The 72,089-nt window shown below is 45.7% G+C and overlaps 3 protein-coding genes and 1 pseudogene across 3 annotated transcripts; all 4 read left to right on the top strand.

The window, feature by feature from the left end:
- The first annotated feature begins 12,735 nt into the window (after positions 1-12,735).
- LOC123133160 (bisdemethoxycurcumin synthase-like) lies at positions 12,736-14,481 on the top strand. The gene is made up of 2 exons (XM_044552697.1): positions 12,736-13,095; positions 13,255-14,481. Exons 1-2 carry the CDS (start codon positions 12,891-12,893, stop codon positions 14,256-14,258), a joined length of 1,209 nt encoding a protein of 402 aa, XP_044408632.1. The 5' UTR covers positions 12,736-12,890; the 3' UTR covers positions 14,259-14,481.
- A 2,800-nt stretch (positions 14,482-17,281) lies between these two features.
- On the top strand, positions 17,282-18,783 carry LOC123133159 (outer envelope protein 61-like; annotated as a pseudogene).
- A 17,640-nt stretch (positions 18,784-36,423) lies between these two features.
- On the top strand, positions 36,424-37,907 carry LOC123133158 (transcription termination factor MTERF15, mitochondrial-like). The gene has a single exon (XM_044552695.1). It carries the CDS (start codon positions 36,512-36,514, stop codon positions 37,667-37,669), a length of 1,158 nt encoding a protein of 385 aa, XP_044408630.1. The 5' UTR covers positions 36,424-36,511; the 3' UTR covers positions 37,670-37,907.
- Positions 37,908-53,699: 15,792 nt separating this feature from the next.
- Positions 53,700-58,815, top strand: LOC123135411 (uncharacterized). Its single transcript, XM_044554478.1, has 2 exons — positions 53,700-56,351; positions 56,957-58,815. Exon 1 carries the CDS (start codon positions 53,764-53,766, stop codon positions 54,928-54,930), a length of 1,167 nt encoding a protein of 388 aa, XP_044410413.1. The 5' UTR covers positions 53,700-53,763; the 3' UTR covers positions 54,931-56,351; positions 56,957-58,815.
- The last annotated feature ends 13,274 nt before the right edge of the window (positions 58,816-72,089 follow it).

The raw sequence follows: 72,089 nt of genomic DNA, 5'->3' as shown, positions 1-72,089 counted from the left end.
CATAGGATATAAGTGAAGCACACGAGTAAATGACATACTACTCCAACAAGATATAAGTGAAGATCAATGAGTAGTTAAATAATTATGTAACAATGTGAAGACTCTCTCTCATTTAAGAATTTCAGATCTTGGTATTTTATTCAAGCAGCAAGCAAAACAAAATAAAATGACATTGCAAGGATAGCACAACTCATGTGAAGAAGCAAAAACTTAGGTTCAACCGATACTAACCGTTAATTGTTGAAGAAGAAAGGTGGGATGCCTACCGGGGCATACCCAAGCTTAGATGCTTGAGACTTCTTGAAATATTATCTTGGGGTGCCTTGGGCATCCCCAATCTTGAGCTTATGTGTCTCCTTAATTCCTTTTATATCCCGGTTTCCTAAATCTCGAAAGCTTCATTCACACCAAACTCAACAAGAACTCGTGAGATAAGTTAGTATAAAATAATGCAAAAACCTTATCATTTTCTACTGTAACAAATTACTAACATTATTATTCAACATTGAATACTAAATGTCTCTGCATATTTAATAATCCTATCCTCAAATAGAATCATTAAACAAGCAAGCATATGCAAACAATGCAAACATAACAGCAATCTGCCAAAACGGTATAGTCTGTAAATAATGCAAGATTCATCATACTTCCCTAACTCCAAAAATTATATGAAAAATACTAAGCTCTATAGGATTTATCATATCTCATCATGCAAAAAGATTGAACATTATATCACTCTCTGACTTTTCTAGGGAATTTTTGCAACAGCGGTAAACTTTCTGTTTTCAAACAGCAACATGTATACTAGCAAAATAAGCATGGTAAAGGCTATCCTTGACATTTTTATTGCAAAATAAAGATGAAGAACATTATTCTAAATAACATAAAGCAAATACTAACAAAATAAAATGACGCTCCAAGCAAAACACATATCATGTGGTAAATAAAAATATAGCTCCAAGTAAAGTTACCGATGAACGAAGACGAAAGAGGGGATGCCATCCGGAGCATCCCCAAGCTTAGGCTCTTGGTTGTCCTTGAATATTACCTTGGGGTGCCGTGGGCATCCCCAAGCTTATGCTCTTTCCACTCCTTATACCGTAGTCCATCGAATCTTTACCCAAAACATGAAAACTTCACAACACGAAACTCAAAACAAAACTCGTAAGCTCCGTTAGTATAAGAAAATAAATCACCACTTTTGGTACTGTAATGAGCTCATTCTAAATTCATATTGGTGTAATATCTACTGTATTCCAACTTCTCTACGGTTCATACCCTCCGATACTACTCATAGATTCATCAAAATAAGCAAACAACACATAGAAAACAGAATCTGTCAAAAACAGAACAGTCTGTAGTAATCTGTATCAAACATATACTTCTGGAACTCCAAAAATTCTGAAATAAATTGGTCGACCTGAGGAATTTGTCTATTAATCATCTTCAAAAATAATCAACCTAAAAGCACTCTTCTGTAAAAAAAATGGCAGCTAATCTCGTGAGCGCTAGAGTTTCTGTTTTCTACAGCAAGATCATATAGACTTCTCCCAAATCTTCCCAAAGGTTCTACTTGGCACTTTATTGAAACAAAAGCTATAAAACATGATTAGTACAGTAGCATAATCATGTGGACACACAAAAATAGTAAGGGTAAATATTGGGTTGTCTCCCAACAAGCGCTTTTCTTTAATGCCTTTCTAGCTAGGCATGATGATGGCAATGATGCTCCCATAAAAGATAGGAATTGAAACATAATGGGAGCATCATGAAGCATATGACTAGCACATTTAAGTCTAACCCACTTCCTATGCATAGGGATTTTGTGATCAAACAACTTATGGGAACAATAATCAACTAGCATAGGAAGGTAAAACAAGCATAACTTCAAGATTTTAAGCACATAGAGAGGAAACTTGATATTATTGCAATTTCTACAAGCATTTGTTCCTCCCTCATAATATTTTTCAGTATCATCATGAATGAATTTAACAATATAACCAGAACCTAAAGCAATCTTTTCATGATCTACAAGCATAGAAAATTTACTACTCTCCACGTAAGCAAATTTCTTCTCATGAATAATAGTGGGAGCAAACTCAACAAAATAACTATCTTGTGAGGCATAATCCAACTGAAAACAAAAATCATGATGACAAGTTTCATGGTTATCATTATTCTTAATAGCATACAAGTCATCACAATAATCATCATAGATAGCAACTTTGTTCTCATAATCAATTAGAACCTCTTCCGAAATAGTGGAATCATCACTAAATAAAGTTGAAACTCTTCCAAATCCACTTTCATATTCATCACAATAATATTCAATATCCTCCAAAATAGTGGGATCAATACTACCTAAAGTTGACACTCTTCCAAACCCACTTTCATCAATATAATCATCATAAATAGGAGGCATGCTTTCATCATAATAAATATTCTCATCAAAACTTAGGGGACAAAAAATATCATATTCATAAAACATAGCATCCCCAAACTTGTGGCTTTGCATATCATTAGTATCATGGATATTCATAGAATTCATACTAACAACATTACAATCATGCTCATCATTCACATATTTAGTGCCAAACATTTTATAGACTTCGTCTTCTAGCACTTGAGCACAATTTTCCTTACCATCATTCTCACGAAAGATATTAAAAAGATGAAGCGTATGAGACAAACTCAATTCCATTTTTTGGTTTTCTTTTATAGACTAAACTAGTGATAAAACAAGAAACTAAAAGACTCCATTGCAAGATCTAAAGATATACCTTCAAGCACTCACCTCCCCGGCAACGGCGCCAGAAAAGAGCTTGATGTCTACTACACAACCTTCTTCTTGTAGACGTTGTTGGGCCTCCAAGTGCAAAGGTTTGTAGGACAGTAGCAAATTTCCCTCAAGTGGATGACCTAAGGTTTATCAATCCGTGGGAGGCGTAGGATGAAGATGGTCTCTCTCAAACAACCCTACAACCAAATAACAAAGAGTCTCTTGTGTCCCCAACACACCCAATACAATGGTAAATTGTATAGGTGCACTAGTTCAGCGAAGAGATGGTGATGCAAGTGCAATATGGATGGTAGATAAAGGTATTCGTAATCTGAAATTATAAAAACAGCAAGGTAGCAAGCGATAAAAGTGAGCGTAAACGATATTGCAATGCTAGGAAACAAGGCCTAAGGTTCATACTTTCACTAGTGCAAGTTCTCTCAACAATAATAACATAATCGGATCATATAACTATCCCTCAACATGCAACAAAGAGTCACTCCAAAGCCACTAATAGTGGAGAACAAACGAAGAGATTATGGTAGGGTACGAAACCACCTCAAAGTTATCCTTTCTGCTCGATCTATTCAAGAGTCCGTAGTAAAATAGCACGAAGCTATTCTTTCTTTCAATCTATCATAGAGTTCATACTAGAATAACACCTTAAGACACAAATCAATCAAAACCCTAATGTCACCTAGATACTCCATTGTCACCTCAAGTATCCGTGGGCATGATTATACGATATGCATCACACAATCTCAGATTCATCTATTCAACCAACACAAAGTACTTCAAAGAGTGCCCCAAAGTTTCTACCGGAGAGTCAAGACGAAAACGTGTGCCAACCCCTATGCATAGGTTCATGGGCGGAACCCGCAAGTTGAACACCAAAACATACATCAAGTGAATCACGTGAATATCCCATTGTCACCACAGATAAGCACGGCAAGACATACATCAAGTGTTCTCAAATCCTTAAAGACTCAATCTGATAAGACAACTTCAAAGGGAAAACTCAATTCATCACAAGAGAGTAGAGGGGGAGAAACATCATAAGATCCAACTATAATAGCAAAGCTCACGATACATCAAGATCATGCCATAGAGAGAACACGAGTGAGAGAGATCAAACACATAGCTAATGGTACATACCCTCAGCCTCGAGAGTGAACTACTCCCTCCTTGTCATGGAGATCGCCGGGATGATGAAGATGGCCACTGGTGAAGGATCCCCCCTCCGACAGGGTGCCGGAACAGGGTCCCGATTGACTTTTGGTGACTACAGAGGCTTGCGGCGGCGAAACTCCCGATCTATCTTCGTTTTTTCTGTTTTTAGGGTATATGGGATTATATAGGTGAAAGAAGTCGGTCGGGGGGTGCTCGAGGGGCCCACGAGACAGGGGGCACGCCTAGTAGGGGGGGCACCCTCCTATCTCCTGGCCTCCTCGAGGCTCTTCTGACATGAACTCCAAGTCTCCCGGATCATATTATTTCGAAAAATCACACTCCCGAAGGTTTCATTCCGTTTGGACTCCGTTTGATATTCCTTCTCTTCGAAACACTAAAATAGGCCAGAAAACAGCAATATGGGTTGGGCCTCCGGTTAGTAGGTTAGTCCCAAAAGTAATATAAAAGTGTATAATAAAGCCCATAATCATACAAAACAGATAATATAATAGCATGAATGCTTCATATATTATAGATACGTTGGAGATGTATCAGTCCTTCACATAGAAAACCTGCACCACATCATTGTCTAGGACGAATGGTTCGTCTGTGTACCACAGATTGTTCAGATCCACTGTTGTCATCCCGTACTATGGGTCTACCTGTACCCCGCCTCCTGACAAATTGACCCATTTGCACTTAAACAAAGGGACCTTAATATTTTGTCCATAGTCAAGTTCCCATCTGTCCTCTATGTAACCATAATATGTGTCATTTCCCCTCTTGGTTGCTGCATCAAAGCGGACACCACTATTTTGGTTGGTGCTCTTTTGATCTTGGGAGATCGTGTAAAATGTATTCCCATTTATGTCATACCCTTTGTAAGTCATTACGGTCAAAGATTGTTCCCTCGCCAATGAGTACAGGTCATCAGAAACAGTGTTGTCACCCTTGAGACGTGTTTGGAACCAACTGCCAAAACTCCTGATTTGTTCACATGTAGTCCAGTCGTCACATTGGTCTGAATGTTTGGAGCACAGAATGTTCTTGTGTTCATCGACATACGGGGTCACCAAGGTAGAATTCTGTAGAACCGTGTAGTGTGCTTGAGACAAAGAATGCCGTCCCTACATATTATTGAGTCCCCTCCTAGCGTTCCTTTTCCACCAAGTCTCCCCTCATACCGCGATTGAGGGAGACCTGTCTTCTTAAGGTCAGGAATGAAGTCAACACAAAACCCAATGACATCCTCTGTTTGATGGCCCATGGAGATGCTTCTTTTCTGGCCTAGCACGGTTACAGACATATTTCTTTAGGACTCCCATGAACCTCTCAAAGGGGAACATATTGTGTAGAAATACAGGGCCCAGAATGACAATCTCGTCGACTAGATGAACTAGGACATGCGTCATGATATTGAAGAAGGATGGTGGGAACACCAGCTCAAAACTGACAAGACATTGCGCCACATCCCTCCTTAACCTTGGTAGGATTTATGGATCGATCACCTTCTGAGAGATTGCGTTGAGGAATGAACATAGCTTCACAATGGCTAATCGAACATTTTCCGATAGAAGCCCCCTCAATGCAACCGGAAGCAGTTGCATCATAATCACGTGGCAGTCATGAGACTTTAGTTTCTGAAACTTTTTGTTTGCCATATTTATTATTCCCTTTATATTCGACAAGTAGCCAGACGGGACCTTCATACTGAGAAGGCATTCAAAGAAGATTTCCTTCTCTTTTTTGGTAAGATCATAGCTGGCAGGACCTTCATACTGCTTTGGAGGCATGCCATCTTTTTCGTGCAAACGTTGCAGGTCCTCCTGTGCCTCCGGTGTATCTTTTGTCTTCCCACTACCACATATGCCCGTGCGTTACAATGGGAGAGAAATTATTGTGCCCATTGTCGATCGAAACGACCGTCATCATGGCATAATAACATTCGAAAGTGCCACCTAAATATGTTTGTGCATTGCAAGTAGAAAAAATCACCTCACTCTCCTATCACAGTAATCAAGTGATGATTTAAGCATAAACACAGCCTAAAACATAAGCAATGATTTGATTTGTGGTACACATCAATTATTCCCAGATGAATAAATTTGTGTGCTTTCACCATCTTTGCAAAATGCAGCCATGTAGTCGCCGTCGGATCCACAAAGCCTGCTTAACATGTATTCATGTGTTTAGTTGGGAAAAAATCAAGCTAGCCGGCACCCGGCAGCCCGTAGCTAGTTCGGACTCCATGTATATTTATTTGGGTCAGGTTACAACGTGTGTCCGGCCGCTCCGCTTTTGTTTCAGTTAAGTTTCCTTTATATGTACGTCCTGGTTTCATTCATATTGTCCCGGTTTCCTTCATTTGCATGTATGTTTCTCAAACGAACAAAACTAAAAAAAAGGCAATACACGTAAAAATACTTAAAACGGGACGAAACAAAGCGAAACCAAACCAAAAATATCTATTCCCTTTAATAGTAGGTATAGATACATGCCCAAGAAGCCTAGCAGATTCACACAAAGATTCTTCGTCACGTGCATACCGTCGATTGAAGAGCGGACCTCTAGGTCTTTCCAGTGGGGTAGGTCCCAAAATATAGATTTCTTCTTCCACATGGGTGCGTTTCCCTCAGCGTCATTTCGAATAGATAGTCCGCCAGGACCCTTTCCGAATATTACTTTTAAATCATTGCCCATAGCAAGTACGTGATCACCGGTACGCATGGCGGGCTTCTTCCGGTGATCTGCCTCGCCTTTGAAATGCTTGCCTTTCTTTCGACACATTCTTCCTGCATTTGTTCAGGTATATACTCTTGGTGTCATCTAAACAGTGCGTGCATGCATGGTATCCCTTGTTTGTCTGTCCTGAAAGGTTACTGAGAGCAGGCCAATCATTGATGGTGAGAAGCAGCAACGCATGCAGGTCAAATTCCTCCTATTTGTGCTCATCCCACACACGTACACCGTTTCCAATCCACAACTGTAAAAGTTCTTCAACTAATGGCCTTAGGTACACATCAATGTCGTTACCGGGTTGCTTAGGGCCTTGGATGAGAACTCGCATCATAATGAACTTCCACTTCATGCACAACCAAGGAGGAAGATTATAGATACATAGAGTCACGGGCCAGGTGTTGTGATTGCTGCTCTGCTCCTCAAAAGGATTAATGCCACCCGCGCTTAAACCAAACCATACGTTCCTTGCGTCACCTGCAAACTCCTCCCAGTACTTTCTCTCAATTTTTCTCCACTGTGACCCGTCAGCGGGTGTTCTCAACTTCCCGTCTTTCTTACGGTCCTCTCTGTGCCATCGCATCAACTTGGCATGCTCTTTGTTTCTGAATAGGCATTTCAACCGTGGTATTAAAAGAGCATACCACATCACCTTGGCAGGAACCCTCTTCCTGGGGCGCTAGCCATCAACATCACCAGGGTCATATCGTCTGATCTTATATCGCAATGCACCGCATACCGGGAATGTGTTCAAATCTTCGTACACACCGCGGTACAGGATGCAGTCATTAGGGCATGCATGTATCTTCTGCACCTCCAATCCTAAAGGGCACACAACCTTCTTTGTTGCATACGTATTGTCGGGCAATTCGTTATCCTTTGGAATCTTCTTCTTAAAAAAATTCAGTAGCTTCTCAAATCCTTTGTCAGGCACACCATTCTCTGCCTTCCACGACAGCAATTCCAGTACGGTACCGATCGTTGTGTTGCCATCTTTGCAATTGGGGTACAAACCTTTTTTGTGATCCTCTAGCATGCGATCGAACTTCAGCTTCTCCTTTTCACTTTTGCACTGTCTCCTTGCATCAACAATGACCCGGCATAGATCATCATCAGGCACATCGTCTGGTTTCTCTTGATCTTCAGTAGCTTCCCCCGTTGCAGCATCACCATATTAAGGGGGCACATAGTTGTCATCATCCTCTTCTTCTTCGATGTCTTCCATCATAACCCCTATTTCTCCGTGCTTGGTCCAAACATTATAGTGTGGCATGAAGCCCTTATAAAGCAGGTGGGTGTGAAAAGTTTTTGAGTCAGAGTAAGACTTCATATTATAGGGCATGGAAAGCACATAAAACCATTCTGCTTGTTTGCCGCAACCACTTCGAGAAAATTATGCACGCCCTTAATGTACTCAGAGGTGTGTCTGTCACCGTACATCCATTGTCGGTTCATCTGCGTGCATGATATATAATTAAGTATGTCAAAAACCATTACAGAACATCATGAATAAATAATTAAGTGACCAAATTAATAGAAGTTCATCATCACATTAAAATCAAAGTACATACATAGTTCTCATTGAACAACATATAGCTCTCGAGAGCATCTAATAAAACTACATTGAAACTATGTAAAACATTTCAATGCGAAACCAAATGCGATTATAATAGCAATCAAGGTAACAATTGATCCAATGGCATAATGATACCAAGCCTTGGTATGAAAGGCATATTTTCTAATCTTTGTAATCTTCAAGCGCATCGCATCCATCTTGATCTTGTGATCATCGACGACATCTGCAACACGCAACTCCAATATCATTTTCTCCTCCTCAATTTTTTTTATTTTTTCCTTCAAGAAATTGTTTTCTTCTTCAACTAAATTTAACCTCTCGACAATAGGGTCAGTTGGAATTTCTGATTCACATACCTCCTAGATAAGTAAAATCAATGTCATGTTGGTCGGCATAATTGTCATAAACAATAAATGAACCAAATAGTTATAAAAGATAATATATACCACATCTGAATCATAGACATGACGAGGGCCGACGGGTGCGGATACCAAAACCATCGCACTATATAATAAGAAGCAATAATAAAAGTAAGAAAATTATAAAAGTTTCTATCTAAACATACAAGTAAGAATTTTTTTTCCTTTCAGAAAGAAGATAAGAATAAGAGGCTCACCATGATCGATGGTGCCGGCGACGAGATCGGTGCGGGTGATCGACGACGGTGAAGACGGGGACGGGACGTGACGGACCGCTAAACCTAGACAAATATTGAGGAAAATGGAGCTTGGAGGTCGAGCTTGGAGAGGAGAAAGCTTAAGTAGTGTGGCTCGGGCATTCCATCGAACACCTCATGTGCATAGGAGGTGAGCTAGAGCACCACAAAGCCCTCCCCTCACCGGCCAAAAAAACAGAGCAGTGTGGAGTGCTCTGCTCGCCGGCGAGGGGTATATATAGGCATCACATTGGTCCCGATTCGTGGCTGGAACTGGGACTAAAGAACACCCTTTGGTACCGGTTCAAGCCACCAACCGGGACCAATGGTGGTGGGCGAGGAGCAAGGCCCATTGGTCCCGGTTCGTCCCACCAACTGGGACCAAAGGGGCCAGACGAATCGGGACCAATGCCCCCACGAGGCCCGACAGGCCCTTGGCCTCACGAACCGGGACCAATGCCCCCATGGATCCCGGTTCGTGACGGAATCGGGACTAATGAGCTTATTTGGCCTGAACCAAAGGCCATGTTTTCTACTAGTGCTCGTGTCTTAGTCCAGCAGCGCAAGATCAAACTTCATCGATGCCATGTCGTCAAAATCCTAGACAGAAACAAGGCTCTGATACCACTTGTTAGAGATACGATAGGCAAATCAACTCGACAAATAACAAAAACAAGCAGGAGACACAAGATTTAACGTGGAAAACTCCTCCAACAAGAAGGGGGGAAACCACGGGCCAGCCAGATTTCACTATATCAAAGGAGATTGCAAACGCCGGAGTTTTACAACTGATCGACTTATCCCGTGCAGTGGCTTACAAGAGGTATATATAACACAGGTGACCGAGGTCAATACTAATCCGTACCGGCGACGGGCCTCACTCCGCGCAAGCCTACCGGCGACGGGTCTCGCTCCGCTCGCTCGTCAGAAGTTAGTCTTTCTTTTTATACTTGAATTTGGAGCATAACATAACAAGAGGAGACATACGGACACAGCCTTTTACAGCCTTTTGTGAAATGCTCAACCTTGCGTCCTTTTCGCTTCTTTCCTTTTATTCCATCGCAACAAACTGGAAGCCCACTATCCGTTATATCCGCTCCATCCCACGGTCAGATCGTGGTCATCGCTCTACCGATTAAAGAGGAGAAAATAACTGAAGAAAACTAACACCCGAAGCTATTAAGCCGCAGCACGAACAGAACGTACTTCTGGCTATTATTCAGCATATTCAGAAACGGAAATAACGTCTACGTGACTACTTCCAATGCACCGAGATTACTTCTAACAGTAGCATGTTCACACGTTAGTCCGTGGTGCTGGCAACTTAAGTTTTTCCCCCTCTTAAACATAAATATTGTGTCGCCTATTAACGTGCAGTTAGTGTGAGCTGGCCCACGAGGACAAAGAGGATGTTTGGCACGGTAGTACTAGTACTTGCTAGTATGTCGGTCCATTAAAGGGTATAGCTACAAAATAAAATAAAGCTCTCTGACCAACCCAGCAATTCATAGGATACATGTGCCCGGCCACATGCAGTGTTTAAGTGACGTGGCCACAATAATTTGCATATTGTTGATAATGACGAGCATAACTAGAGCGACCAACTTCCATGGCAAGGGAGAGAAACAAGCCTATGATCATCCGTGGTCCAGTTGTATATCTGTTTTGCTAGCTATGTAAGACGTTTTTTGACACTAGTATAGTGTGAAAAACCGTCTTACATTATGAAACGGAGGGAGTACTATCTTCACCGTCACTGGCAATACTGTGAGTAGATCATAATCAGGATACTGAAAGACGAGAGGCAATAGTATACCCGGGGTCACGGGTGCCAAAAAACACGTAGTTTTAGAGGGATGACCGAGGTGGAAGGGCATAGCGGGGTGGCACAACAGTGAAGACAGCCAAGGGCAACGGAGGCGGCAGCTAGGCTGATGGAGGTGGGCAGGTCAACAACAATGGGAACGGAGGTGACAAGCTAACTTGGGCAAATTGACTAAAACTGAAAAAAAAAAGAGTCATGTGAAATTAGTCGGTCCCTTCTCCATTTACCATTACTCCATAGTAAGTGCATTCCAAATTCTAGAGTGAATTCCATTTTTTACACCCTAGTTTCACTTTTGTGACTGCTTGCACCCCTATTTTGCAGAAATCCTCAACTTTTCCACAATTTAGCGCAACTTTTGCCACAAGTTACCCCTGTTTTATCTTATCGCCCCCCCCCCCCCCCCCCCCCCCCCCCTCCCAAAAAAAATTTGTCTGCTCATTGTGCATCGTGATTGTGGGGTAGGGTGTGGATCGTGGCCAAACACCATGGATCATGGCGTTTTGTCCCGTGCCACATCCTATGGTCAACATGGAGGGCCTGATTGTGGGCCAGGGTGAAACATCATTCACTATGGTGTCTCCCGTGCAACGCAAACACCAGGATGGGTGGGGTCACCAAAAAGGTTTGGATCATGAAAATATTTTGAATTGGGGTTAGTTTGCGCTAATCTTAGGTAGAGAGATCAAATAACTAATTTTGCCCCAGCGTTTTAGGCCCTGGGACACATGTCTATTTTCTGGACTGGTGATTCCTAGTGGAACATGGAAATTCTGGAGTAGGAATGGTTATTCGAAATAGGACATGTAACGCCTGCCACTCTGGTGCCTAACAGTGCTAATAAGCTGGTGGATGAAGTAACTGGCCACGAAGGCCTTCCAAAGATAAGTGACTCAACTGGCCCGTTCCAATCCGTGTCCAAACCTCTCGTCCATGTTTCTCCGCTATGGTTTCATATCCCCCTCCACTGCTCGTGGAGATCATTGCAAGGAAATCAGTAGTATATATTTTTGGAAAGCAATCATTGCCTATTAAAATTTATAGCGCATGCAAATAAAAATTGGAAAGTCATATGTCATGGATTGTACTTCATGCACCATGAATATCACTTGCTATAACGGGCACCAAGATGCCCCAAACATTTTACACATATATATGTGTAAAAAAAATTGTGAATATTGTATACGTACTTGAAGTTATTGAAAATAGCTGCCCTTCTCACAGGTAGTCTTGTGAATCCACTCGCAAACGTAATATCCACATAAATTATTTCCGGTTTCCTTCTTCATGCAGTACTTTACAAGATAGAGTTCAATCAAAATAATAATCAAGCATGATAATGCTATTGAAAATAGAATGAATGGGAGATGCGCAGAACTAGCTAGTACTACTTACTTTGTGATGTAAAAATCACATCTCCTCTTTCCATTCACCCCTAGGTTCGTTGGTGAACTTTTTCCAAACTCTGCACGGCAAAGAAAATGATTATTTGATATCAGGAAATGAACGAAAGTTGCCAATATGGTGCGATAATGATTGAACTTACTTCTGGAGCATTTCACTCATCGTCGCCCACTCTATAGGGTCTTTACGTGTCGAGTCCAAGACAATTACTAGTCCCGCGTCAAGCTGAATGGCTAGCAGAATAAAGTGAAACTTGTGCACACATAACTCATCAATTACACTTAACCTCAAGTAAGCGAAACAGAATGCACACAAGACGGCTAGTAACACCCACCCGAAGGATCTCTGATTGTAGTGTCGCGTTAGCAGCCTCCCACAGTAGTGCAAAAATGGTCGGTATTACCTTTGTTAGTTAACACAACTTTGTTAAATATACTAAAGCACAAATTTGTGAGGGCCACTTTGCTACTCTCCCTTGGTTCGTAAATATAAGACCATTTAGGGATTGATTTCAATATGGAGTATATGCTAGTGCTTATATTTATAACTAGGAACGGAGGGAGTAGTTGGCAATATTGCCCTGGAATTATTCATTCCTTGTCTCTTGGAACTGCTTAGGCTTGCGAGCCAACCAAAGGAGTAGCTAACTATAAAACCTTAGCCCATGCACCAAGATTCACAGGCCTCTTAGACGCAAAGATCGACAAGCGCGTCGTCTGCCCAGCAAATACATACTCGGCCGGCCATGGGAAGCTGCGGAACCAACTCCAACGGGCACGGCACAGCCGAGGTGCCGCGGCCGCACGCCCAAGGCCCTGCGGCTATGCTCGGCATCGGCACGGCGAACCCCACCGGCGTGCTAATGCCCCAGGACGTCTTCCCCGACACCCTCTTCCGCGTCACCAATAGTGACCACCTCACTGACCTCAAACAGAAGCTAACGAGAATTTGTACAACGGTTTTTCCTATTGGTTGATTGATTATAGTCCCATGCATACTACTCCCTCTGTCCCGTAATATAAGAACGTTTTTGATACGTCAAAATATTATGGGACGGAGGGAATAGTTTCCCTATTCCTAGCACCACTAAATGCTATTCCTGGTTCCAGGCGGGAACGCGGGCATCGACAAGCGACACTTCCACCTGACGGAGGAGGCGCTGGCGGCTCATCCGGAGCTGTTCGACCCAGAGCTGCTGTCGCTGGACACGCGGGTCGACATGACCGTCGACGCTGTCCCGAAGCTGGCGCAGTGCGCGGCGGCCAAGGCCATCGCCGAGTGGGGCCGCCCGGCGACCGAGATCACCCACCTCGTCTTCACCACCTACTCCGCCTGCGGCGCCCCGAGCGCCGACCTCCGCCTGGCCACGCTCCTCGGCCTCAGGCCCACGGTGAGCCGCACCATGCTCAGCCTCCACGGCTGCTATGGCGGCGGCAGGGCGCTCGGCCTCGCCAAGGAGCTCGCCGAGAACAACCGTGGAGCACGCGTCCTCGTGGCCTGCTCCGAGACCACGCTGGTCTGCTTCGGCGCGCCCGACGGCGGCAACCTCGTCGGCCACGCCATCTTCGGGGACGGCGCCGGCGCAGTCATTGTCGGGGCCGGTCCGTTCCTCGACGGCGAGCAGCGCCCCATCTTTGAGATGGTCCACGCCACGCAGACCACGGTGCCCAAGACCGAGCACGCGCTCGGCATGCAGGTGTCCGGCGGTGGCATCGACTTCCACCTCTCCATCCAGGTGCCCACGCTCATCGGACACAACGTCCAGGGCTGCCTCATCCATGCATTCTGTGGTGGAGACGACGACGACAACGGTGGTGCTCATCTTCCGTCTCCATTATCAGGGAACGGGAAGTGGAACGACCTCTTCTGGGCGGTGCACCCAGGTGGCCGTCTGATCCTGGACAACATAGACAAGGTGCTCAAGCTGGAGCCGGAGAAGCTGGCGGCCAGCCGGCGCGTGCTCCGCGAGTACGGCAACATGAGCGGCGCGACCATCGTCTTCGTGCTCGACGAGCTGCGCCGGCGCCGGAGCCTGCTGCCGGAGTGGGGCGCCATGCTGGCCTTCGGACCCGGAGTCACAATTGAGACCATGGTGCTCCGCTGTCCACGCTAGCTGCATCCATGGCCTCCAGTCATCATCCTTCTCAATAAAAGCCTACTTAATTATACCATTATAGGCGCCGATGATAGGAACACTTCGTATCCTTCTCCGGTGGCACTTCGAGGAAGGAGTGCCATGTTTTTTGACTATTATGATTTTTAGTGTAAAGTTTACTTTTTACTGGTCGTTCAGCGTTCAGTTCTCTTTCCATTGTACCGGCTTTGGTTTTGCTTGAAAATTACAAGATCTAGGAAGGCCTTTTGTTATCCTTGAAAAAACCATTTTTAGCTTTCTATGATTATGACATATGCATAATTTTTAATATAATAAAGTTTGTCAAGAATTTTTTTTAGAACCGCGCTTACTTAGACGGTTTACATCCGATTGCACTAGGGCAATCAATGAAGCAGGGAAAACATCAAAGAAAATTACAGTCGAAGTACTAGCCAGGCTCTCTCTGGCGCACCAGTGAGCCACCTCATTGGCCTCTCTTCTAACATAATTGAATCGTAACCCCTGAAAGTGCTGGAGATAGGATTTGATCTCGCTGATGATCGGACTACCTGTCGACCTGCACTCCGTTGCCATGTACTCATCTATAATAGTTTTGCAGTCCGTTTCGATGGTCACCCGCGTCCAGCCCTTCTCCAAAGCCAGACGCACAGCTTCCCTGACACCTAGCAGTTCAGCGCAGTATGGGTCCGTCACCCCCGACAGCTTGCAACCCCTGGCTAGCATAAGCTCTCCGCCATGGCCCCGAGCCACCAAACTGATCGTTGATGAAACCCCATTCACGTCCACCGCAGCGTCCGTGTTGATCTTACACCATCCTTCTTCCGGTGGCTTCCATTTCTCCTTTGCGGGACTCCTCCCATCAACAGCATTGGAAGGGATGTACAGCGCTTGGATGAGTTCCTTCACTAGGACCATCGACCTCCCGCGCTGATATTTGACCTCCTCATGAGTGTATTTGTTCCTACTTGACCAGATTGTCCACATGACTGAGATAATGATGGCCGCCCGGTCTCTCCCAATGAAGCTGGGATCAAGCAAGTCCCTCCACCACGTGGCTGGGTGTAGCCGTGGAACCTTAAACTCGAAAAAACTTCTGCCTCTCTCCAGAATAACTTCGCGTGATCGCATGTCACCAGAGAATGAAACAGCGACTCCTCCTGGTTGCCGCACATTGGGCATGTAAGATCTTCCCCTACATGTCTTTGGCATAGCTCCTCCTTCGCCGGCAGGAATCCCTTAAGGACCCGCCACCAGAAAATTCTTATCTTGGGTTGTACCTTCAAACGCCATAGTGATTTCCACACCTCCTCCCCCCGGGAGGAACTGCCAACCTGGTTCAAACCATTTTCACGGGATTCCAGAAGCATCCTGTACGCAGATCGAACTGTGAAAATCCCGGACCTCTCATAGCCCCATGCCCAAAAATCGGGTACAACAACTCGCGGCCTTGGCATATTAAGGATGGCCATTACATTTGGGGCAATGAAGGTTCTCTCGATAACTTCCTCATTCCAGTCACCATTCTCCGTCATCAAATCAGACACAAGGTGTATGGGGTCACTTCCCCTATTACAAACTGGTTTGAAAGTTTTGCTCCCTTGTATCCAGTTATCATGCCATACCTCCGTAGTAGTACCATCACCAACTCTGCGGACTAAACCCTTTTTAAGCACCTCCCTGCCAGTGATTATGGCCTTCCACGTAGTGGAGGCGCTAGCAGGGCATCCTGCCTGCAAGAAATCTCCATCTGGGTAGTATCGACCCTTAAGAACACGCGCGCATAGACTGTCTGGCCTATCCAATAGTCGCCACGCCTGTTTGGCGAGCATTGCATCATTGAACAGCTCCAGGTCCCGGAATCCCAAACCTCCGTTGGATTTTGAGATAGCCATCTTCTCCCACGATTGCCAGTGCATTCTTCTCTTATCAAGAGATTCATCCCACCAAAACTTTGACATCATTGCCGTGACTTTCTGGCATAAGCCTTTATTGAGCTTAAAACAGCTCATAGAATAGGCCGGTAGGGCTTGAATCACCGCTTTGAGAAGAACCATCCTAGCCGCAATTGACATTAGCCTTTCGCAATATCCTTGTACCCTGGACCTTGCTTGCTCTTTCAAGTGTACAAAACTTTCTTCTGTTATCCGGCCCCCCGCTGTGGGCAAGCCCAGGTATTTCTCTGCAAGAGTTTCTCTGTAGATTTGCAAGTTACTTTTTACTCCTTGTTTGGGCTGGAAAAAACCGAGCTTTTGGCCTTGTTTACACACTGCCCTGAGCCCAGGTGATAGGCTTGAAGAATTTCATTCAACCTTTGTGCACTCCTTGAGTCTGCCTTCATAAAGACTAGACAATCATCCGCAAATAAGAAATGCGAGATCCAAGGGGCTCTCAACCCCGGCCGTATACCTCTATCGACCCATCCAGCATCATAGTTCTTCAACAAGCAAGAGAGCCCTTCCCCGCAAAGTAGAAACAAGTAGGGGGAGACAGGGTCACCTTGCCATATGCCTTTGGAGGGGCGAAAAGAAGGCAACAGTTCTCCATTCATCTTCACCTGAAAGGTAACGGAGTTAACACATCTCATAACTAGAGATACCCATTCCTCAAAGAAACCTAGCTGCAACATGATTTCTTGGAGATACGCCCACTCCACACGATCGTACGCCTTCATCCTATCCAACTTGACCGCACACCACCCTTGTTTAGTTCTCTTCCTTTTCATAGCATGGATACACTCGTAAGCCGTGATGGCGTTGTCTGTAATCAACCGCCCGGGAACAAAGACGCTTTGCTCCTCCGCGATGATCTCATCTAGAACCTCCCTCAAAGTTTGTCAAGAAAAATGATCACGTATTTCCGTGGCAATCATCTGGTACACACCGGTGCTCCTATCCGTGTCGGCTTGGACTGCGTACGTACGTATCCGTCTTGGATTGGACTCGGGTCACCTCTCCACGACCCCGGCCGGTAAATAAATATGGCAACAGACCTTACGAATCAGCCACCAAAGAAAAGCCAGACGTACGAGAGCGCAGCTAATTCCCAACTCCGCGAGCTCCGAGTGCATCATTTTGACGTCGATCCAATCGGGATTGCTCGGCGGCCGGCGGGCGGCGCCATGATGAACCCGGAGATGATGCGGCTGGCGGAGGAGCAGGTGCGGCGCATGTCCCCGGACGACCTGGCCAGGATGCAGCGGCAGCTCGCGTCCAACCCCGACCTGGTGAAGCTAGCATCCGAGAGCATGATAAACATGACGGCGCACGACTTCAAAATAGCATCTCAGCAGCTGAACAAAACTAGTCCAGAGGAGATGCTTTGCATGGCCGAAAAGATCGCCACCGCTAAGCCCGAGGAGTTCGCCGCCATGAAGGCCCAAGCTGACGCTCACATCTCACACGCCATATCCGGTGCCAAGGCCCTGAAGCAGCAGGGGAACGAGCTTCACAGCCGTGGGCGGTACGCCGAGGCTGCTGCCAAGTACGACCTCGCCAAGGATAGCTTGCAGAACGTGCCGTCGGCAGCTGCGCACACATTAAGGGTGCAGTGCAGCCTTAATCGCATGTCCTGTTACCTGAAATCGGGCAGGTTCGAGGATTGCGTGAAAGAAGGTTCGGGTAGATTGCGTGAAAGAAGGTTCGCATCGTCAAGGCGTACTACCGGAGGGGCCAAGCGTACAGGGGACTGGGGAACCTACAGGCTGCCGTCGCTGACTTGAGTAAAGCTCATGAAATCTCTCCCGAGGATGAAACCATTGCTGAGGTACTGAGAGAAACACAGGGAAAACTTGCAGCTGAAGGAAATATGCCAAAAGGATTTGTTATTGAAGAGGTTGTAGAAGAACTTCCAAAAGGAGTTGTTATTCAAGAGATTGTAGAAGAACTTCCAACCTTCCAGCCTCCGTCTTTGCAAAATGTTGCAGAGAACCATGATGAAATTGTAGTAAACAACCAGTCGCCATCTAGTTCCCCACCTTCTATAGCTGATATGCAAGAAGCCGTGAGAAAATCCATGGAAGACCCAGCTATGCGGCAGATGTTTGTGTCCATGATGGAGAACATGAGTCCTGATGTGATGGCAGACCTGAGTCAGAAGTTCGGCATGAAGGTCTCCAAGGAGGATGCGGCCAAAGCGCAACAAGCTATGTCTTCATTATCTCCAGAAGGTCTAGAAAGAATGATGCGATGGATGGGCAGAGCACAGCGAGGAGTAGAAGTAGCAACCAAGACAAAGAACTGGCTCCTAGCCAGGAAGGGCTTGATCATTGCCATTGTCATGCTGATCTTGGCCTTGATCCTCCTGCGTCTTGGATTCAGTGTCAAATCCATGTTATGGGTGTGTAGTCAATTAACTACATGGCTTTTCGCCAGAACCAATAAATACAAGTGAAATTTCATGTATAAATTTATGAAATAGTATAAGATTTAGATATATAAGTTATACTTGACATCATAGGTTTATAGTTCGGGCACCCCCACCACTTTCATTCATCTATATGTTTTTGTCCTAGACACCCCTCTGATGCCGACCACACCGTGTATCCTAGAAATTGGGAATGAATACTTAGCCTTGTTTGTTCTTTTGTCATATGTATTTATATATTGTACATATTAGAAGTAATTGGCCAAGGTTTTTTTTACCTTGAGGTATATATAGGCTGATCGCTGAATTGTGATGTTATGAATGTCTTATGTTATCTTATTAGTTGATACCATATGCCATAAAATCTTATGTTCTATTATTAATGGATAAAATCATAAAAAAATACATTTTCTAAAATTGAGAACATGAGCAGCCCAAATTACATAACAGGGCAAAATCAGAAACTTAATTAATCGCTTGCTAAAATTGTAATGTAAACATAAAATGCTTTGCCCCCCGCGTTGATCTTGCACTCGGGTGGCATGCAAAAACATTAAACGGTGACTGATTTGTGTCCTAACCGAACTACAACAGCGTGGTTAATTCCAACAGATGAGTCCTAATTTTCCCTCTTAAAACACATGAAAATATCTGTGATTGACAACAGTTGATGATTGATAGCTGCAAATTTTAACAGCTGATGATTGACAATGGTGAAGGTATTATAGCAGAATGATGATAATGGTGAAGGTATTTTGTGGAGAAGTTCTCAAGTTCATATGCCATACAACAAGGCCGCCTAACCCAGGTGAATATTATGCTGCCGCTTGCAGAAGGCAACTGTGCACTAGAATTTACCTGATATAAGAACAATGTACTAAATTTTGGAAGCAGTCAGTGAGCTCTTTTTCTCCCGACTAAAATTTAATGTTTGTTTGAAGCTGAGAGTTCATTTACATATAGAACGTAAGGGATGTTGATCTCTTGGATATTAGTTGCATAGTTTGTCCCACCTTGCCTCTGTGGCTCTGTGCCATCTTGCACAAACAGATGCTGTCAAATGAATTAGAGCAGTTCTAAACTAGCTATTCATCTGTGGCCCTGTCAAAAATCAACTGAACAAATGAATATATTGTGAATGGTTTATACTTTTAATCTTAATAGGTTGGCACCAAGGATCAGACCATAGTGATGAGAATAACTGGCCGCCCTATTAGATGCGGCAGAAATGAGAATAGCATGGGTTACTTTGATTGGCGATGGCCCAACCTTTTTATGCATGTTCACTTTGGATCTAGTAGGGGCGTAGTGGAGAGAATAACTGGTCGCTCTATTAGATGCGACAGAAATGAGAATAACTGGCATATCGTCTGTCAGCCCTACCCCCTTGGCGGCCTCGAGGTACTCAACCACTTCAAGTTTGCTCATACACTGCATTTGCGATTGCCATGGTTTTCGTTTGAATGGAAGGAACCCAACAAATATGGGTGCGTATGGGAAACCCTTGCGATGATGCGGAGCTCAACCTGTTCTACACCTCCTACACTATCACCATTGGCAATTGTGAGCGGGCACCTTTTTAGGTCTCCCTTGGCTCAATCGGGTGCAACATAAGGAGATTGCACCTTTGATTTACAAGGCGTCCACTATGAAGATGTGGAAGGTGGCCGAAGCCAAGAAAAAGGGAGCTTGGCTCTCCAAAATTAAGCTCCTGAGAATTGGACGACTAAGCACATCCGCCGAATTGTCTCCCTTTGGACCAACTTGCGGGAGGTCCATCTCACGATGGGGATAAAGGACATCACATGGAAGCATACGGTAAGTGGGCACTACTTGGCGGCCTCCGCTTATAAAGCAGAATTTCATGGCCTCATTACTTTATGCATGGAGTTGGCAGTGTGGAAAGCTTTGGGGCCCTGCGAAAGTCAAAATTTTCGTATGGTTGGCCATCCAAAGTCGAGTTTGGGCCGCCAATAGATTTGAAAAGGGGGTGGCCAAAATGTGGCATATGTCCACTTTGCAAGAGAGACCCGAATTCGTTGATCATCTGTTCTTCAAGTGTCGCTTCACCATTAGGATTTGAGGCATGGTTAAAGAGTGGCTCCATCTCCACTCCGTTGACTGTTCATCATGGATCACCATCCCTTCCATCAAAGCTTGGTGGATCGGTATCTCTGAGCCTCATCGCCCTAATCGGAATGGCATGGCCTCCCTCACGATGCTACCCTCTTGGGTCATCTGGAACGAGCGCAACTCATGGGTGTTTCGGCACAAGTCCATGCCACCACCAATTCTGCTCGCCATCATCGAGGAGAATGCCGCTCTTTGGAGTAATGTGGGTGCCAAGCATTCGGGTAAACTAATGTCTGGAGACTGAGACTTTGTATATCTGTGTTGTTTGTAACATCTTTAAACTTCTTCTCAATTAATGGATGAGGCATATCTTTTGCCTCCGTTTCAAAAAAAAAGGTAAAAACAAGTTGAAATATTCTGCACAACATTTATACATCCATTTTGTTTGTTTACCTCATTAGGTTTGGCTGGTGTGCGCCTTATGCATTGGTTTGCAGTGTGGCATTTACTATATGTTAGGCAGCATTGTGTGACCATGGAGAGCAACAAAATGGTTTACCGCTGGGTATTGTTTCCAACATAGATATTTGTAATTGGTGGCTTTCAGATGGGGTCTTGATGTCGAAACATCTAGGGGCAGGGCCTCCCTTTTATTTTCTCCGCACTCTGCATTCTGACGCTACGTTTTGGCTGTGGACCTTTGTTCCGTTATCTTTAATGGTAGTGGAACTTGATCCAAGTTGGATCGAATGGAAACAAAATGTAATTGGTGGCACTTTAGTGTAGAAATGTTTGATCATATGGATTTTGATTGTACAGTTTGTCTTGGCTTATAATCACAGTAATGCACACAGTAATGCACACTATGCTATTAACAAAATGGATCCTACCCAAAGAAAACATGCTACAGAAAACTTATTGAATGTATAGGGAGGTATTTGTCTAGTCGAATAAAATAACAGCTCAAAATATAGAGTCGAGAAAGATTACCAAATTTGTACAGTAGAAGCGAGGGACCAGAACTCCGCCTATGTCTTCTAGGCATAGCCGGTCCCAAGCCCGGGTAAAGGAGGAGGGTTGTGATAGGCTTGGCGAGCCAACGTAAAAACTAGCCAGTCCTATAGGTATGAAACCCATTTGAGCGAGAGTAGTATTAGGATGGGTGACCTCCTGAGAAGTCCTCGTAAAAGGGTTTCATATCTAAGGGTTGTGATAGGCTTGGCGAGCCAACAAAAAAACTAGCCAGTCTTTTGGGTATGAAACCCATTTGGGCGAGAGTAGTACTAGGATGGGTGACCTCCTGGGAAGTCCTCGTGAAAGGGTTTCATATCTAGCCTACCCCAACTTGTTTATCCTTTTAGACACCTAACTAACCAAGCCTGATCACATGCATGTTTTCTTTTTATGCATTTGATCGACAAGGCTGCTATTTTGACAGAAAGGATAGGAGAGACCATGCATGGCTATTTCTCACCACCTCTCTCAGATTGAGTGTTTTCTTCTATCTGTGGAAGGTTTAAAATAGCAAAGTCAGCAGTAGTAGTAATACAAGAAATTTAACCACTCCTGCATTCTTGATTGTGGGCAAAATTGAAGAAGATATGAACAACTATCACTCATGCCGAATTCATTTAAATAATAATTAGTAGTATCTCAGCCTAGACGGCAAACCTCTTGCTCATATCTACATCAGATTAGTTAATTAGATGGGTGACATGGATTACTGAGAACTCATGTTTGGAATTTAGATATGATGTTATATCAGATAGAAGAACTCATGTTTGGGTTGGGTTTAATTTTTCTTAATGCCTAGCTTAACTCTAAACGGGTCGTCAAACTACAAATTGCAAGTCGCAGCCCAGGTCCCACTATTACCGGGAATCCATTTCAAAACATTTGCCAGTTGAGAAAAAATAACAAATTGTTTACTACTGTATTTCTGCACTTAAATGCTTTCAAACTGGTAAGGTGATCGTAGTTTTTGAAAATAGGAATGTGGCTAAAGATAGTTATAGGAAACGAAGTGACTAGTGATCAGTAATGCTATGTAGTATAGTGATGCATCATGTTAAGTCTACACCAATGGCTGTGGGTGCAATAAGAGAAGATAGTACATACTACCTATAAAAGCTGGGCTTCTAGTAACAAACTAGAAACTACTACATTTCAGTAAAATCCTTGCACGATTTACAAGTCATGCCCAGATTAGGCATAGTTTTTTACCCATTTAATTGTGCCGGTCCATGGCAAAGAGCCCCATAGAGTGAGAAGTTTGGAACCTTTGGCCAACAAAAAAAATCAAACAGAATTCAATGTGCACTCAATACAATGTTCAGAATGTTGGGCAGTTGACAACAAAACTATGTACTAAGCTAAATCATGGTCAACAAAAGTCTGAAGATTCTTCCAAAATAGGTTTAGTTTGACAACAGCCTAAAAATTCAACAATATAGTCAGAATTCTAGTACCCCTCCGATCCATATTACTTGTCTTAGATTTATCTACATACGCTAGACACGGTTTAGCATAAGATACATCCGTATCTAGACAAATCTAACACAAGGAATATGGATCGAAGGGAGTAGGAAAATATTGGTCATCGTTTGATAGACAACTCAATCAAAACACAAGATTAGGCACACACACACCAGTGCATAAGTAGTAGGCAATGAACGGCAAACTTAAGAGCGTTTAAGTAGTCTTGCCAACAAACCGAATTATTTTGTTCTCTCTCCTGAACAAAGTGAAGAAATAAGTATGTTCATTAGATATGATGTTATGGCCGGCCGGCTTAGGCTCGCAAGTTATTTTAGTTTTTATTTTCAGATTAGGCAAGTTATCTTAGGCAAGTTATCTTAGGTTGATTCTTCTACAAGTTATCTAGGATATAAATATAGGTTGTAAGACTCTTTTTGAAGGCAAGCAATAAGAAGAATATTATCTCCTATTGCCCGGCTCCCCGAGGAGCCGGAACCTTAGCCGCCAACAGCCCTAGCCGCCGCCCTTCTCCTAGCCGCGACGGCGCCCTGCCGCCGGCGCGCCCGATCCTCGCCACGTCTCCCTCCATCCTTCCCTTACCACCTACGCCCTAGACCTGGTAGAGTACTTGATCATATCAATTTGGTATCAGGTAACCGGGTTTCGACCATGTCTCCGCCAATTCCACCGCCACCACCACCGCTGCCCGCCAACTCCTCCACCACCGCCGCCTCTGCGCCGGGCGTCACGGCCTCGCTCTCGGCGGGCACCACTGCGTCGCTCTCAGCGCCGGTCCTAACGGCACCCGGCACCACGCCGGGCCAAGGGCAGCCACAGGCCCCCGTCCAACACTCGCCGCCGCCATCACCTCCCCCGCAGCCGCAACAGTTCACGCCGGAGGCCATGGCGGGCGTCCTCAACGACCTCGTCACCGCGGTTCAAGGGATCCGCCTCTACCTGGCAGGTCCGTACGGGCCGCCCCCACCACTCCATCCAGCCATGGCCGCGGGTCAGCAGGCGCTTCCGTGGTACTCGGCACCGGGGGCCATCACCGGACTCCATCCAGCCATGGCCGCGGGTCAGCAGGCGCTTCCGTGGTACTCGGCACCGGGGGCTGTCACCGGAGGCTACCCGGCGCTCCCCGCCCCAGCGGCCGCACCGCCGCCTTGGGCGCAGTGGCCGCCGCAGATCGCGCCGGCAGCCCCGCCACTTCTCGCCACCACGGGCCGCAGTGGCCCACCTGGACTGCGCCGGCCGCGCCGTCCTCCGTCGCGCCCTACCTTCCAGCGGCCTCGGAGCAGGGTCCTCCACCGGCCCCGCCCAGCCCTAACCTGGGCACCGGCGCCTCGGAGCAGGGCCAGACCCAGCAGCTTCTTCCGGCGTCACCGCCGGCCCCCACGCCGCAGGCGCCGGTGCAGCTCCACCAGGCGCCGCCACCATCGACAGTACCACCACCCGCGCCTAGGGCTACGGGTCCGCCCCTGCACCAGGTGCAGTTTCCACCGTCACCATCGCCGATCCCCGCTTGGGCGACCGGCTCGTCTTCGGGGCCGGTCTACTCCACGGCGCCGGAACACCCGACGCCCTCCCTGCGGTTTGATCACCCCTCCAGCTCGGCAAACTACGCCCCGGCGCTTCCCGACCCAGCATACGCGCCGGCGGCAACTACGGCCGCCCCAGGGCACGGCGGGCCGACACCCCCTCGCTTCGCCAAACTGGACTTCGCCACCTACGAGGGCACGGAGGACCCCCTCAACTGGCTCAACCAGTGCGAGCAGTTCTTTCGAGGGCAGCGGACGCTCGCTTCGGATCGCACCTGGCTCGCGTCCTATCATCTTCGAGGCGCAGCGCAGGCCTGGTACTACGCCCTCGAGCAGGACGAGGGCGGCATGCCACCATGGGAGCGCTTCCGGGAGCTCTGTCTCCTCCGGTTCGGGCCTCCTATCCGCGGGAGCCGACTGGCGGCCCTCGGCCGCTTACCTTTCACATCCACGGTGCAGGACTACGCCGACCGCTTCCAGGCCCTGGCGTGCCACGCGCCGGGCGTCTCCGCCACTCAGCGCGCCGAGTTATTTGTGGGCGGTCTACCGGATCATATCCGCATGGACGTGGAGATTCGGGGACCCCAGGATCTCCAGTCGGCCATGTATTACACCCGCGCGTTCGAGTGCCGCGCGGTGGCCATCCAGCAGGAATCACGTCCCAGACTACTGGGTCGCTACCCGGACCGGATTCCGCGCAGGGTCGGCCTGTGCAGGCTTCTGCGGCACCCCTCGCCGCGATCGCGGGGCGCCCGTTCCGCCGGCTCACCCCAGCTGAGATACTCGAGCGTCGCCGCCAAGGGTTGTGCTTCAACTGCAACGAACCCTACAAGTCCGGCCACGCCTGCCCGCGACTCTTCTACCTGGAGGTGGCAGACTACATTCCGGAGGACGTCGTCGCCGCTGACCTGGCCGCCCCAGATGTCGAGAAGGTGTTTGACGCTGGTTGATTACCTCGAAGAGTTCAAGCAAGCGCTTCCCCACCTTGCAGCTCGAGGACGAGCTGTTTGTGCAGGCGGGGAGAAGTGTTATGGCCGGCCGGCTTAGGCTCGCAAGTTATCTTACTTTTTATTTTCAGATTAGGCAAGTTATCTTAGGTTGATTCTTCTACAAGTTATCTAGGATATAAATATAGGTTGTAAGACTCTTTTTGAAGGCAAGCAATAAGAAGAATATTATCTCCTATTGCCCGGCTCCCTGAGGAGCCGGAACCCTAGCCGCCAACAGCCCTAGCCGCCGCCCTTCTCCTAGCCGCGACGGCGCCCTGCCGCCGGCGCACCCGATCCTCGCCACATCTCCCTCCATCCTTCCCTTACCACCTACGCCCTAGACCTGGTAGAGTACTTGATCCTATCATATGATAACCTCCATATTGTTCAATCTATATAAAAGAACTCCATAATGTTTGACAACGGCCTAGAAATTCAACAATATAGTCAGAATTCTAATAGGAAAATATTGGTCATGGTCTGATGGACAACTCAATGAAAACACAAGAATAGGAACACACCAGTGCATAAGTAGTAGGCAACGGACGGCAAACTTAAGAGTGCTTAATTAGTCTTCGCAACAAACAGAATTATTTTGTTCTCTCCTGAACAAAATAAAGAAATAATGATGTTCATTAGATATGATAAGCTGCATATTGTGCAATCTATACAAAAGAGCTTCATATTGTCTGACATCATCGATGGCAATGAAACTAATATCTCTTTGGACTCTGTATATGCAGCAACATATATATAGAAGAGAACAGCAGGCAACATCCTATTACTGTAAAAGACACCATCATTTTAAGTTAACAAATGCTCAAAGAAACTGTGTCATCAATATTCAGCTTAGATAGAAATAAAGAACAGAAAATTTAAAGGATACTAAACATGATAATATAAGCTTACATTCAGCCCACACGAACAGATAACAAGTGCCACAGCAGTTACTAGTACATTAAAACAAATATATAGGGGACTAGGTCATTCATACAACTAAGTATTACACATTGGACCGCCTATTGCTTACAAAATATGTACGCACCTGAAAAGCACAATTTGGAACAATAGGTCGACATATCCAAACCTGTGCCACAGAACTAGAAGATTAGGCGCACACACACCCAACTGATTTTTACAAAGGCGTTAGCGCCACCACGTTAAGTGCATAAAGCAGCAGCGACTTTCAGCGATCATCAGACAACCAAATCCGCAAAAGAGGGAATATAAGGTAGGCCACCCAGGAAATCTCCAGAAGTGCACATAAGATGCACTTCCTTGCTATCCATATCATACGAGAGATTCACCTCCTTCCAGTTAGTAAGGAAAATCACATTATGCTCTGGATGAATTGCAAACATCTCGTACTTATAGGTCTTGTCCTCTTCGTCACAATCCTCTTCGGTGGATTCCCTTCCAAACAGTTCTGGAACATCAACGGTATGTTTTAGGGTCCACTTTTCACTAGCATAATCCTCAAGTACCCACACAAAGAGTTCATAATAATGAGGAAGCATATACCAGGCATGCAATTTCCCCTGAGAGTACCCAATTGAACTATAACCAGAACTGGCTTCTTCCATTCCTTCCGGCAAAGCAATTTCCCCACAAACATCCCCATCTAGGTCCACTACGGCTATTATAGGTTCCTCGGTCACCAAATGCAGAAAATGCATCATACCATTCAGGAAGCCACATTCTGCAGAAAAAGCAGGATACTCGCTGTTATCTCCCCACTCATTGTTCCGACTCCATCGCCCAGTTTCCGACGAGTATATCGCCACATCGTTGCACACCTCAACCAGGGGCGAAAACACCACAAAGCGGGACGGAACGGCCGGGTCGAGACCCAGGAAGGGCTGCACCACTCTGAAATACGCAGGTTCACCATCCTCTTCGTCCTGCCATACTATAGGAGGCAGCACGGTCCACTGCCCGGTCATAGGATTGCACACGACGTAATCGCATTCCTCGTCGTCCTCCGATTCCCGGCATCTGCAGAGGAGAAGGCTGCTGCTGCATTGCTCGAGCTTGACGCTCGCGTACCTCCTGCGGAGGAAAGGGAGCGAAGCGTCGACCAGAGGGGCGCCTCCCCCGGACAGATTGCTGAAACGGAGGCCGCCGTCCGAGTGGTGGGTGTGGAAGAATCCGGAGAGGGTCTGCGGCACCCTCCTTTCGATGGCCGGCTGGGAGCAGAGGAGTCGCCACGCCTTGGACACGCACCGGAAGCGGCAGAGCGAGCGGTAGGGCACCCGCGACAGGATCTCGGCGAAGGGGAGGCTCGCCGGCGGCGGCTGCCTCGGCCTCCTCGTCTTCCTCCTCCCCTGCAAACTCAAGAGACGGACGGCCCATTCAATTAGGCTCCCGATTCCCTTCCACGGACCGATGAAAGACCAGAGGAGGGGATGTGGAGCAGACCTGAGAAGCGAAGGCGGGGAACGGCAGCGTGGGACGGGACGGAGCACCCTCGTCGCGGCCGCCGGTCTCCGGCGGGTGGTGCTGCTCTGTGGGGCCACGCGGGCCTCGTCCTGGCGGCATCGCCTCCTCCTCGGATCGGGGATCGGTGGTACCTCGGGGATGTCGGGTCGACCGTCGCCGGAGCTCTAGGGTTGGGAAGCCGGAAAGGGAAATAGCTAGAGCGGCGGCCGCGTTATCTTGTCTCCTGACTGTTTGCCTCCATCTGGATGGACTTTACCACTTCTTCCACAGACTTTACCACTTCTTCCAGAGTCTTGCCGAGAACAACTAGTAAAATAATGGCATGCATAAAAAATAATGGCATGCATATCCATCGAAATATTTCACACATATTTCACTCCACCGCCATCCCATCTGACATCGCCCGCTCGACCCATCTGCTACCCTCTTGTGCCAACCACCCACCAAGTGTCCCCATCAACCACTAAGAGCATCTCCAGCCGTTGAGCCCCCCAGGTGGCATTTTTCTCGCCGCTTGGGGGGCTGTCGGCCAAAACTTTAAGCCTGGGGTAGATATTTATCCACTCGTTGCCCGTCCCACAATCCCACCCCCACTCCACCGCCGCCTCCTCCTCCTGCTCCTCCACGCCATCGACTTCGCCGCCCCGGGCCCGGCCGGCTGCATCCTCCCGGCCGGCCTCGTCCGCTACGTCTCCCGCCTGGGGGGACACGCTCTCGCGCATCTACGGCGGCCTCACCGCCCCGGACTGGATCAGGGACTCCTCAACGCCGGGACCGCGTTGCTCTTGCCGCTGCACTGTGCGTGCTTCGTGCCTCCTTGTCCTCAGCTCGGCCGGCCTCCAGCCGTGCCCATGCGAGGTTTGCGCCCGCGGGTGCGTGGCTCCGGGACGGGGCCGCTCGTGGCTCCTCCGGGAAGATGCAGGGCGGGGCCGGCGACGAGAGACGGGTGGAGTCCAGGATCGCCGGGCGAGGAGCAGGGGGAGAGGAGAGAGAGCAGAGGAGGGAGGAGCAGGGCGGCGTGCATGCGGGAGAAAGAACAACGATTGTCTTTTTTGCATGCATCAGGTGGGCCTAGCCAAGAAAAGAGGGAGAGAGAGGCTGGCAGTGGCCCTTTGCGGCTAAAACATAGCGCTCGCGCCCCAGCTGCCCCCCAGTTTTCTGGGTATGCCTTGCGTGCGCGGGTCGTAACTTTCGTCTGATCCGGTGCAAAACGAGGTTCTGGGATTGCGGCTGGGACGTTTTTTTACTCGCCGGTGCTAAAAAAAGACGCATGGGGGCCGTCTCGGGGGGACGACTGGAGATGCTCTAAGGCACTAGGCCACCATCTTCGATCGTAGTGGCCTATTGTGTCACCTGACGCAGCTTTCCCCTTTTTATTCCTTCCATTGACGACCGATGAGACCACATAGCCCGCGTCAGTGTAGCATCTGCCTGTGACCGCACGTTCCTAGGTGACGGAGTCAAATTCGGCAGATCTCTGGTAGGGGGTTCCGAGCTAATTGTCTTGCCACGATGGTAATGGGGGCACCGTTTTTTATCCATGTTCGGCCTCCCCTAAGAGATAAAACCATATGTCATTTCTTGTGTTTGTATTGATTTCGGATGAAGTACAAAGTACAGGTGATTGATGGAGTAATGGGAATGGGGGTATCCCTATTTTTTGGGTAATGTGGCTCCTTTGGAAAAGACCATATCAGATTAAAACTAGAAGGGAAAATTATTTTCCTTTGATCGTTGTTTTTCACCCGGAGACATACACAGGTGCATGAGTATTATGGCTATAGTTGCCTGAAAGGATCGTTGGGTAGCTGACGACACTAGCAGTGACGGAATCGGGAGCTAGAGCCCGAGCATCCGGGTCAAGTGTCGCAATGGCAGGGGGAACCTTGGGAAACACTCCACCAACCGGGCATTAATGTTTGCCAGGGCTATCCCTCGTAGCCCACCACATGCCTATGGAGATAGGCCATCATGACGAAGACCAAGGCAAGCATCCTGAGCCATTTAGGGCAGTGTCTCATCAGTCAGCTGATGTGACCCGACCTTGGCTCGTACTTTGAACCAAAGGAGGATGGTGTGACGCATCACATCAACAAGAAGTATTCGAGCACCTAACACACCCAACGGTGTCAGGTCATCCACTAACAATGATGACAAGTTGCACACAACGCCTATAGCTCTGCATACTCATTCACACATGGTTAGATGACCACTGTGGTACCCCAGGTCTATATAAGGGGAGGACCAAGGTCGCCTAGAGGACAAGGAAAAAACACATAGCCTAACCAACGTCAAGCTCATCAACATACATCTACCAATCCGAAGGATAACACATGGTAGTAGCATTACCCCGAGGACGGCGAGAAGAGTAGAGTTAGGAGTTCTCGGGCACTCTAGCTAGGACCCCGACCATCACTCGTCATACCCCAACCACCATATTACAACACCACAAGCACTTGTACTCCTCCATTCCATATCAATACCAACAAGAAGTAGGATTTTACGCTGACATGGCGATTTGAACCTATATAAAATCCATGTGTCTTTGTATGTTCTCTCGCTCATGGTTTGACAAAGTGTTTTAGCCCTTGGCTGAAAAAGGGCTGAACTCACAAATACGTGGTATCCTTGATCCCTGGTGTCCTGAGTACACACTTTACTGGCGCGCTAGTTAAGGGGCTAAGGCTTTTCGACCCACATAAGCATCCGCTTGGAGATAGTTTGCCAAGGCCAGCTGGTACTAACAGCTGCGTGAACTTGGCCTTCTCCCCCGAGAGATGGGCGGCCAGGTGGAAGACGGAACCAGTGAAGGGCTTGTGGGGATGAGGACCCATAGGCATACTGTGGATCATCCATAGGGCGAAAGCATGACTCTAGCATCCGCCCTAACAGCTAGTGTCGTTAGCTTTCTATGAAACTTCAGTTCGTCGAAATCAGAGTTCGTTTGCAAATGTAATGACTGTTTTGGTCTTACCTGTTTACCCGGCCAGGCGGTTGTACTGCGTACTTTGGCAGTTGTCCCGCTCCCTCACTGAGCGGTACTATTGGACCAAGTATCGGTTCAACTACCATCCGAGGGGTGATTTCCCTCGGTTTGGCAGCGGTTGATCTGGCTGACCATTTCTTTTGTGTTACCTAATCATAAACAGTTCATCCTAGTGAACCGTATGTTGTGTATCGCACACGCCTTCATCTGGCTGCCCATTTCTTTTGTTACTCCTCATCGCAAACAGTTAATTGAACTGAACCTTATGCCCTGCATCGCACACGCAACTAAAAATCTAATCCATGTTTGATGCATCCGTCATCGCAAATGTTTTGGACATTTTGACGGTTTTCTGACACCACCGTTTGCGATTATTGCATCGCACATAGTTTTTTGAAGGGTCTCTGATCGTAGTGTCGCGTTAGCAGCATCCTGCACTAGTGATGTTACAACCAATGCCAAAACATACACACGTACACATCATGATGAAATGAGATGAGATCCGCTCCTATGACCATGTTCCCCGACACCGGCATGTCGGGATTGTTGGTGTCGACGACACGATATTCCTGAACCATGTCAAATGGCCTCGTGAAGATCATGTCGTTCCACCTCGTAAGCCAAGCAGCGCCATGAGCAATGTCTGGCGCGGTGTGGCATGGTGAAGGTCAACGAGAAGGATGGGGCGGTGACCATGGTCATGGATATCTGAAACTTCTGCAATGCGCAGGCCTATGTGTCTACGTCGAGACCAGGGAGATGCCGAGTGCTTAATCATATATACATTCCCAACCGAGCATTTTGATACGACTTGGAATCCTAACACTTAGCATTTTGATACGACTCGACGACCCTCGACCCTCGACGACCCTCAACCCCTCGACGACCCTCGACCCCTCGATGACCCTCGACCATCGATGACCCTCGACCCTCGACGACCCTCGACACTCGACCCCTGGACGACCCTCGACCCTCTCTACCCTAGTTTCGGACACCCTAGTTCCCGACACCCTCGTTCCCAATAAAAGATAAGAAGAGGAAGAAGAAGAAAAAAAAATAGAGGAGAAGAAGAAAAAATAGAAGGAAAAAAAGAAGAAATGGAGGAGAAGAAGAAAAAAATTCAGCTTCATCGGTGAGAGATTTACAGTTTTACTAGATTAGATTGTTTTCAGTCCTACAACCACAAAAAGCCAAAAAATAGATTAGTTCATCCGCTGCACCTACCTTTTTAGCCTTTAGCAATTTGCATCTAGTATTTGCTTTGTTGAATTTTTGGTTGCATTCATCCTAGAATTAGTGCTGGTTTAGATTAATTTGGGAGAAAATCATCTACTAGATCAATCTGTTTTTGTCTACTTTCCCTAATCTGTCCGCCGCCGCGCACCGCGCAAGTCATCGATCTGTCAAGTTACCTGTGCCATCACATCACTGCACGTTCCCCCATTTAGTTTTTCTTTGCCTCCTACATCGTTCTTATATTCTCTCTGGTCACGTCTATAAAGTAGGCAGCATCATCATTCAATAAACAGGGAGCATCCTCACACGGGTTATTCTTTGTTTTATCTATTTGCACAAAGTTCAAGACTATCCCTTTGTAACTGTTAGTGTTACATCTGTGTACGTGACTTTTGGTAGTAATCGGCCCGAAAAAAAAGGAGAAAAAGAAAAAAAAGTGAGAGAAAAAAAAGCTAAAGAAAAAGAAAAAAAGAGAGGAAAAAGTACAGGAAAAAAACAGAGAAGAAAAGGAAAGAAAAAAAATTTACAGTCGGTTACCACCTTTTGGAATATCTGTCCAGAGACTTTACTTTGATTAGATACGTGATATTTGCTGAACATTTTCTGCCCTTGGCTACCCTAATCTGCCGTTTATACCTCACTTATATCTAGCTACTTAGAGCTATCATCTTTCATCCGTGACTCATTTGATTCAGTATCTGGGATTAGATTATTTTATCTCTTACTAGTCGACTGCCAGCACTAGTTAGGAGTTTGAGCAATTATTCAACTTGCATTGCTTTTTGCTAAATTGTGCCACTAATATTGTGAGTTGAGAAGCCTTTGCCAAGCTACACTTTTTCTACCAATAAGTACAGGTTCCGGCTCTACTGATTCCTGGTTATCGCTCCATCCGATCTTCATCGGTAGTTTGAAGCCAACACCAACGCGCCGATCACCACCTGTTGCATTGTAAGAACAAGTAAGAATTTGATACTAAGTTTGAGTGTGAGCGAATTTTGTCCACCACATCCTGTTAGTTGATAGGGATTATACATTGTGTTTTTTTCTCTTTCGCTAACAATGGCACGGGATCAACCCACACTTGAGGGCCTCACTGTGGATGTGAAAGTCACCAGCGAGCGTCTCGCCCAACTTGAGGGTGCTCAGATTGTGGCCGAAGAGAGGCTCAAGGCCATTGAGGATGCACAGGGTCTTGCGAACACACAACTACAAGACATCTTGTTACGTCTGGACGAGCTGCGGACTGCACTCCCCGTCAACAACAACACCGTTCCTCACAATTCCACGGGTGTTGCCGCTACTTCGCGAGCTCGGCGTGTGCCCATGGGTCATCCACAGCACCCCGCTACTGCCACAGATGCTGCCACCATAAACCAGCACCCACAAATTCCTCCTCGCGTCCACGAGCGACATGGGGACAACTACAAGGATTATTCCGGTGACACCTAGGACGACCAAGCGGTCGACCGCCACAATGACCGTGCTCATCGACAACTGCGTTTCAACCGTCAAGGTATGGCACGAGGTCCACCCAGGTATGATGTTAGAGATTATGAACACTCTAGTGCCAAAATCAAATTTACTATGCCTGCTTTCAATGGTAAATACAATCCAGATGTTTATCTTGACTGGGAACTTTCTGTTGAACAAAAATTTGCATGTCATGATATTCGTGAAAACCAACGAGTTAGGGCAGTCACTAGTGCATTTACAAACTTTGCTTCCATGTGATGGAGCGAATATTGTCGTATTAATGCAAATAATATACCTACTTCTTGGGATGCTTTAAAACGAGCTATGCGACAACGTTATGTTCCTTCATATTATGCTCGTGATAAACTAAATGAATTATAACGTTCAAAACAAGGTAGCAGTTCTGTAGAGGATTATTATGAAGAATTGTAAACTGGCTTAGTGCGATGTGGATTAGTTGAAACCGAAGATGCTATGATGGCTAGATTTTTAGGTAGTTTGAATCGTGATATTCAGGATATATTGGACTATAAGGAGTACAATTCTATTACTCGTTTGTTTCATTTTGCTTGTAAAGCTGAAAGGGAAGTACAGGGACGACACAACAAGGGACGAGGTAACTTTTCTGTAGGTCGCCGCTCCTCATGGACACCCTCTCCTACTGTTCCGTCCACTACTGAGTCAACACCACCTATCTTGCACAATGGTGCACACTCATCAAGTTCAAAATCAGCTCCACAATCATCCGAGGGTTCAAAAGCAATTTCTGTAGCACCCACCACTTCGTCTGGACGCACAAGGGACATGAAGTGTCATATATGCAAAGGTGGCGGGCACTTGATGAAGGACTATCCAAATAAACGAACATTCATTTGTGCGGGAAGATTGTGCGAAAAAATAACCAATAAACCAAATAAAAACACGCAACGTTCCACCCCACTCATGGGCCAGCCCAATAGGGCGCGCGGTTGGAAGCACTCAACGGCCAGAATTATTGCCCATACAATCACTCATTCCTTCTCTCTTGGAATTGCTAGCACTAAATATAAAACCTACCCATGCACCAAGATCCACATGCCCCTTAGACGCAAGACCCACAAGCGTGAGTCGCCTGCCTAGCAAATTTTTACTCGACCATGGGAAGCCGCGGAACCAACGGGCATAGTACTGATGTAAATAACTGTTAAATTATTTTTGCACGAAGAAATACATTATATCACCATTTTTTAAATAATTTTTTTACACATTTTAAGATTATTTGACTTAGTGCATTATAACTTACAAAATTCTCGGTGTCTGTGCCTAGATGAAATAACAATTGTTTTAGCTGAGCCTGTGCAAAGGGTAGTTCAGGATTGAATGAAATAAAGACAACCCAATGAACCACATATGCACCCATCAAGATTTGTGTTGCCCTGGATGATATCAAAAAGGTTTGGGCCAAAACTATGAAATTTTGGAAAAAAATAAATCTAATTTTATGCACAAATCGCTTAGACACCTCTAACTCTCGAATTTTTTCAATGTTTTTTTTCATTTGGTGACTAAAATACAACTCAAAAATAAAAATTTATAAATAGTTGGATGGTTAAGAGATTTCGGGTCCGTTAGTCAAATGCACCAACTTTGTCTTAATTGATAAATTGTTTAATTTTTCAGATATTGCGTGCATATAATCAGTTCGGCAATTTTTAACATTTAATTCGATTTATCAGTGCATTATAAGTTAAAATTCGCTAATTAGAATTGACGTAGAGCCAATGTTGTTCAACCAAAAATGGACCTATAAGTGGAAATTAAATGTATATATTAAATTTTTAACATATTTATAACTCATTTTTATTAAAGCACAATATTATATAGTGTAGTTAGTTAGACAATGAACCAAATGACGATAATGTAAAATTTTGATAATAATATTTTTTATGATACATTTGTATTATCTTGTTTTTGAAAAACACATTCATAATGTCAAATTTCTCCTATTATTCATGAAAAATATATTCGTTTCTTTGGTACAATGCACATTAAAATAGACATTTAAACCCAACCCGTGCAAATGTGACAAAATAAGAAAGCACAAATGACATGCTATTTCGAAATAATCTGTGTCTATATATGTTTGTCTGTATCTTTAAATATCCTGGTAGGGATATTTAATGCGCCCAGTTCTAAAAAATTCATATTGTGGTTTCTAGATTATCATCAAGTATACGTAAATAGGAAAATCTAGAGCATACTAAAAGTTTACAAAGAGCTTTGGTGTGACTCATTAGCTCTTTAACATGTTTTTATCCATTTTCCCTTAGGGTCAAGTATGTTTGACATATATTAGCGAGTCTAATAATCCAGTTATGGCCAGTGTATATTTTCATATATATTTCTCGCATGATTACGATTTAAAAACGATTAATCCTATATATGGTTATTTCAGTTGTGGCTCAATATCGGTTGACTATTTTGCTTTCAAAAATCAGGAAGAAGAAAAAAAATCAAAATGAAAAGAGAAAGAAAACAAGTCTTTTGAGCCCGATTAAAGCCCAGCCCATTGCCACAGAGACTGGACCAGAGAATAGAAAGAAAACAAATCTGCACGAGCCTCCTCCGCCTCGCCATCGCTCCCCATTCCACCGCCGCCGCCGTCGCCGTCGCCGCACCGCCGCCTGCGCCATGCTCCGCCTCCGGAGCTGCCTCCTCTCCCACCTCCTATCCTCTCCCGCCACCTCCCCACTCCCCTCTCTCCACCGCCTCCTCTCCGCCGCCGCCGCGCCCGCCGTCTCCCCCGACTCCGGCTTCGAAGTGGAGCGCTACCTCGTCTCCACCTGCGGGCTGACCCGAGCGCAGGCGCTCAAGGCCTCCGCCAAGCTCTCCCACCTCAAGTCCCCCGCCAAGCCCGACGCCGTGCTCGCCTTCCTCGCCGGCCTCGGCCTCTCCGGCGCCGACGTGGCCACCCTCGTCGCCAGGGACCCGCTCTTCCTCTGCGCCGGCGTGGAGGGAAACCTGGGCCCCGCCGTCGCCGGGCTCACCGGCCTCGGCCTCTCGCGCCCTGAGATCGGGCGCCTCGTCTCGCTCTCCCCGGACCGATTCCGCCGCAAGAACGTCGTGCCCAAGGTGCGCTACTACCTGCCTCTCTTCGGCTCCTCCGAGGACCTCCTCTCCGGTGTCAAGCGCGGCTTGTTCCTTCTCTCCGTCGACGTCGACCGGGTGGTCAAGCCCAACGTCGCGGTCCTGCGGGAGTGCGGGCTATGTGTTCGCGACATTGCCAAGGTGCTCATCCAAATGCCGAGGATCATCACCGCCAGGCCGGAGCGCACCCTTGCAATGGTTGCGTGCGCCGAGCGTATTGGTGTGCCCCGTGGCTCTGGGATGTTTAGGCAAGCGCTGCAGGCTGTCGCATGCTTCAGCGAGGAGAAGATTGCCGCCAAAGTGGAACAGTTGAAGAAGACATTGCGGTGGTCCGATGCCGATGTCGGCATTGCTCTGTGCAAGTGGCCGACTGTGCTGAGGTGGTCGAATGACATGCTGCAGCGCAAGTCTGAGTTCCTCATCTCTAAGGTGGGCTTGGAACCGGCGTACATTGCCCACCGTCCGGCAATACTCGGTCTTAGCTTGGAGCGCCGTCTCAAGCCCCGGTACTATGTTATGAGGTTTCTTAAGGAAAATGGATTGCTGAGTCATGCCAGAGACTACAATTCTATGCTCTTGGTCAGCGAGAAGGTATTTGTGGAGAGGTTCATACGCCCCCACAAGCAAGCTGCGCCACACATTGCTGAAGACTATGCAGCCGCTTGCACAGGGGAGGTGCCTGCTAGATTCAGATTTACATGAACCAAGGACAGTCTATGAAAGTTGGTAGCTGCGTGTGCAACAACAGAATTTCCACTCGTCGTATTAAGCTGGTAATTCATGGTTAGGTGTTCTTTTCATGACTGAATTTTGGTTTTGTTGTGGCCAATGCTTGACATTACTGATAACTTGATTTCTGAACCCCAATATGGTGATTTCGTCATTTGGTGGAGAAGAAAGCTTGATGTGTGATATATTTTCATGTCAAGTTTATCTAGCATGTTCAGTTGTCATTTCATTGTCTTTTTTGTTCTGTCATATGTCAGTTAGTTACTACTGAAATTGCTGTTCATTGTATAGTATTTTGATTATGCTTGGAAAATATATTTCTATTGGGTGTACGTTTACTTTACATCTTTGATTTCTTGGCCCTTATTCTTCGAGGCTGATTAGTTTTGTTACTAGATCTTGTAGTTGACCTTGCTAAGAAAAATTTCAAATTTGAAAACGTAACCAATGTGGGAGTGGGCCTAAGCATGATCAGCAAATGAAGTTGTCTTATCAGTTCTCTCTCTCATTAATGTCAGAACTTAATCAACAAGGATGGTATGTAATAGTAAAAAGAAAAACAGGGATGGTATGTCGTCTTATCATATCTCTCTGCTATTGACTGCATGCATATGATACTTTATCTATTCACAAAATTGCATGCATATTATGGCAGCAAGTCTGTCAATAATGGTATGTAATAGTACTGAAATTGCAGTTCATCATTCAGTGTTTTGATTATGCTTAGAAAATATATTTCTATTCGATGTATGTTTATTTTATGCCACCATCAGCAGGGTGGAACCGGCATACACAGCTCATCAGCGGGTAATGTACCATTAGAGCCTAGAGGGCCCACTCAGATGCTGATTCTGTGTTGTAAATTTCTTAAGGCAAATGGATCGCTAGGTCACGGCTGAGCTACTATAACAGAATAATAGTGAGGGAGAAAGTATTTGTTGATAGCCTTACAAGAAGGCCGCCTCACCCTGCTGAATACTATGCTGCCGCTTGCAGAAGGCAATTGTGCACTAGATTCAGATTTGCCTGATAAAAGGAACAGTATATTAAATTTCAAAAGTAATCAGTGAGTTATTTTTCTCCCGACTAAAAGTTTGATTTCTTAACATGGTGGCATACTGTTGGAATATTGGTATTCATTGTAGAAAGTAAGGGATGTTGATATCTTGGTTATTACTTCCATAGCTTGACCTGCCTTTGTGTTTGAGCCCTCTAACACAAACGGAAGCTGTCGAATGAATTAGAGCAGTTCTCAACTAGCGATTCATCTGTTGTCCTGTCAAAAAATCAAGTTAACAAGTGAATATATTGTGCATAATTTATACTTGTTGTCTTAATAGGTTGCCATCAAAGATCAGACCATAGTGGTGAGAATAACTGGCCTCCCTATTAGATGTGGCAGAAGACTATGAGTAGCGAGTTGAAATATTCTGCACATCATTTATACTCCCATTTTGTTTATTTACCCCATTGGGTTTGGTTGGTGTGCTTTATGCTTTTATTTGGATTGTGTATCTACTGCAATATTTTAAATAGCGCGCTATTTCGCCGTTATAACGCGGTTATAGCATATTTGGAAGGGAGATGTTATGTTTTGGTAAAATCGGACGCTACGGTGCTAATCGCGTAATTAGCGCGATACACACGCTATAACGTTGTAACGTTGTAACGCTACAACGTGCAGACCATGCAAAACTGAAATAAACACAGCCCAGCAGGCCCAGTAGGCCAAAACCAACCCACGACCACTAGCTTTCTCACTCCTTTTATGAGATTCTCCCACTAGCTTTCTCACTCCTTTTATCAGATGCATATATTGCTTGCTCCTATGAAAAATTTAGTTGCTTAAATACTTTATTTCTAGATATATTTGATTTTTTTTGCAAACGCTATTTTGAAATATAGCACGCTATTAGCGTGCTATAACTTGTGTAGCATTTAGAGAAGGGTCTCGCTATATTTTCTAGCGCGCTATTTAAAATATTGATCTACTGTATGTTAGGCGGTGTTGTGGTGTTATGTCCTTCCTGTTAGAAGGGTCTCGCTATTTAAAATATTCCTCTTGTCTGCCGAGCGGCGACAGGGAGCGGATTGTGATCTCTTGATGAAATCTGCAATGGGCAGCTGTTATGTCCTTCCTGTTTTGTTCCTGGCTTTCTCTACCTAGCATGGTCCGTGGTGCCTGGACGATGCCATGTACTGATCGCCTATGCAGCACGTCGGTCGCCTTGATGAAATGCATCGTGAGGCGGACGTGGGTCGCCTATGCAGCACGTCAGAGTCGCCGGTGGTTGCTCCCGGGGTGGTTTGGTCGTCAGCTCTCTTGGCGACCGCGGTGGCCGCCGGCGGCCACTCATGGCGCATTCGGCCTTAGCTCCTTGTTCTCTCTCGTGTAGTGTCGCGTCCTTCATTGAAGACGGAAGTACATTTCTTTTTCCTTTTTGTCATTCTTGTGCTGCCTATGGCCTGTTTTGTAGTAGTAGTAAATGAATATTCCAACTTGAAAGATATTGTTTTTTGTCATGAAAAATATATATTATTTTTCTTAATTTCAGAAAATATAACCAGTCATACCCTGTGTGCATGTCAGTATTGTGCCGAGTCTCACGCGTACGCTCTTTTGTTCTTCGTGTCGTCCTGTTTTCCATAAAATGCAAAAGCAATTAAGATTGAAAGCGCGCGCGTGTGGATTCATTCCTCGGCTCATCCGTTGCCACTGCACCAAAGCATAATTTACGTCACTTAGAACGCATAGATTAGATAGACCTATTTAAACTTTCATCAGCCGTTCCATTTTTCTGCGTATATTTTTCTTCCGGACTTCTTTTATCTTTTTTTTTTCAGATATAGTGGATATTCTTTGGGCCGTACGCAGTGTGTGTATCGTATATTGAAAAAAATTATATGTACATATACATCTTTTATTAAAAAAAAGTTTGCTGTATGTAAGATGAACGTTTTTATAATATGAAAGAGTTCATCGTATATTTTAAAATGTTCATCTTATATTCAAATAAGATAATTGTATATTGAAAAATGTTCAATATATATATATATATGATGCGATGAACATTTGTTTCATATATGATACACTTTTATACAAACATTTTTTCAATATCGTAAACATTTTTATAGTATCTTATAACATTTAATTCAATTTTTTTAATATACGAACATGTTTTATTTTAGGGAAAAGAACGGGCCAAAGTATAGAAGAGCGTACGCGTGCTCATTGGTGGATTAGGGCAGCAGCCGCTGGCCTGCGTGCGCCTCGACGCGGGTTCGAAACTCGCCAGCGCCAACGCCTAAGGGTCTTTTTTGTAAAAAAAAACATGCCATGTCAGCAGCTGTCAGAGGGCCCCGCCTGTCAGATACAACATCAATATAGCATTATACGGCGCTTTGACCGTTTTGCAACGATTAGCCTCAGAGGTGGTACTGACTTGCAAAAAAAAATGAATAGTGGTACTTATTCGTTACGTGTCGGAGTGTGGTATTTCCATGCAATTAAGGGTGTGTTCGGCAGTCCACCAGCTCCTGGCTCCTCCAACTCCACGGGCCGAGCTGAGCCGAACGCGCTAACTTCTGGAGTTGAAAACGAGAAGCCAGCGATTTGTGTGCTATGCTATATATATCGTCTATGTGTTACAATTTGGTACGTTGTGTTCGTCTATGTTGCATTGGATTGCATGGATTTTAGGGTTTGGATATGAGCAGGGCGGCTGTGGACGTGGGCAAATGAGGGGTGGACGGGCGATCGATGTCCGGTCCTTGCTGTGAGGAAGAAATCGGAGGGATCATAGTAAGGTTGGTCATTCGTTTGTCTTTGTAACTGGGAGGTCTGGCTGGCAGAATTTTTTCGGCCATGGGTTTGCTTTGTGTGTTAACGTGTACATGTGGTAGTCCTGTTTATTGTTTTTTTGGGGAAAATTATGCCGCTTTATTTAAACGAAACTAGGGATATCGTCTGCAATTACATCCAAAATAAAGTCTGGTGGTGAATCCACCCAAATCTCTGAATGATTATCTCCTACACCTACTCTAGCAAGCTTGTGAGCGGCTACATTCCCAAAACGTCGAACCCACGTCACCTTCGAGTCCTCCAGCGTGTTGAGCATCCTCTTTATATCCTGCACCCAAGGTCCTACAGCGGACAGATTCCTTTCCGGGCTGTTGAGCATCTGTACGACAGCCTGACAGTCCAGCTCGACATGAGTGCTGAACATGAAGCTCTATCGCCACCTGAATTGCTCGTCGGCAAGCCAGCACATCTGCCATCTCCGGGTCGACAACATTTGGTAAAAACTGGCAAAGCCCAGCCCTGAAAGCCCCGTTGTGATCCCTGAAGACCGCTCCTGCTCCTCCTTTATCTCCATGTCTCGAGACCGCGCCGTCGGAGTTGATCTTTACCCATCCATCTTCGGGAGGCTCCCAACGCTGGATGATCTTTGGCTCCGACAGTGGCGCCCTCGTCTCGTGAGCTAGTTTCCATTCCATGAGCTGCACCTGAACTGTGCTTACTATTTCATGTGGCTGGGCAATCTTCTTGCCGTCTCTTGCATCATTCCTCGCAAGCCATAGTCCATACGCCGCCTGCAGCAGTGCTTCCTTTTCATCGCCCGATGCCCCGGCGAACCAGCTCAGCAGCCAGGATGCAAGCTCGCGTTGGGAGGACGTATAAGGTGGCGGGGCTCCAACATGCACTCCCAGCTTTGAGCACAACAGCGTCCAGAACTGAACCGAGTGTTGACACGCCCAGAATCGATGCATCATTGTTTCCTCACGGCCACACACTACACAAAACACGCCCGGTTTGATTCTGCGGCGGCGATGTAGTTCGGCCCCAACAGCAAGTCCGTTTCGAATCATTCGCCACATGTGGATTTTTATCTTTGCCGGCACGCTAGTCTCCCATAACGCCAAGTACCCTTTGTGTGTTCTTACAGAGCCGGACGACTCCGGCTGTCCGGATATCGCTCTGTTTAAAAATATCCTCAAGTCTGAGAAAATATCATTCTTTGTAAAATTCCACGCTAGAAAATCATCCGGTGTTCGGGCCTCCTATCGCAATTTGCTTCACATCAGCAGCGTCCTCTGGTGTGAACATTTGATGTAGCAGTTCCTCATTCCATGCCGTTCCGTCCGCTACCTTGGTGACTCCCTGTATGTAAACCTGGCCGAGTGGACTTGTGCTGCCCCTTCTTGGAATCCAAGCACCATGGTGTATATTGATGTTTGCACCGGAATCCACTCTCCAAATTAGTCCGTCCCTAAGCAGATCCCGTCCATGCAATATGCTTCTAAAAATATATGAGCCAGCCAGTGGACATGTTGCCGAAAGAATTGTACCATCCATGAAGTAACGTGATTTAAGCACTCTAGCACATAGCGAGGTTGGCACTTGAAGGATTCGCCAAGCTTGCTTAGCCAACAAAGCTTGGTTAAAAGCTGCTGGTTCTCGAAAGCCCATGCCACCGTCACGCTTGCTCGCGCACATCTTCTGCCATGCTCCCAGTGGACCTTCCTTTCATCATTCATTGCACCCCACCAGAATTTAGAGGAGATCGAAGTCAGTTTCCGGCACATCTTCTTCGAGAGGTAAAAATAACTCATGGTGTAAGTCGGAGTCGCTTGGAGAACGGATTTAACTAGAACTTCTCTTGCTGCCTCAGATAATCCTTGGCCCTTCCATCCACACTGTCACGCCCAATATGTGACCCTATTCAAAAGGAACTCGAAGGTCCCACCAAGGATAGACCCGCATATTGAAACGCTTTTGCAAGGTGGATATCATTACATCAACATTACATAATAGATAGGGATACATACAAAAGGCATACAATGCCACACGAATACAACATCATCTTACATAAGATCACCATCCGACTACGGATGAAACACAAACAGAAACTCAAACGACATCCACCCTGCTAGCCCAGGCTGCCGACCCGGAGGTTCGATGCTTTCGTGGCTTTTTGCGAGAGGCGTAGCCGGTGCATACGGGCTCCGATAGAGGCCGTTGAGGTGGTGTTGGAAAGCTCTCGAATAGATAGGGTTCCGCGGGACTTGTGATTCTCAGGATCCCGGCATTTTTGCACGTCAAGGGGTCTTCCTACCACTATATAGACTTCGGGACTTCGGACTCATCCGGATTAAAATCGTGGCCAAAAAAGGCCGTCTTCTAGGGTTTACGGGCCCCGCAAATTCGAATCGTGCAACTTTGCTTTCCCGCCCGTTTTTGACCGGCCGGGGGTAATCCCGCACTTGCGCTTGCCACTAGTGTCGTTTGTGTGCCATGTGTGCTTCTCGTAAGCATCGCGTCGTCATCATCGTCATCATCATCATCCTCATATCGCGTCAATGAAGCATTTATGTCCAAAATGTCACTTCACTGTTTTGGAGATTGGCAAATAAGCAAACCACCTCTCTCCTTTCGATGTTGTGCACGGAGACTCGCGCCCAAAGGCTGGACACTTTCTTTCTCTTCGTGACATACGGACGGGACTTCGGATTATTGTTTCACTATTATTCGTAGTTCCCCCAAAGGCTTCAGCATTAAGCTCGAGGAGACCTTCGATGTTCATACGGTACGCAACCGATGACAATAGTTTTTTTTCGTAATTAATCATGACTTTAACTATTTTAATCATGACAATATTTTTCATCTTTTCCAATTCGACTAGCTTATCCCATGCTTTGCAAGACGCTATGTCTTGGAGAGGATGGGTTTTGAAGACCATGAAAGTTTCGAAACCAAAAAAATTATCCTAAGTACCCATCATGGTGTGGATTTTCAAGTAAAGCTGTACAATGCTCAGAGTGTAACCCATTTTGGTTGCAAAAATTAGGAAGCACTTTGCAAGATGTATGGTCTTGATGAGGGTATGCTTGTCACCATGGATCTTGGTGATCCTACAATCGAGCAAGAGAGACCTTCGATTTGGGTCCTTGTGGATACACCTCCAATTCTTCCCCCATGTGAGCTTAACATAGTTATTAAGTAATTTATATTGTTTATTTTAAAATAGTTGACAACTTATCTCCATTGACAGCTTATTTTCATTCTTCAAAGAATGTGCGAAAGATGGTAGACAGAACCTACTACACCGAAGGCTCCGAATTAACTTATCAGGAGAAAAATCATCTGGTCGCATTTTGTACTGATCTTGAGAATTACAATATCTACAATCAAACTCCTCAACATTATGGTCAATACGTGCCACTAGTGCACGTGTTGAACTACGGTAACTACCATGGAGATACCCTGGTAAGATTATTTTTTACTATTACAGCATCCGTGCATCTTTTTGCACACTTCTAAAACTAGTACATCATTGCTAACTACGAAGTTATTACTATGTTTTTCAATAGATAATCCCGAATGATTGTGTGCCTCATCTGATGTATACGCATGGTAGCCTTCATGTTTTGAACATACAACCAGGTCGTCCTACGAATCTCAACAGTCCATACCGGGTTTTTAAAAGAAGTGGAGACATAACAATCAAAGAATGGAAAAAATGTATGGACAGTCGTAAGGAGCTTCTTGGAAGCAACAAGCAGCGAAAGGCAAGAATTGGAGACAGGATGATCGCCATTCTTCATAATGGAGAGTCAGGGTCTATATTGTTTTATGCTATTTTACCTTAAGGGTGTTTAGGTCCTACCTGATACTGATGATCATGTGCTAAGAACAATTATGTAGGGTTGGGTTCGATGACTATGAGGATGATGGTCGTATGACTTATTATTAATAACGAGTAGAAGTTGTATGATGATGCATGATATTAGTAGGACTTGTTATTATATATGATGATGTATGATGCGAGCATGCATGAGCATGTTATATCAGCGGGTGAAATGAACATAGTAGCAGCGTTGATAAACCAAGGACGAAGATATAAGAGAGGACACTTCTCTCTATTAGCTAGCTAATAACAACCTAAAAATAACCCCCAAAACCCCTAAAGCAGCCACTTTTATAAAAAAAACATGGACTTTTGGTCCCGGTTGGTGCCACCAACCGGGACCAAAGGCCCCCCTGACTGGGCTCGGCGGACCGGCCACGTGAAGGCACATCTGTCCCGGTTCGTGTTTGAACCGGGACTAATGGGTGGAGGTATTTGTAAAGGCCCTTACGAACCGGGACTAATTGGTGTTTTTCTACTAGTGTATGGAGTTCTTGCCAAACACCTGACCTCTCTATTGCAGTTTAAGACATTCCAATGGACAGAGGAAGCCCAGGATGCTTTTGGCAAGTTGAAAACAACAATGGTGTCCACTCCAGTGATGTCTTTACCAGATTTCTCCAAATCCTTCACAGTAGAGACTGATGCATGCGATACTGGGATTGGGGCTGTGTTGAGTTAGCAAGGACACCCAGTGGACTATTACAACAAAGCTCTGGGAGTAGATAAATGGAGATCCTACCTAAACAGAGGGCCATCTGTCATCAAAACTGATCATAAAAGTCTATGCAACTTAGAAGATCAAGTGCTCCATACTGAATTACAGAAGAAAGCAATGGCTAAGTTGGCTGGCCTCCAATTTAAATTTCAATACAAAAAGGGCACTGAGAACAAAGCAGCTGATGCCCTGTCGAGAGTGGGACATGTATTTGCAGTACAGGTTGTATCCACTGCTCAACCATTTTGGCTGCAAGAAGTAGTTAACTCCTATGTAGTAGATACAAGAGCCCAGGAACTACTTAGTAAATTAGCAATCACTGCTAAAGATGAGCCTGGGTTTTCCCTTTCTCAAGGACTGATCAGATTCAAGGGCAAAGTCTGGGTGGGCTCTAACTCAAGTTTACATACCAAATTAATTGAAGCATTTCATGCTTCTCCTATTGGAGGGCACAGTGGTATTCAGGCCACATACCAGAGAGTAAAGAAGTTGTTTCACTGGACTGGAATCAAGCAAGATGTTCGGAACTTTGTCCAACAGTGCCAGATTTGTCAACAAGCAAAACATGAAAAATTGCAAGTACCTAGGTCTCCTAAACCCTTTACCAATACCGACAAGAGCTTGGGAGGATGTACGTATGGATTTCATTGAAGGTTTGCCTAAATCCAATGGATATAGTGTTATCCTAGTGGTAGTAGATATATACTCTAAATACAACCACTTCATTCCCTTGAAGCATCCCTATTCAGCTGCTACTGTAGCCCAAGCATTCATGCAGCAGGTGGTGAAACTTCACAACATGCCATTAACTATCACATCAGATAGAGATACAATATTCACTAGCCACTTTTGGAAGGAGTTGTTATCTATTTGGGGCCCTAAGTTACAAATGTCCACAGCCAGACACCCACAAACAGATGGGCAAACAGAACGAGTGGACCAATGCTTGGAAATGTATTTGAGGTGTGCTGTTCATGATTCACCTACAAAATGGCACAACTGGTTGGCTTTGGCAGAGCTCTGGTATAACACCACCTATCATTCATCCTTGGGGTGCAGTCCTTTCAAAGCTTTATATGGGCAAGAGCCACATATGGGACAATTCCTTAGAACCCCAGAGGATGCTTCTCCTGACATCCAACAGTGGCTACAAGACAGGCAAGCTTATAAGATATTAAAAGTTGTGAAAGCAGGTCATCATTTTCTAGTAGTTTGTATCAGCCTTGGATGGCCCACTGGCTAATACTTTTTCTGGGAGCATCTGATCTCAAAACTGAATAGTTCAGTAGTTGGCGAGTAGCATTTTTGTTGACGGCCTACCCACATAGCATTACTTAACGGATATATGGAAGGCTCTGGTATTTTGTACTGGAGAAGCAAATTGATGCTTGTATGGTATGGTGCTGAAAAGCAGAGGGCATTTCATTCAATACAGGAATATTTTAAGGTAATATTAAAAAGGATTATGTCATTTTAGTCTTTATTAGCACTATCTATAGATGCTCATGACATTTTTTATCCATTGGCATATTTGTTTTGGGATTGTAAGCTGGGTCTTATGTACCATCCTCTGTTTTGTATTTTGCACTTTTAGATGCTCTTTTATATTTGCTTTAGTTGTGTTGGTTACAATCTCTTCTGAAGACGCGTATGCTGGAATTGGAGAAAAGAAATGAAGATGTTGAAGACTATTACCTTAGCGAAGAGATGGTCCCAGGGGTGATATCTTAACCAAGCTTGGTCTTAAAATTCAAGGTATTGCAGTATTTTTTTCTCAGTTATACCGAATGTCATCTCTCCGTACACTCTTTTCAGTTAAATCTCAGTCTAGGCATGCAGGTACTCTTTCCAGGAGATTGACCAAGTATGGTGGCTTTGCTGTACTTCCTTCAGTAACAAGTATCTATGACCTGATGCCTGCTGGGGTTTTATTCAGGCAAGCTCCTACCTTTCTTCTTCTGAATTTTGAAAGTTATGCAATCCTTCTTGTATGGTCCTAGAGATTGTATGTAAACTCCTAAATATGCTACCCTAGGTTGATGTATTGTTCTGTGGTTAAAGGTAATTAAACAATCCAATGTGCTCGTGTAATTGCTATTCCTTTCGAGTCATCATTAGCAAATGTTCCGACTAAACTTGATATATATTATAATTGTACTATACTAGAGAAGATGAATAAGATGCCCAGTTCGTTCTGGGAATTTCAAATCCAAAATAAGCAGTGGCCAGTGAGTGGGCATGCACAACTATCTTAGTTGTAGCCAAAATCAGGGGCATCAACAAATGTCGTTTAACATGCCAGATCGAGTCAAATACAGTCAAAATTTGGAGATCTGCTTAAAAAAAAGGCTAAGTGGTGTTAGTTTGTGTTACAGGTATCAATACCGAACCTGATACTTGCATGATAATTTATTTACTTCCACACTAGAACAGTTTTTTCTCTGCCCCGGCTCTGGAATAGAAACTCATGCTCTGTACTTTTCATTTATACACTGAGAGACTTCTAGTGTTATAAATAATCTTTGTTTTTACTCTACCTCTGTGAGCACTGTTGTGTAATAGTTATCATCGGTTGACTAACAAAGCTGCTTTTCAGTTGCCAGTTGGATTTAGCAGCAGCTAATGCATGTAGTTTCTTATTATTTTTTATAGAAAAGCCGCAAATGCTCGAGGAGCCATGCGTAACGTGTGAATTATGCGTTTTCATATTCATTTGCACAATTTTATTGAGTCAATCATGCATGCCATCAATTCTTTTCTGGAGTTGATAATCGAATGTAAAAAACATATTTATCTGCTTTCCATTCATACTAATGCCATGGAAGCAATTAGATGCATAATTTGCAGCGGCTAGATAATTGATTGTAATTTACTCAAGACTAATATTTGGTTTGTCATTCTCTGTTGGTCCTACTAGAGCTTTTCTTTATCGGAAACGGTCTTAATAGAGCTTTTTATGTGTAGGAATTTGGTGCATGGAAGCAAGCAGAGGGCGGTAATGAATGAAGTTCAGCAAGCGAACTGGCATTGAATAAAAATCAGCAATTTGGTGCATGGAAGCAAGCAGAGGGCAGAGGGCAGTAATGAATAAAGTTCAGCAAGTGAACTGGTATTGAATAAAAATCAGCAATTTGGCGCGTGGAAGCAAAGCAGAGGGCAGAGGGCAGGTGTTATTCACCCTCCATTTAGTACGGCATGCAATCTGCTTAGATTGTTACGTTTGCCGGTTATGCTTTATGCAATCTGCTTAGATTGATTCTGAGGATGCCAGGTTGTGGGGCGTTGCCAGCAGCAATGGTTGGTGATTACCGAAGACATCGACTGAAGTCTGAACTGATTCGTTTTGGAGATTGTTGTAGAGATTGCACAACAAACAGGAGCAAGTTAGCTTTGAACTTGTAGATTGCAACCACCTATTCGCTGGTCGTGTGATCGTCTGGAGCGTTTTTCTCTTCCTTTTGCCAACCTTCAGGTTGCTAATTGTTCCTGCTATGGAGCTTGAGCTCTTGTTGTGATGCTCCGAACTCCGAAGCCTGAAGTGTTTGCCAGGGTCGTCACTCGTCAGACAGTAGCTGCGGTTGTGGGCTTATCGGTGGAGCAACCGAGCAGTCCTTTCTGATAGTTTTGCTCCTCGTGGGTGGTTTTCAGGCTTCCTTTTTGGGTAAAATTTTACCTTTTTCGGTTTTCAGGCTTCTGTCTATTCCTTGGGTTTTTTTTTCATGTTGTAAGACATTTAGTTCTTTGTTGTTTAGGTTCCCCCTTTTTCTCCTATATGTAAAACTCACATGCAATCCTCCTGCATCTGCATGGTTTGAAGAAAAAAGAGCCTGCTTCGAGACCTGGCGATGCAAATGCCAGGGACCGAAGCCACCGCTGTTGTCAGGCTGCAGACGCAAGGTTACATGGTCGCTGGTTTCAGCCATGGCGGCGCGAGCCTGCTCACGCACTCTGAAGATGGCAGGGGAAGATCAGTGTTATACAATCAAGCGTCGCTATTTGGTGCAGTTGGCCGCTGTTTGGGAGGTGAGGAAGGTTAGATGAATGTGTAATGGCTGGGCTTTTTCGAACCCTGTCCGAAGAGGGTTCGAAACTATGTTTAAACCCTGCTGTCGTGCGCGGTATGCTTCATTTCTGTTCTAGGACGGTGCTGATTCATTAACACTAGATGTTGGGAGGGTATGCGAGATTGATATGTTTTTATATATAGCCTGGTTGCTGCTGATTGATTTGAAAATCATTGGCCGGTCAAAATCGTAAACCAGATCCAAAAATAGAATACCTCATTTGGATAAAGAGCTTCGAAATTAGGGAACTAGTGAATTAAAAGAATTAAATGGGAGAGCTTGACAAATTGTTGACCCGGTCAAAATTGAATGTCCCATTTCTAAATTGAATACCCTAATTAATTGCGAGGCCTTAAAAATCAAAAAACATAGTTTATAGTATAAAAGAATTGAATGAGAGCGCTTTGAGAATTTGTTGACCCAGTTAAAATCGGGTGACTCAATAATAATTGGAGACCTCAATTGAGCATGGGCTCTTTAAAACTAGGGAGCTTAGTGTTATACAGGACTGGAGAAGGGGAGGCCATTTTGGCTATTTCCCTAATATTTTTGACATCTATGGGGTTGCTACTCAACTCCGTAGAAGTATTATTCATTGGAGCTGTGACACTTTGTTCTACTCCGTTAGTCTCCGACAGAAACCTCGGATTCATCTAGATTCGCCGATAGTTGTCGTGTTTTGTTGCCAGGACAGAGCCTCCTTTTGTTGCCAGGATTCATCTAGATTATACTGTAACTATGATGGTGCCAAGTGGTGGACCGTATTCTTCTATCCAATTTGGAGCCTCCTTTTGGTTGTATGTCTCATGCCAACGGCAATTTAGTGCCACAATTATGGTGTCATTTTCGTTATTGGCTAGCTATGGCTAATGTGTCCTAGAGGGGGGTGGGGGGGGGGGGGGGGGAGGGTGATGTTTATAATGTTGTGGTGGTGTTGATGTTTGTCACTTCTTGCAGTGTGTGTTTGACTTTGGGTTACTCTTATCACTGTGGACTGGCCGTGTTTTTTTGCCGGTTTTCCTTGCTAAGTGGCAACTCACTTTTTTAGTGGAAGACCATCATGGCTAAATATGGCTAGATTTATTTGTATCATATAATACTTACATTGTCCATAAGTTTGCTGACTTAGTTATAGGCTCATTCATTCAACTAAACAAAAGCTTATTATAATATCTATAGTTTCTTTTTGCGAAAAAACTCCCGATCTATTTATCTTCAATCATAGCAGTACAATGAACACTAGAAATGATAAAAATTACATTCAGATCCATAGACCACCTAGCGATGACTACACGTACTGAAGCGAGCCGAGGGCGCGCGATCGTCATCGCCACTCCCTCGCTGGAGCCAGGAAAAACTTGTTCTAGCTAATAGACAGTCGGGAAGTTGTCGTGCTAAAGCCCCATAGGATCAGGGCACCAGAACAACAACCACAGCCGATGAAGAGTAGTGTAGACCGAAATGATCCAACCTGAAAACACAAAAATGTAGATGAACGACGACCAGATTCAAGCAAATCCACTATCGTGGGGATGGACCCCGGGCAGGCAACTGAACCCGGATCCTTTTCAAAAACATCGGGGCTAGCAATGCCCCTCAATCCGTCTGGCCCTTGGTCGGGTCCCGCAACCCGGCCAGACTCGCTAGAGCATGCCGGTGGGACCCAGCAAGTCAAGACTTCTTCAACAAGTAAGCGTGACCACAGTGCGTCCCTCAGCCCGGCCGCGGGCCAACTCCTGTCCCATCCAAGGCATACGATGGAACAAGTCCCCATGAAGGGATGAGCGTGGCTACAGTGGCCCGTTGTCTGATTTTTTTAAGAGACTCAATCTTATGTATCTACTTATTGTCTTTTTGCCTTTGATCGGTAGTTCCATAGCCTGTTTTTTCGGACGTTTTCTAGGATCTGAAGAAACCGCTATAATGACCACCACGTGCGTTTCATTTTCTTCGATCTTATCTTCGATTGCTTTTTGTGAAGTCGTACTGGGAGCTAGTGCTTGCTTCTCAGAATAGCTCCATGGATCTCATCGGAAATGTTTGATGCTTCTTGGGGCTTCTTTGGCGACCTGAAGTCACCGGATGAATTGCCGAGTAGATAGATCAGATCCGGATGCTGCATTTGTTCCGCGGTGATACGGACTCGACCCGCTCCTACCCACCCTGGGGCGTTGACCGGCAGGAGCGTGGCAACAGTGGCCCACCTACCCCGTTGACCAGAGCCGGCGTGGCTACAGTGCATCATCCATCATGTTGACGCAAGCCGACGATGACTAGGCGACGCGCCACTGTAGTCAAGCCGGCTCGACCACTCGGTGACGCATGGCAAGATGGGAAAAGTGCCCCCTGGCGCACGGGGCCCATGCCCGGAGAACCCGGCGAATCCTGGCACCCGGCGGGCCCCAGCACCGGCTTCCGAGACGCTGACATCCCAGCCCCTCGCCCATGTAACTTTACCATTGTAACCCTGGGGGGTTGATTTATAAACCCCCCAGGAGGCCTCCATGCACGGGGGCGAGGCAATCATCAGTAGAATACACACACATACAAGGAGAAGGAGCATCCTATGCTTTGGCCTGTCTTCCTCCCTCCTCAAGACAGCTCTAGGAGCAAGCTTGTACCCTCTACACATAAACCACACTCGGTAGGACTAGGGGTATTATCTCTTCGGAGAGCCCCGAACCTGAGTATGTCTTGCGTCCCTCGCTCGCTCATGTTGACCTCGCCTCTGGATCCTACCGGTGCCCTCGAGCCTATCCCTCTCTTTAGCCATCATTTGGCATCTGACGTGCGCCCACTACGACATCCACCAAAAATAGAGCTGCCGGAGACACATCTTCACATGTCCATCGGTGATGATAGAGGCATCACCGGGGCGGGGGCTAGACAAGGAGAACCTTATTCCATCTTCAGGGAGCCGCCGCGCATCGCGCCTACATGAGCAAGACACAAATCTTAACATAACTCAAAGAAACATCTAAAAACAAACCCTTTCACTGGCAAAAAGCCGGGATCCACCATGTCTCCATGGCCCTAAGGCCACCAGAGTCCGAAGACGAGGCGGACCAGCGCCGACGCCGACGGGAGGCAAAGGAAGTCTAATTTTTTTAGGGAGGAAGCGGTTGCGTATTGGATTTTCATAATAATAACTATACTTTGCTAGCACACGTGCGGATTGATAAAAATAACGAAAACAATGGTCAAATACGAACCTCCTTATTGTTGTAGCAATCCCCACACATTGCGTGAAAATTGCTACTGTTGCACTCAACATTTTACAATACAATAAAAGACTTTCACTCTGCATATCAGTTTTCACAAAAAGATAAGAATAACTTTTTCTGACCTGGAGATTTTTTTTTAAGAAAAAGAGAAGAAGAATTTTGTTGTGAGATAATTATTCAGCCAAGTTATTATCCCCACACATTCTGGTGGCCGTTGGATGTTAGTTGGATGGCAGAGATTGGATGATTACTTTAGTAGCTCAGCCAAGTCACACCATCAGATCAGAGGAGACTCACGCCGCACCCAACGCCACTGGAATTCCCCACCGCTGCCGCCGCCGCCGCCGCCGCCGCCGTCCGCCGTCCCGGCGTCATGCTCCTCCTCCTCCGGCAGCGCATCCTCTCCCATCTCCTCTCCGCGGCACCAGATCCTTCCACCTCTCCACTCCTCTCTCTCCACCGCCTCCTCTCCGCCGCCACGCCCGCCATTTCCCCGAACCCTAGCTTCGCCGTGGAGGACTACCTCGTCGGCACCTGCGGCCTCACCCGAGCCCAGGCACTCAAGGCCTCCGCCAAGCTCTCCCACCTCAGGTCCCCCTCCAAGCCCGATGCCGTGCTCGCCTTCCTCGCCGGCCTCGGCCTCTCCGGCGCCGACGTGGCCGCCCTCGTCGCCAGGGACCCGCTCTTCCTCTGCGCCGGCGTGGAGAGAACTCTGGACCCCGTCGTCGCTGGGCTGACCGGCCTCGGCCTGTCAAATGCTGAGACTGCGCGCCTCATCTCGCTTGCACCGGACAGTTTCCGCCGCAGATCCGTCGTCTCCAAGCTAGAGTACTACCTGCCGCTCTTCGGCTCCATCGACAACTTGCTCCGGCCCCTCAAACACGGCTCCGGCTTCCTCTGCTCCGACCTAGAGAGGGGTGTCAAGCCCAATGTCAAGCTCCTAGCAGAGTGCGGGCTAGGTGCTTGTGATATTGCCAAGCTCTTCATCCGTGTACCGAGGATACTTTGTGCCAAACCAGGGCGTGTCGTGACGATGATTGCGCGCGCCGAAGATATAGGTGTGCCTCGTGGCTCTGGAATGTTCAGGCAAGCGCTGCACGCCGTCTCATACTTCAGCCAGCACAAGATCACTGCCAAACTGGACTACTTGAAGAAGACACTTAGGTGGTCAGATACCGAGGTTGGCATTGCGGTGTCCAAGGCTCCGGTGTTGCTGACAAGGTCACATGATGTGCTGCAGCGTATGTCAGAGTTCCTTATCTCTGAGGTGGGGTTGGAGCCGGCCTACATTGCTCATCGCCCCGTTATGCTCACTTACAGCCTGGAGGGCCGGCTCAGGCCCCGCTACTGTGTTGTGAAATTTCTCAAGGAAAATGGATTGCTAGAGCACGGGCGGAGCTACTATACATCACTGATTAGGACTGAGAAGGTTTTCACGGAAAAGTTCATATGCCCTCACAAGGAAGCCGCACCACACCTCGCTGAGGACTACGCGGCTGCTTGCAAAGGGGAAGTGCCGGCTAGATTCAGATTTACATGAACCAAGAATGGGCTATGAGAATTGGTAAACTGTGTACGGTGCAACAAAGTTTTCATTTTGTTGAAAGCTGGTAATTCCTGTTTCAGTGTACTTTGCCTAAGTTGATGTTGGTTATCCGCTCTGTTAGATGCTGGTATGGTCTTTGCTAACTCTTGATGAAACTGATAATTTGGATCCTGATATGCTAAAGTTATCATTTACTCCCTCCGTCCTATAATACAAGATGTTGTTACAACCAATGTACTCATATATTGATTGTAATAACATCTTACATTATGGGACGGAGGAAGTAGTAGAGAAGAAACCATGCCTTTGTTGTGAACTTGTTCATCATCATGCCGTGCCATGCTATCTAACACTTGGAACTAAGTAAATGAGAACAGGTCATTCTACATTGTATTAAAATCTCTATTTTATATTTTTAATGCATTCTGGGTGATGTTTGGCTTGCACCGATGGCATAAGTGTGCCCCATGACTTTGGGATGTTCAGGCACACCCTGTGCATTGTCGCATTCCTTGGCAGGAAAAATATCGCCACCAAAATGAAATACCTGAAGAAAATGTTAAGGTTGACTGATGCCGAGGGTGAGTATTCCTGTGCCTAAGGTTCTGATTTTGTGAGGATGTCCAAGGAATCGCTTCAGCGAAGGTTCGAGTTCCTCATCTCTGAGTTGGGGTTGGAACAGGCTTACATTTCTTATCGCCCACCAATTTTCTATTATAGCCTGGAGGGCCCGCTGAAATCCTGGTTCTGCTGTAAAGTTTCTTAAGACACTTAACATATTTAAATGCTTACTGCACCACAAATTGTTTCAGTGTTCTTGCCTGACAAGAGTTGGTTGTCAGGTCTGGTATGGCTGTCGCATGCTAGGTTGGTCATTGCTAAGACTTGATGAAGCTAGTAACTGGATCCATGAGTATTCATATCTCCATATCATCATAAATTTGTCTCTTAATGTCAATTCTGGACCCTCTTTTTGGGAACAATTTTGGACTAATTGATGGCGACAATACATTGATCAATCCAAGGATTCAGTTTTGATCCAGTTTGTTGGTTGCTTGTTCTAATTCTTGTGAGCTGAAAATCCCCGTTCTTTCTGCAATGCTATGGCTGGTTAAAACCAAGCCTCCTCTTGTTTTCACCAGTCAGCCTTACATGTGTCTGAAGCTGTGTTGTTATATCATGATCTGTGCTAGCAAATGGTTGGAATATTTACTTCTGCCTTGATTGACCTCAGGTGTTAGCCTCATTGTTCTGGATCTTTTGGAAAATGAGAAATTGTACTTGTTTTCATAGGTGGCTGGTGGCAAGTGAGGATGTTGTTCAAGGCTGGAATGAACATTGGCGTCCTGCGCTTGGAAAATGGCTGAAGAATAGTGGTTTGGCAATCTGTCTGCTATCTATCAGTGAGCTTGTTGGTATGTTGTTCAGTCCATAAATCTGTTGGTATTTCTGCCCAGCATAAATTTTGTTGGAACCGTGTGCTATATAAGTTTGTTCGGTAGTAACTCCCCACTTCTGCTGCTGCGCATATGTTTACAGTTTACATTCGCACCTTATAGTTTAATAAGACCTCCTGCTCCAGCCGTTCCAGCTTGTCAAAATTCAGCATCTAAAGATAACAATGCTGCATTTGTTTGTCTTGGCGGAGTTACATTTTGAATTATGTTCTGATGTACTCCAAGTTATACTAAACCAGAGGGAGTATGTTGTGATAGTGAGTTACAGTTAACCATTGTTTTGACCTCTTGCTAGCATAGCTTTTTCTTTTGAGTTACTACCACTCATGCGCGATTAGCTAACTCATAAAACAGTAAAACTGAAAATTATGGTTACTGCTGATGGGGTCGGCGAGGAGATCCCCCTTGTAACTGATGTCACGGCATGGCTGACGAGCCATGATGTGGCGCTTGGAGAATGCATTAAGAATGGTGTTTAGCTTTCTTTCTGCTATACTATAATGTATCGCTGAGCTTTTTTGGAAGTGGTTCAGTCAGTGCCTATATCGCTGGTGCTGTAACAGGAGCGCTCACCTTCGAAGGGCGGCGAGTATTGTTTTGCGGTGGTAGATGTAGTTCCTCTCCACCCCACCCGCTGGCCACCGCCAGCAGCTGACACGCGGACCTCCTTAGAGCACGTGGGGCTCAGGAACAGGGCATGGTCGCCGAAGCTTCTCGCCTCTGCCAACTTGTATTCATATTGCGTCCTCTCGTCGTGTTGAGCGCCGCCGTCTTCATTCATGGGAACAGCTTGGTGCGTGAGATCCCATATAGGGACAGTTTGTTGTTCTGAGAGGGGCCATAGAGTTCTCTGTTGCAGAAGGCGATGTCCAGCCGACCTCCGGGTAGCCAACCCTGCAGGCAATCTGAAGCTACGGCTTATAACGGACGAAACTGAAGCTGATACAGCTGAGCAGAAGGTGGGAAATGGTTTGGCAAATCGTACTCCCTCCATTCGGAGTTACTTGTCTCGAAAATGGATGTATCTAGAACTTAACATACGTCTAAATACATCCATTTCTGCGACAAGTAATTCCGAACGGAGGGAGTAGCAGCGAGGGACAAGTGAGTGTGGGATCAAGGCGGTCAGTGAGGGTAGCCGCAGTGATGCACATCATGAACTATCGATGTTGTTTATATATGGATGCATGTATGTCTCAAAAAAGAAGGTTTATATATGGATGTAGAGAGGAAATTCTGAACTCCTCCCCTTTGTTCTTCTTCTTCTTCCCCAAGTCTCCCTGTTCTTCTCTCCTACCCATGAAATTATAGATTTATTGTTCCAATCACAGGTTAGGACGTTAGGTCATAACAAAATCATGTGATCTGTTAGGTCTCTTCGGAGGAGCAGCCACGGCTCCGCCGTTCAAACCCAGTGCGTTGTGTAACAGGTCACAGATCCATGGAAGACAAGTTCCTCACCGAGATTAAGGGGAGAAAGGACATACAAGGGGATAGAAAAAGATGAAATTGACTAGGTGAAATAACTGCTCGGGATCATCCCACTAATTAACCAGCCATCCAATGAAGTAGCCTCCATGACCAAAGTGCTACTTCCGTGTTTGCCCTAGCATGCAGAGACCAAAAGGCCATGCCAGAGCAGCATCAATGAGCTAGCCATGTTCACTATGTTCATTCACTTCCGTGTTTGCTCTACATGATGCATCACTCAAATGAAAAGAACTTGCACACTTTCTCTCAGCTAGCTTCCCAAAGCAACCCCATCGTTTGTAATTTATAGAGGTACATTATTGCCCGTGTTTTATTAATGCATGCCGACCAATAATTTCTCAAAAGTTATAAAGATTTGGTACTTTCTTGTATAGCTTGTTTGGTTGGAGATAATTGAAGAGAGAGAAACGGAAATTTAGACGTTCTGCGACACAAAGTAACTCCTTTGCGGAATCTGATAATATAGGAAGGATTATGCGTGACAACTGGGAGTATAGCTCGTAACATTTTTAATAACAGGTAGAATGGTTTTTAGGAGAGAACTGTTTTACATAGAACATCTTGATACTTTGTCATAACTTATATTCTCATCACCTACAAAATCTCACGCAATCCCCAAACTCACCCAATATGTCTGCCCGGATAGTTCGGAGAAAAAAGCGTGTGTAACGACCCTCTTCCCAAACCCGCCCCATTTGTCCAGACCCGTATGTGGGGAAGAAATGGGAGATAACTGGGAGACCCCATTGGAGGGGAGGACAAATGTGGCTCAGCAAATAAGGGCTCAAATTAGGCACTTGCCCTGTGAACGAATGAGTTGGCGCCAGAAGCACTACAGTCACATGTTGAGCTTCTTGGAGAGCAAAAAGGGGTGACAAGGCTTGAAGCCCCACTTGACCATGTGGCAAAAGCCTGACATCTAGAAGAAGGAAACGATAGACTCGAAAAAAAATAAGAAGGAAACGAAGGGCCATGTTGAGTGGTGCGAAATCTGTAATTAAGCGCACCCCTTGCAAAGGTCACTATCATCTTTTCCAGGATGCGAATAGTTGCGCACATGCTTGTGACAAGTGGCGCATGACATGTACGCCATTTGTCGCAACCTAGAGTTTTCTCTTTTTTCGTAGATTCGTTTATTGAAAACATTCTATCTCTTAAACCATTTGTCTAAATCATGAATCGTTTTCACCGTTGGATTTTTTGCATTGAGATCTATGAAACTCGATAAACTGTTAATAGGTTTCGACGTGTTTTTTTAAACCGGAAGAAAAAGAGCTGAGCCGGTAGCATGATTTTTTCCTCATTTTTTTCCCTTTCCGAGAGACACAATTGTGCCTCAGACGGAAGCAAAATTTTGCCTCCATGCGAAGCAAATCTGTGCCGCTAGCGGAAGAAAAAAAAAAACGTGTTTTTTACATTCATGTGAGGTACAGTTCTGGCTCTTGCAGAAGTAGACATATGCCTTCATGAGAAGCAAATCTGTGCATCTCATGGGGGGAATAAACCATTTTTTTCCTTTCCGAGAGGCACAACTATGTCTCTCACGGAAGCAAACCTGTGCATCTTGCGGAAGAAATAAAATGTGTTTTTTGCGCAATTTTTTTTTTGAAACCTAGGGAAGAAGGGACAAAAAATAAAAAGCCGAAAACACTATCTAAAACCCGGAAATGCGTAAGGCAAAAGCAAATAAAATCCCGAGGGAGCGCCCATCCCGAGGGAGCGCCCAATACGTGACATGTAGCACCCCACACTTAGTTGCTCTCGAAGTGGTTAGGTAGAGGACAGGAGGTGGCCCTTGTTTTGGGCTGAAATACTTGGATATGTTTTTTTCTTTTTGAGCGGGAATACTTGGATGGTTTGTTATTGCATACCAGTTTCTGTTTTTTCACACATGTACATGAATTGAACTGGGGCGGCCCCTGGCGGCGGTCCTTGCAAAGAAAAGAAAGGGCGTAGAAGTGGGCAGAAAAAACATGGAATTAGCGCCGATAAGACTGGCTTTGCTCCTCCTACTAATTAACCAGCCAGCCAACGTAGGCATCACTATCCCTGAAGTGCGCCTTCGCTTCCCGTGGCTTCTCAATCCTAGAATGGAGATATCGAAGGGCCACACAGGAGCATGATCAATGAGCTAGAGCTGCTTTGTCCAGTTCAGTTTTCTGTTTGCCGTGCATGATCCATTACTAAGTTTTCTGCGAGCTAGCTTCTCAAAGCAACTTAATCGGTTGTTCTAATTTATAGAGCTGAGCTGAGTTTCATTAATGCATGCCAACCAATAAAGAAGGTTTGATACTTTCCCCTACATTTTATTTGGTTGGAGGCAATTGATGAAAGGGGATGACTATAAGACCGAATTGACATGTTCGGGCCTCTTGGAGCGCATGGAGTGACAAAGACCAGACCATGAGTAATTAGCTGAAGGCCTCACCCGAGCCCATGTGCTGAAGGCCTCTACGAAGCTATCCCACCTTAAGTCCCCCGCCAATCCCGACACCATGCTCACGTTCATTGCAAGCCATGGCCTCCCCACGGCAGATGTTCCTTCCTTTGTCATGAGGCACCACAATTTTCTCTGCGGCAAAATGGAAAAACCCTGGCCCCAATCATCGTTATTAGGTTCACCGGCCTTAGTCTCTTTTATTCTGAGATTGTGCGACTCATCCCGCTCATTTCCACACACTTCCGCAACAAATCCGTCGTCTCTAGGGTCATGGTCATGGTGGGGTGGCTTCATGCCCCTCAAGGTCAAGGTGTTCGCTTGGTTTCTGCTACATGGCAACACTCGTACGCGGGCCTTCCTTCATCGAATTGAGTCTTGTTTATGATGACTTCCCTTTCTGCCAGGGTCTTTTGGAGACAATCCCACACCTCTAGTTGGAGTGCCCCCGTCCGCATCTGATGTGGGCGCGTGTCCTCAGCAGTCGTCGCTTGCCTGTAGATTGCACGGGTGGAAATGTTTGGTGCGCTTTCTCTGTTTATTAACCATTCTGGAGCCGTCCTTTCCTCAGCATGGCGATGTGCTATCTGCTCTGGGTAGTCTGGAAGTCTAGGATCTGGATGGTGTTCGATAACATCTATACATCTGACCTTGACTTGCGGCATTTGATCCATGAGCGTCTTCGATTGTTGGTTGACTATGCTTTCTCCTCCGTAGACTGTACACTGTTGCTTCAATGGTGTGTGTGTGGATATTTGTAGCTGATGTGCTCTCTCTCTCTCTCTCTCTCTCTCTACCCTCTGCAAGCTTATGTAATGAACGAACACTGTCATATTAATAATACAATGTTCAGGTGGGCGATTGCCACCCGTGGCCGCTCAAAAAAGTACTACCTACGACATTGTGTCCCTCACCGCCAAGGATCCGCCGTTCCACATATCCGAGGTGGGGTTGGAGCCGTCCTACATTGCTCATCAGCCGGCAGTACTCACTTATAGCTTGGACTCAGGACCCCGTACTTTGTTGTGATGTTTCTTAAGTAAAAAAAGGTGTGATCAAGCGTGAACCAGCAAGCTATTATACAATTGCCAAGTTCACTTAGAGGTCATTCGTTTAGACGCGCGTTACTTTACAAATGATTCCCTTGGACATTCAGTCTAGACGTGCGTTAGTTGATGAACGATGGACTACCCGGATGCATTTGGTCCGGAGATTGATAGATGTTCAATTATCCGACCAACCTGATTCGACACACTAAAAGTTAGCTAGAAATGATGTGTTTACGGTGAAATCTTTTTATATGGATTTGATTAGTTCTGGCCCAATCTCGAGATCGTTACATATTTGGAAGGTTAAGGTTCCCTTGCATATTAAGATCTTTATGTGGTTCGTCCACAAGCAAATGATCCTCACCAAAGGTAACTTACTTAAGAGGCGATGGGTAGGTAGTTCGCGTTGTTGTTTTTGTGATTACGATGAAACAATACAACACTTATTCATAGAGTGCCCACTCGCCAAGCTGCTTTGGAGAATGATCCATATAGCCTTTAACATTACTCCTCCAGTTGACATTCAATCTTTGTTTGGAACGTGGTTAGCTGTGATTGATAAGATTACTGCTGCTCGTATTCGGATTGGAATAACTACGCTCATGTGGGCTATATGAAATTGGAGGAATGACATGATTTTTAATAGACAATGTATTTAAATTTCTTGCAGGTCATCTTCAGAGCGTCCGCATGGATCCGTATGTGGTCCTTATTCACTCCTACGGATTCTAGGGAGCCTTTGGTTACTGGGTGGAACCAGTGGAGATGGTAGCGCGGGCTATATTCAACCGGTTCGGATGGCGGTTGCATAACAGGATCGCAGTCTAGGGAGCTTGCCGTCGTTGCGTACCGTTTCAACATCAAACATATCCCGGACGTCACCGCGGTAGTCACACTCAGGGATCCTATCGTTGTCGTCAGACATTTTCTATGTTCATAATTCAGAGATTAAACTTCTAAAATTCAATATATGTACTAAAAAAACTAAATTAGATAATTATTATTCATCACGGGTTGATTATCGGTCTGTCGGGATTGTTCCTCTCTGACATTTGCGACCGTTGGTGATGGAAGCTCCTACTTTCATTTGAAAGTGCATCACACCAAAATATCTAGCGCCTTCAAATGAAAAGGAAGCTCACTTCATGAAAACGGCCAATATTCTTCTTCTCTCATATATAGTGGACATTCTCCATCGATGATTTTTCGACCATCGGTGATGGCCGCTACTCCTCCTTCCCCTAGTGTGTAACAAAGGTCTAGCACAAAGAGAAGAAGGAGAAGCGACCCCCACGACAATAGTCGGCATTCTTCTTTTCTCATATATGGCGGAAACTCTCCCTCACTATTTTTTTACAGTCATGTATGGAGCCCCGACAAACTTCTAGTCCACCCAAAATGTCTTTTAGTTCTCTCTCCGGCAAATCCAAGACACTCGATATTTCCTACATTCTAGCACAAGCCATGCTAAAATACAAGGGAAAATCCGCCATAACCTTTACTAAAAAGGACATATCGAGCGCTTGAAATTTGCCAGAAATGGAAATAATCAACACTCTGGCCAAACACAGGCCACTCGGAGGTGTTCTCTGCAAAATGCATCTATGCCTCCATTTTGTCGGCATTTTTCAAAATGAATAATGAAACAGAAGTGCATATAACAGAGAGTAGGCTCACAGATACTTTCTCAAAAAAACTAGCTAGCTTCATCACATTGTCACAGCTACTCATCTACTACTCTACTACATCTATGAAAACATCTACATCATCATTGACATCAACTAAATATGGGGATTTGGCTGGTGACGGCGACAACAGTGGGAGTGATGCAGGTGCTCCTTGATTTCTGCAAAAATAAAATATAAACAAAAACATTATTATCCTAATTTTAGGACTTAGTGAAACCCTATAAGCTATCAACTAAACATTATTATGCTGATTCAAAAGACCTACATTTACTAAAAAATTGTAAAACTTGTTTTTTTACTAAAAAATTGTATTACCAAATATACCCTACTTCTAACCTTAACAGCTATCCATCCATCCATCTATCTATGCAAAGCATTACTAAAAGAAACCTAGTTTAATCCATCGGTCTATCCATCTATCTATCCAACCATTAAAAAGACCTAATTTCATCCACCCGTTTATGCAATGCAGGAGGGAGGGAGGGAAGGTTGAGGGTTCGAGGGAGATGGTGGGAGGGAGGGACAGAGGGAGGACGGACAGGGTCAGAGGGAGGGAGGGAGGGATAGAGGAGGGAGGGAGGGAGTGATAGAGGATGGTGGACGGTTGGAGGAAGGGAGGGAGACATACCGGGTGGCGATGGTTGCAATAGCAGGCGGCAATGCGGCGGCAGCGGCAACGACAGGCGGGATGGAGATGGAGAGTGGGGAGGGTGAGTGAGGACCGCGCGCGTGGGTGAAGGTAAGCTAGACTTACCAGAAGCGCGGTTGAAGGTAAGTTACCCGAATTAGTTGTAGCGCTGGAATTCGCTACCCGCTACTACTAAAGGCAGCCCCGATCGATGGCGATGGGACCATTTAGGAGGAGCGCTGGTTGAACAGCCCGCGCTACTAGTACTTGGCAACCTGTAGTGCTAGTAGCTGCCCCGCGCTACTGCTAATATCATATCTACAAGTTTTCTCCTAGTAGTGTAGGGTTAGGCTTGGGTGGAGGCGGCGTAGAGGAGGAGGAGGGGCGCGCGAGTGCGGGAGGAGGTCCTTGGAACAGGAGGGGGCACCTTTTATACCCTGTGATGTGAAATGACGAAAATACCCTCGGGTGGGCGCCGGTTTACGCGTGGTGGCACGAACGTTCTCTGCACTATTCATTGCTACAGGGTCTGCATTCGATCCGACGGGCCCTATCTCATCAAGCAAAGCGATCCAACGGGCGGAAAGCCCAAATCGCTAAGAGGGCTGGGTTCCCCCGTGAATCTTGTTTCTGGATTCGCCACTTTGAAGGGGTCAAAGAGTCAAATGCTGCACATATGTTTTACATTGACATTTGCACCCTGCACATATGTTTGCCAGTTTTGCACCTTAATTTGTCGCAGCTAGTGTGTGTTTCGCGCATTATGTGGCGCTTGGAGGACGGCTGAAGAACGGTGTTTGGCACGATCCTTTCCTCACGGATCGAAGCTAGCACAACGAGCTAGGTGGCCCGTCGAGTTGCCCGCATACACAAACTCCTACGTGAGCATGCACGTATACACAACGACTGAATCGATCGCCTGATCTAATCTCGCCGGACGCAAAACACACACATACGCACAACGGGAGAATGGCTGATTGGCAAAGCCTCGTATATATCGCGAACCAACCCGTGGTTGGATGGTTAGAGGGATTGTGGTATCTTCAGTGGGATGAGACATTCCTGTACATATAAATAGTTGTACACAATCTAAGCAAAATTGCTAGCTGTACAAATAAATACTTGATTTTACAGTCTTTTTCCATCTAATTACCAATCACAAACTTTACGATACAGGCATGTGCACAAAACAATTACGCACATGTAACTTGGTTCATGTCGGGATTAACTCCAACAGTACTTGTAAAGAAAGGATGCAAGTCTCTACACACAAATGATTGAATGGACTAGCCGACATCACTTATGAAGGTTACAGGGCTAATTAGCTATCCAGCCAATGAGATTTTTCATGCCAGAAGAGTGGGCTTCCGCTCCCGGTTGCCTCTCAGTCCTATATGGCTACCTTCAGCATCCATGGACAGATCAATGGCCATGCCAGAGCATGGGCAATGTGCTAGCTATGATCATCAGGCTCAATTCAGTCCATGGTTGCCATGCATGATGCATCGCCCAAAAAGAAACTTTTTATTTGCTCTCTGCTAGCTTCTCAAACCAACTCCGTCGTTTTAATTTATAGAGCTGCACTATCGCATGTACGTGCAGACCAATAATTTCTTAAAGAACTTACAAATATTTGGTACTTTCCTTTGTAGCTTGTTTGGTTGGAGGTTATTAAAGAGACGGAAAGCAGATGTAAATGTTGTGAGATACAAAGTCACTCTTTGGATGTGAGTTGGCATAAGTTGGCCAGCATCTAGAGGCTTCAACCCTATTATAGCATGCCAAATGAAATCCTTGTTCTGATGTAACGTTTCTTAAGACAATTAACATATTTTAAATGCTTATTGCACGTCTGCACCAGAATTGTTTTGCTTGGCATTGTAAGCTGGCAAACTTTTAGGGGCTTTTTCTTGCCTAACAAGATGTTGATTGTGTGGTATAGTGTGTCTGTGGCATGCTGGTTTGGTCATCGCTAACTGCTAACACTTGATGAAGATAGTAATTAGATCATGAGTCGTCTCAATATCATTTTTGGATACAATTATGGACTTGCTGATGGCCACAATATGTTGATCAGTCCGAGGATGCAGTTTCGATCTAGTTTGTTGGTTGCTTGCTCTAGTTTCTGTGAGCTAAAAATGTTCCTTCTTTCTGCAATATCTTTGTTTGAAGAGATTAAATGTCGTGAATGAATTCATTTTGTACTACTTTGGGTCAGTTTTATTTCCTACATTTTTCTCCTGTATTTTTTAATGGCCTATTGACTAATACTTCAAATTCTAGGGACTACTGACCCCAAAATTAAACAATGAAGTTGTATAGTTTTCGTATATGGCCTACCACCTACTTCAAATACTATGACTGGTTAAGACAAAGCCTCCTCGCCAAGGATCCGCCGTTCCTCATATCCGAGGTGGGGTTGGAGCCGTCCTACATTGCTCATCGGCCGACACTACTCAGCTATAGCTTGGAGGCCCGACTCAGGACCCTGTACTTTTTTGTGAAGTTTCTTAAGAAAAAGGTGTGATTAAGCGTGACCCAATAAACTATTATACAATTGCCAAGTTCACTTAGAAGTCTTTTGTGGAAAAGTGCATATGTCCTAACAAGGAAGCTGCACCGCACGCTGAAGAGTATGCCGCTACTTGAGGAGAAGTGCCAACTATTCAGATTTACATGAACCGAGAGCGTGGCTTCAAACTTGGTAGACTGTGTACGTACGACAAAGTATTGATTCTCTAGTAAGCTAGTAATTCTAATTTCAGTGTATTTTACCGAACAGGATGGTTCTTGTCCGATCTGTTAGATGATGGTATGGTCATTGCTAAGGCTTGATGACAGTAGTAATTTGATTCATGGGCACTGATATGTCCATGTCATCACAAAATTTCCTTTGAATGGCTATTCATACTATTTCAATGTTCTTTGCTTAATTGGATGTTGTTTGTCTGCGCACTTAAATGCTGGTATGGTTATTGCAAACACTAGGTGAAACTTAGAATTTGATTTCTGAATTCTGATATGTTATTGTTATCATTTAGTAGAGAAGAGACCATGAATTGGTCATGAACTTATTCATACTCATGCCTTATTATTTAACACTTGGAACTAAGTAATTGAGAATAGGCCATTCCGCATTGCATTAAATTTCTGAATAGAAATTTTGTGCAGTCTGGGAAATGTTGGCTTGCGCCGATGGCATAGGTGTGCCCCGTGATTCTGGAATGTTCAGGCACACCCTGCACATTGCCACATTCCTTGTTGAGAAAAATATTGCTGTCAAAATAGAATATTAGAAGTAGACATTCAGGCTCACTAATGCCGATGGTGAGTGTTGTTGTGTGTAAGGTTCTGATTCTGCTCAGGATGTCAAAGGAATCGTTTCAGTCCAGGGTCAACTTTCTCATCTCCGAGTTGGGGATGGAACCAGCTTACATTGCAAGCTGGCCTTTTGGCTAGATGGCACCTATTTCTCAGTGGTGTAAAAATATATGTTCACAAATACATTGCAAGCTAGTACTGTTGACCTTTGTACCAAACTTAGTAATGTCAGATATGATACTAGACAACATTGTTAGTTAAAAAAAGGAGGATTACCTCCGGCCTGTGCATCAAAATGATGCATACAATAATCTTTATTAAATTATTCAGCAGAGCCTGACAAAGTAGATACATGGGTAAACCTAAAGCCACCTTCCCGGTGACCTCAATCACTACACCTAGAAGTCTAGTGGCGTGCACTAGCGTATCCACGCATGCAATTCAATCCGGTCGCCTAAACAAGCTGCCCCACGGCGACCCGAGACCACGAACCGGTCTAGCAGACCTACAACATGCACAGCATGCATCCGCCCTAGAGTCCGCCACCGCCATCTTCCAACATCCCATCTTCAAGAGAGATCAATGCATAGGCCTTGCCAGGCCCAATTGTTGTCGATGACTCCATGATGCCAGACAGCCCCACCACCCTACGTGCCAGCATCAACACATGTCAACTCTGGGATCCAGTTGCGCCACGCCGCCGAGACCCACAGTCACCGACGTGATAAATGCCACACCGCTCCATCTCCAGATCCAGATCACTGCCAACGCCATCCCAATGGTGCCCATTAACCATAGATCACCCTAGATGACACCTTCAAGAAGGGAGCAACGCCAAGGGCGCCGCCGCTGCCTACCGCAGGGTCTCAAGCGTCCTCAAGGAGAAGAACTGCGCCCTCAAGCGACGCCACTGTCGTGGCCGACCAGGGCCTGATGGGGATTTCTCCCGATCTGGATCCCACCACAAGCTCCATCCGTAATCGCGGCCTAAGACCTACAGGGAGACCATGAATTAAGACACGGGAGGAAGCGATCTAATCTGGCGCCGCCGGGCGCCACGGCAGCCAAGCCAGGCCTAGATCCCCAGGCACCCTGCCGGCTGCTCGGCTAGGACACCGCCCCCTGCCTGCACCTCCGCTCGCTTCAGAGTAGGTAGTGCCTCGCCGGCGGAGCTACCGCTCTCAGTACAGAGCCCTCCACGCCGAGAAGCTAGGGCAGATCAGCATGAACCGCGTCGCCACCTTCCTTGGCTGCGGCGCAGGCTTGCCAGGTGCGAGCCTCCGGCGGCAGCAAGAGGCGGGCCAAGGCTGAGCTGGCCCCAAGCGGCGGCGCTAGTGTTCAACCCCGAGTCGCTAGGGAGGGGGCGATCGGGGGTCCTCGGGGAGAACATTGTTAGTTATATAGAATTGTATTGTCCCATGAACAGATTGTTGAATATGTCTGCGTATTTTAATTTTTTTGGATACATTGCTTTGCTTCCATGGTTTCTAGGCTTCTGAACTCTTGTTCTCATTTAGGAATGAATGTGCTTCTTAACTACATACTTCTAATGGTATTATTTCTTAGCATATAAAATACCAACGAAATTATATTTCGCTGCTTGTCCTCTACAAAATAAAGTGTCCTCGTATATGGTTGTTGATTGATCCACTATAATTCTCGAGAGCTTCAGGTAGTTATCCATTGATTCAATAGGTAATTATGCAGCTGAGCTGTTAAGAATCAAGGGAGAAGTTGTATGCAATCATTTACATTTCCTATGTCAGGTCACTGTCGTTCTCTCGCAAGACCATCATCCCTTTCTATACTAGATTGACAGGTCTGCACGATGGACAATTCCTTGTTTCTTTCGCATTCCTGCAGCAACAACTTCTACTCTGGACCATTTGGAAAAGGAAAAATTCAGCTGTTTTTTTATAGTAACTTTGTTTTTACGAGAACTGATAGACAGTTGGTAGCAATGTCGCTCATTTTTTTTAGAAAAGGAGAATGTCTCCCGGCCTCTGCATCAGAATGATGCATGTAGCCATATATTATTAACAATGCAAAATCCAGCAGCCAAACAATCTCGACTCGAAAAGAAAGTGGAAAACAAACCCTAAGGCGGTTTAGCTCACGACAGCAATTTTCCTAGATAGCCACTAATCCTATGTTACAAGACACAACAGAAAGAAAAAATACACAACTCTTAGGCTACGCCTTTAAGAAGGAACTGCTGCAGGTGCGCCCATGATGGCGAGTCCACCACAAGGTTGGACCCCGGATTCTCATCCCCCAAAAGCTAAGGTTCATTCCACCGCCTTCAGCAAGGATACGATGCAAGCGTGAGGCGACATAGCCCGATCAGAGATATTGTGTTTCCAACGGAGTGCATAAACTAGTCGTTGAAGCCGTTCGTACCATCCACCCTTATCCGTCTACCGATGTCCCGATAGTCGAATACCTTTAAAGAAGACAACGGAAGACGAAGACATCGCGTACCGCCTGCCTCCTGCTACTGTCGCACTACCTTCGATCCAACAGCAGCAGACTAAACATGATACCTCCGCCAGAGCCACCATGCATTGGATTTCAAACACTCAAAACATCAATATCATAACATTTCATTGAATTTCAATAATTTCAGTCGATACTAAAATATTTACTATTCGGCCAAAATATTCAACAAGTTTAGTACTACATAGGAATTCAAATATTTTCCAATTTACAGAATTTCAAATATTTAATTGAATTCAAGTGAATATTTTGTCCATTGGCTGAAATACAAAGCAAAATCACTGAAATTTGTTGTAAATATGAGCAATTTACCATATGATTTTACTAACAGAAATAGTAGATAAAACATGACTATCATAATAGAGAAAATACGAGTCATGCAATCCGACAGAGAGTATGCAAATGGCATCTGAAGTGGTGAATATGAACATAACATATCTAGAATAGAGGTTAGAACAAGAAACTGTAGAAGGATCTCAAACGTAGAGAACACGAAGATGTATTGAGCTACGACAGAAGCATTGGCATTGGGGTTGATGTCCTCGCCGGCCATGTCATCAAAGAGGTTGTCGAGGTCAGGGAAGAAGTCGTTGTTTGGGAAGTGGTCGTCGGAGTCTGTGGCTTCTGTGATGACGAAGTCAGTAGTCGCACAGTGCGCTCTCCAGAAACCTTATCACCCTTCTCCCTTACAGGACTAGAAGTAGCGGGGTTTCGGAGGCCTACTGTCCCGACCTACAGTGCACGCTGCAAGCCATGATGGGGAAGATCGTAGCAGTAGCTCAGAGATTGGAACTCAGTGGCGTGAGGAAGATGATGTTCTGGTGTGTCGCTCTGGAGAGGAGCGACCTCTCGTTTATTGGCACAGGAGAAGGAGGCCAACATTCTGCGATGGGAGGTTGATACGTCTCCAACGTATATATAATTTTTTATTGTTTCATGCTATTATACTATCAATCTTGGATGTTTATTATGTATTTATATGCTATTTTATGTCATTTTTGGGACTAACCTATTAACCTAGTGCCCAGTACCAAATGGAGTCCAAATTTGAAGAAAGTTTTTGATGATTTTTTTGGACCAAAAAAGACCCTAGAAGCTTCGGGAGAAGTTTAGGGGAGCGACGCGATGGTGGCAAGCTTTCTAGGCGCGCCCTATGTGGGGGGCGCCCCTGAGCTTGTGGGCCCCTCGTGGCATCCCTAACCCTAATATCAGATCTGCAAATACTCAAATAATCCCCGTATACCAGAAATCCACCTGAAACACTTTGTCTGCCGCTGCAAGTTCTGTTCTCGAGAGATCCCATCTGGAGGCCTTTTTCGGTACTCTATCAGAGGGGGATTTAATCACGTAGGGCTTCTACATCAACATTGCTGCCCTTTCGATGATGTGTGAGTAGTATATCATAGACCTACGGGTCCATAGCTAGTAGCTAGATGGTTTCTTCAATTTCTTTGATTTTCAATACAATGTTCTCCTCGATGTTCTTGGACATCTATTTGCTATAATCCTTTTTGCGTGTGTTTGTTGGCATCCGATGAATTGTGGTGTAATGATCTGACAATCTATGAATATTATTTGAGTGTCCTTTGAACTCTTTTATGCATAATTGTTATATATTTGTATTCTTCTATGATCTATTTATTTGGTTTGGCCAACTAGGGATAAAAGAAAGGGTTTAATCATATGAATTGGATCTATCTCTCTACATCATGTCATCTTGCTTAAAACATTAATCTGTTTTTGTTAATTACATCGTGTTTGATGGTGAACACACACAAATTCACCGTTATATGGTCCCGATGCCAAATTTAATGTCTCCTAATTTCCTTAGACAATGCCGGTACTAGGAACTATTAAAACATCAACCATCTAGCAGAAATTAAGGAAACGTGTAGAGAATTTGTCCCCGTACATTGGCCATGAGGAACTAAAAGTCTGGAGGCAGAAACCACATGCAACCTTTATTTTTGTCCTCATCGCGGTAATGGTACACTCTTGACATAATCACTGGTGGAAAAAGGGCCTTTGGTCGCGGTTCGCAACTGCCATTAGTCGCGGTTGCGCAACCGCGACCGAACGGGCGCGACTAAAGGCCCCACCCTTTAGTCGCGGTTGCTTAAGAACCGCGACTAAAGGCCCTTCCACGTGGGCGCCAGGCGTCCGTCGGGGCGGAGGACCTTTAGTCGCGGTTCTTCTGGCCAACCGCGACTAAAGGCCGCCGCAGGTTTAGGGTTTTAGCCCCCCCCTAAACCTGTTTTCTGTTTAATTTGTATTATTTTATTTCTTTTGTGCTTTATTTTAATTTTGAAGGAGTTTCGCATATTCTACGGTACTACATACATGCATATGAATGTACAATTTCAAACAAATTTGAAATTAGAACCAAAAAGAATTCAAGAGAAATATACAATATATATTCAATATCATCGGATGACCATATACAATTTTGAACAAGTTTCCATACATAATTTAATGCATATAAAGTTCTACGTCCTCGTAATGGTGTTCTCCTTTAGGATGGAGGACTTCCCTCCTGAACCATCCAGCTAGTTCCTCTTGAAGTGGTCGGAAGCGAGCTTCTGGACT

Source organism: Triticum aestivum, chromosome 6B (genome assembly GCF_018294505.1).
Source record: "Triticum aestivum cultivar Chinese Spring chromosome 6B, IWGSC CS RefSeq v2.1, whole genome shotgun sequence".
NCBI lineage: Eukaryota > Viridiplantae > Streptophyta > Magnoliopsida > Poales > Poaceae > Triticum > Triticum aestivum.
Note: the sequence above shows the minus strand (reverse complement) of the source record. Positions and strands in the feature narration are given on the sequence as shown.

Excerpts from the sequence above, each read along its gene's own strand:
- LOC123133160 (XM_044552697.1), top strand. The coding sequence starts at position 12,891 with ATGGGAAGCTGCGGAACCAACTCCAACGGGCACGGCACAGCCGAGGTG. Across the intron at positions 13,096-13,254 it reads ACAGAAGCTAACGAGAATTT|GCGGGAACGCGGGCATCGAC; the intron begins GTACAACGGTTT and ends TCCTGGTTCCAG.
- LOC123135411 (XM_044554478.1), top strand. The coding sequence starts at position 53,764 with ATGCTCCTCCTCCTCCGGCAGCGCATCCTCTCCCATCTCCTCTCCGCG.
- LOC123133158 (XM_044552695.1), top strand. The coding sequence starts at position 36,512 with ATGCTCCGCCTCCGGAGCTGCCTCCTCTCCCACCTCCTATCCTCTCCC.